This window comes from Quercus lobata, chromosome 2 (assembly GCF_001633185.2).
Source record: "Quercus lobata isolate SW786 chromosome 2, ValleyOak3.0 Primary Assembly, whole genome shotgun sequence".
NCBI classification, from domain to species: domain Eukaryota; kingdom Viridiplantae; phylum Streptophyta; class Magnoliopsida; order Fagales; family Fagaceae; genus Quercus; species Quercus lobata.
The window spans coordinates 44,653,662-44,725,750 of record NC_044905.1 but is presented as its reverse complement, the minus strand read 5'-3'; the positions used below and the strand labels follow the sequence as shown (position 1 = coordinate 44,725,750).

Genomic DNA, 72,089 nt, shown 5'->3' with positions numbered 1-72,089 from the left:
TCAAAATCCACAAAAGATCTTAGCACCACTATGATCCATCCAAAAAAGAATACAGAAAAAATCCCTTTGCCACAATGACCCACCCCTCATTAGCCACAAATAATGCCACAACAATAGTCATGAATCTAGTAAAGAAGAGAAGGTTGAATCTAATTTGTACATCTAACTTGGTGAGGCAGATCGGCAACCATGGAGATGCCCGAATGATGCTAATAAGTGTGGTGGCTAAGATCCAATGAAGGTGCTAACATGAACGCGAGATCGAGGTGGATCTACTTCTCTCTCACGCGAGATTGGCGGAGGATCTACTTCTTTCTCATGTAGTTCGGCGGTGGATCTATGTGTGTGTGTGAAAGGGTTGGAGTTTGGGGAGGATCTCATCTCCTCCCTTTTTTGGAAGGAGTTTGGGGTTTTATGAATACGGAAACTTTGTTTAAATTTTTAGCTCAAGAAATTTATTTATTTATTTATTTATTTTTTAAGAGGAAGAATGTTATTAAGCCAAACCTTCATAATTTTTACAAACATGTATTTAGATCTTCTTTTCTCTTGTTTTTTTTACAATTTATTTATTTATTTATTTTTGTTTTTAATGGTGAATTTGATGAGGTGGGTTGTGGAACCCTAGTGGAGGTAACCTTAAGCGGGCAAAGTATCAAATTTTAAACCACGAGTAGGCAAGGTGAAAATAAGCCTAACCACAAGTGGGTTTATTGTAATTTGCCTCTATATAAAAACAATTGAAATATGGGTATTCTATTTTTTTAATGGTTCTTTTTTTTGGGAAAAGGAAAACTTAGCTAAACTAAGCTAAAATGGTTCTTCCATAAAGAAGAGCTGAAAGAATAGAGTTTGAAGAATATATTGTTTTTGGTATTCTTTGGTTCGATTGTCCCCCTTCTAATTTAACTTATGGGTATTCCTTACTTCAGTACGTGTCTTTGTTGTTGTTGGTTTGATTGTGAGTTTTCTGCAAGATTTTAGAGATAGTGAGGTAAAAGAGAGAGAAACTGATATTGAAGAGGGACCAAATTTGGGTTTTATCATTTTAGGGCCAAATTTTCCATTTAACACAATTTTAGGAACAATTTTGTTAGTTATTAGGTTTTCAAAACATGTTAGCAAACTAGCATCTTGAGTCTTTTAGACTCAAGTTCACTGTAGTAACTCGAGCCTAAGAGACTCGAGAGTTCTATGTGCTGGTAGAGCTGAGTTGGATTTAAAATCCATGTAAAGACTCAAGTTCCTGCTCTACTTTCTTCTTCTTTCATTCTTTATTTTATTTTATTTTATTTATTTTTCATCTTCTTGTTGTCCTACTCACCTTTTCCAAACCCCAAAAACCGAAGACAAAACCCATTTCTCCATTTTTTTTCTCTAGACTCAAGTTCTACCTTTCTTCTTCTCCTCCTTTCTCAAACATCCAAGGTCATTTCTCAAAACCCAAACCCAAAAATCACGATCTCGGCACCGGAGCGGCTCTCTTAGATTGGGTTTCTTGATCTCGGCACCGAACGGCTTGGGTTTGTTGTTTCTCTTTGGTATTATCGCTTGGTTTTGTTGTGTCTGGTGGTATTGTTGCTTAGTTTTGTTGTTTTTTGGGTTTGTTGTTTTTTGTTTTTTGGGTTTGTTATCTTCAATGGTCTATTTTTTGGGTTTGTTGTCTTTGGTATTGTTGAGGGAACTCGAGTCTTTAAGACTTCAGTTCCACCTGGATAATTTTCCACATTAGCTCTTGCCGGCACATGGAACTCAAGTCTCTTAGGCTTGAGTTTTTATAGTGAGTCTAACAAACTCAAGACGCTAGTTTGCTAATATGTTTGGAAAACCTACTAACTAACGAAATTGTTTTTAAAATTGTGTTAAATTACAAATTTCCCTATCATTAAAGAGAGAAGCAAAAAATTAGATTTGGAACAAATCTGGGTTGAGTTTTCTATTTTGTGTTTGGTTACACAAAAAATACAAGAAAATTTGAGGATGATCCTTCCTTTTTTTTTTTTTTTTTTTTTTTTTTTTTTTTTTTTTTTTTTCAATTTAAATGTCGACATGGAATTTTTTAATGTTCATTACAATTTATTATTATTATTTTATTAGTCATGTTAGCTTTAAGTGTGCTAATATTGCACACTGTTTGCCACATAAACATTTTCCATTAGTAAATTAATAGTAGGAACCAAGTTGACTGCAAATTGAAAATAACAGAGACTAAATTGACTGCGACCCCAAAATGTAAGGACCAAAATCGTTTTTTAGCAAAAAATAATCTCTAGTTTTATTTTTCCTTAAAAAGGTAACAAGAGAAATATTGTGGTCATTGTTGATGCCACGCGGCAGTTCAACCACCCATCACGACTACGCTCGCGCGCCCCTGAAGCGTACAGGCTCGGGAGCTGAGGTGCTGTGGTGGAAGGTTATAACTCGGCTGTGTGATTGGAACAAGAGTCAATTTTAAGGAAATTACCAAGGGTAAGTGAAGTCACCACCAATCATTGAGTTTTTCTAAGGTGTGGTTGGTCACCTGACTCGATTTGATTTTATCACCAATTTTAGGCTAAGAAAAATGTCATTTTTCCTAATCTAATGTGAATGGGTAAAAAAATCTTGATTCTTGAGTTCAAAAGTCTGGTTACATGTGGAGGATGTCGACGCCCGGGCCTTGAATGGTTAGAAAACTATCGAGCCTTCATTCGACCACCCGCCGTGGCGATGCTCCTGCACGTGCGGGGCCCGTTGGTGGCCCCTCTTGATGATTTTGTGGTTTGATTCTGGGAGTCTCGTGCAGAGCTTCGAGTGCTCTCTCTCTCGGTGGAGGAAGGTTGGTCTAGCTTTGGAGGTATGGTGGGAATCTTGGCCAAATTTTAGGTGATTACCAAAGGTAAGTGAAGTCGCCACCAATAATTAGGTTTTTCTAAGGTATGATTGGTCACCTATTTTTGGTTGATTTTATTACCGATCCTAGACTAAGAAAAAGGTCATTTTTCCTAAACTAATGTGGATGGCAAAAAATCTTGATTCTTAAGTCCGAAAGTTTAGTTATGTGTGGGGAAGGTGTTAGGCACCTCACAATGCCTATCCAAGGACAGTTCTTTGTTTTGATAAAAACTTAATTTTCGGAGATTGGCAGTAAAAAAAATATGATTTTGGTATTGGCTTTCGGGGCTTTGCATGCATGGGGGGCTTTGAGATTTGGCTTTTGAATGGGTGTGGTCCCAATCTATGCTTTCCTAAGGCATTTAGGTAAAGTACTAGATTTCCACAGCGAAAATTTGGCAACATGTCACCTTACTTTCACAGTGGAAATTAAGCATCGCTTTGCCTTAGGTGATATGGATTGTGATAATCACATTGGAAGGGGCAAGCATGTATATATATATATATATATATATATACATACATCATGCATAATACAAGCACACAAAGCAGGAAAGTAAATGCCTACATCCCTAGAGCATGGCCCAAAATATAGGTGCAGGAAAGTAAACAGGGATGTCCATACTCTAGAGATGAGGATGAATGGTACATGGCATGATATACCTAATACAACCCATCTAGGAGAGAAAGGAGGGAGGAAGGAAGGTGGTTTAAAAGAGTACATAACCAAATGGGAGAGGCTAGACCCCTAAATCTACTGAACATGGCTGCTTGACTTATATTGACATGCTTGCATCCTCGCCCTTTTTGCTTGCGCCTGGGAGACCGTGCCCTAGCTCCATGCGTCCTTGCTCCATGTGTGTACATGCAAAGGCAAGAACAAGAAACCAAAAAACAAGCAATGGAAAGAAAGAGATGCGTAGATAATGCGTAAAGGGTACAAAGCAAACAAGCAAGATAGATATGGCAAGCATAGCATGTGGTGGGAGACATGGCAAGCAAAGATAAGCAAACAAACAAGAAAGCAAGTGAACAAGAAAGTAAACAGGCAAGAAAGCAAGTGAACAAGAAAGTAAACAGGCAAGAAAGTAAGCAAGCAAAAGGGCCAACAAAAGGTGGTGTCCAAGGGGGACAAATGTAAGTTTGGATCGGGTGTCCATATCTTCATTGTGTTGAAGTATGGACGACACACTAGCAAGCAAGACTTATGCATGAACATGTAAGCAAGCATGTAAAGATGTATAGAAAGCCAACGGGTGGCATGAACAAGCATGACAAGCATATCATTGCACGGAGCAGAAAAGGGAAGGGTACGTGTGAAGCAACCCGACATCCGACGCATCCCAAGTGGTTACCCCTAAACAAGGCCTCATGGGCATCGGATGTAACCAAACAAGATCAAGCCTATGGAGGGCGTCAAGCATGGCAATGCCTAGGACAAGAGAGGCTAAGACGAGCATAAAGCATAAAAGCAAGCAAGCATAAACATGCAAATAGGATGATCCAAACTCTTTGACGTGGGCCTTGGTGTATGGACGATGACAAAGACCATAGGGTCTATATCGGGTCTAAACCAATAGGCCAAAACACAAGAAAATGCGATAAAAGGAACGGCATGACAAACAAAGCCTAGGCCTATACACAAACATGGCAAGAAGCATGCAAGCATATGAAAACATAGGTTTAGACATATAGGCATAGAAACATGCGTGTAAACATGTAGATCTAAGCAAGGCATGGCCAAAAATGTGATATCAAGCATGTAAGCATGTAGATCTAAACAACAATACAAGGAAAAGATAGATCTAAGCATGAAAACATGGCATATGGCATGAAAACATGTAGATCTAAACATATAAGCATGTAAGGATGTAGATCTAAGCATGTGAAAAAAGAATCCAAACACATAAACATGTGAAGACAAGGATCTAAGCATATAGACATGTAAACATAAGTATAAACACATGGGTCTAGACATGTGAGCGTGGCATAAAGCATAAAAGCAAGCATAGGGACCCATAAATCTAGGCACAAGCATGGAGATAGGCATATAGACTAACATAGAACATGTAAATCAAGCCATAAACATGGAAAGCATGGAAACTTGTAGATCTAGACACAAGCACCACATGGAAAAGGTAGATCCAAGCATAAAACATGGCATAAGGCATATAAAGTAAGGAGATTTAAGCTAGAAGCACAAATAAAGCAAGAAACATGCCAAAGAAAGCAATAAATCATGTTATTCAAGCAAAAAGAAAGGATAAAAAGCTTGATGAAGCTTTATAGGAAAAGGGGTATGGATTGTAGCCAAAAAGCTAAATCCATACCCTTATACCTTAAATCCAAGGTATAGAACCAAGGAGAGAAAGATAGAGGGTATAAACACTACCTTGTATTTTTGGAAGAGAGAAGAATCAAGAAGGTTTGATGTGTTTTTGTGTTTTTTGGGAGAGAAATATGGTGAGAAAAGTGAGAAAAAAATGCCTAGAAAGATGCCCAAACAGCTCCCAAAATGTCTCCCCCTCAATTTGAGTTGCCAGCAGCCCTTTTGTAGGCACTGGTACACTTTTTGGGGCCCAGTGCACCTTGTTGGTGCGCTGATGGCTCTTTTTGGTGCGCTAGGTCAGGCCCGGCTAACGTCAACAATTTCGTCCTTATGCACTTTTTCAGTTTTGAATTCGGACGTGCATTTGGAGGTTTTCCTGGAATCGGATTGAGGCTATCTTTGTGTTCTTGGAAAGCTCTGGATGTCTAGTTTTCAGAAAACTAAAGAAATTAAAATTCCAATAGTTGGATCAAAAGTTATGACCACGGGAAGTGTGCTGATGAGTTTTTCACGGTTTTTTCAATATCTCAACCGTTTTAACTCCGATTTTGACCCATGAATAGTCGTTGGAATTAGAATTTGATGAATGAATCAAGGTAAGGGTTTCTGGGGCCCACCAGGAGTCAACTCTAGGTCAAACTTGGTCAAACTTAGTCAAATTTGCTAAAAGTATCCGAAGAGCTCGTGTTTGAAATAAAACCATGGAAAATGTTGTTTTTGTGAGGATTTTGACCTTGTTTGACTTTTGATCAACCCAAGGTTCACTAGGGGCATTTTGGTCATTTTGGCTGAAAAAGGAACTTTGAGTGCTCTAGTATCCAAATGGGTTGCACCACGCTATTATATATGTTCTCATGACCCCATGGAGAGAAAATGACATTTTGGGTTTTTTAGGGTTTGACGCGTAAATCAAGGGTGGACAAAATACGATATCAACAGCTGCCCCTTCTTTATCTGATATCTCGGGTGCAATGAGAGGTATCAGATAAAGAATGTGATTTCGCATTTTGTGGCCCCTAAATTGTGTGCAAAGGCCATTCATGGATCGAGACCAGTTTTTTAACTTATGCGGTTGAGTTGCTGCTTTTGCTTCGGAAAATTTCTTTTGCATCTGTTTCTTGATACTAGACCAAAATTTCATTCTTTTTTTGCAAATATGTTAGTAGCAATGCAACTAGGAAAGCTTTCTAGATATTTTTTGGGGGGGGGGGGGGCTAGGTAGAAAAACATGCAAATGTTGGATGCTATGGATGCAGAAAAAACATGCAAATGTTGGATGCTATGGATGCAGAAAATAAAATGCTAGCAAAAGTAAGGGATTTACCTGGTGATTGGGAACTTAGGATTCTTTAGGAACTTGGTGATTATGGGATGGTGAGACGTATGACACCACCGCTAGCTAGCCTCAAAATAGGATTTGGCGAAGATAGAGGATATTTGAATAGCAGTCTGAATAGTAGTCTTGATTTTTGCCAAGTAGAAACAGAGAATATCTGAATAACAGTCATGGTCTTAGGTCGGGTAGGAAAAGAGGATATTTGAACAGCAATCCTGATTTGTATCAGGTAGAAACAGAGGATATCTAAATAGTAGTCTTGATTTTTGCCAAGTAGAAATAGAGGGTGTCTGAATAGTAGTCTTGGTCTTAGACTGGGTAGGAACAGAGGATATCCGAATAACAGTCTTGATTTGTGTCAGGTAGAAACAGAGGATATTTGAATAGTAGTCTTGATTTTTGCCAAGTAGAAACAGAGGATATCTAAATAGTAGTCTTGGTCTTAGGTTGGGTAGGAACAAAGGATATCTAAACAGCAATCCCGATTTGTGTTAAGTAGAAATAGAGGATATCTAAATAGCAGTCCTGATTTTTGCCAACTAGAAACAGAAGATATTTGAATAGCAGTCTTGATCTTAGGCCGGGTAGGAATAGAGGATATTTGAACAGCAGTCTTGGTCTTAGGCCAGGTTGGAACAGTGGATACCTGAACAGCAGTCTTGATTTATGTCAGGTAGAAATAGAGGATATCTAAATAGCAGTCCTGATTTTTGCCAAGTAGAAACAGAGGATATCTGAATAGCAGTCTTGGTCTTAGGCCGGGTAGGAACAGAGGATATCTGAACAGCAGTCCTAATTTGTGTTAGGTAGAAATAGAGGATATTTGAATAACAGTCCTGATTTTTGCCAAGTAGAAACAGAGGATATCTGAATAGCAGTCTCGGTCTTAGGCCGGGCAGGAACAGAGGATATCTGAACAATAATCCTGATTTGCATCAGGTAGAAACAAAGGATATCTGAATAGCAGTCCTAATTTTTGCCAAGTAGAAACAGAGGATATCTAAATAGCAGTTTTGGTCTTAGGCTGGGTAGGAATAAAGGATATTTGAATAGCAGTCCCGATTTGTGTCAGGTAGAAACATAGGATATCTGAATAGCAGTCCTAATTTTTGCCAAGTAGAAATAGAGGATATCTGAATAGCAGTCCTAATTTTTGCCAAGTAGAAATAGAGGATATCTGAATAGCAGTCTTGGTCTTAGGCCGGGTAGGAATGCAGTCCTGATTTGTGTCAAGTAGAAGCAGAGGATATTTGAATAGTAGTCCTAATTTTGGCCAAGTAGAAATAGAGGATATCTGAATAGAAGTCTTGGTCTTAGGCTGGGTAGGAATAGAGGATATCTAAACAGCAGTCTCGATTAGTGTCCTTTGTAGTTGTGTGCTAGGTACAGACTTGCACATTTTTAAAATAGTGTTAGTCCACTTGTGTTGCCATTTGACCTATGGGTTTACCAATTATGTTTGGATTTCTTCCTGTTTTGAAGATTATATCACGGAGGACGAGTTCCAAAGGAGACTAGGGGAAGGCCCCCTTTTATCTTATGTCCCACGGGGACTCTTCTTCTAATGATGAGACTGTTTCTGTTGGTGAGCAGGCGACTCGAGTTCTGTAGAGCCATTTTGATCGTGGACCCCGGGTATACTCCAGGCATTTCAGGTAGAGCACATCCTTCCACCGGTCCTTTTGTAGGCAATGGTGATGATGATGATGATGTTGACCATTTTATCAGTAACTCCTATAGGGATGATAATTCCCAGTAGGGTTAGCTTTCTTTTGTAGCATGATGTAGCCCTTATGTGGGCATGTATGTATTCTTCATGTATCTTGTAGACATCGCCTCATGGTGAGCCAGTTGTGTATGTATATGATGTATTGCCTCCTGACAGGCCAGGACATGTATGTATTATATTGCCCCACAGTAGGCCATGTATGACATTATCTCTTTATAGCTTCATAGTGTACGTATGAAACAATGCCTCTTGTTAGGACTTACATGTATAATTCTGGAAACTACCTTTGAGAGGGCTGATGTATGACTTTAGGAAAGTTTTTTTGAGAGGGCTGCTAATATACATGAAAGACAATGCATTTGATTGGGACTTACATGCATAGTTCTAGGAAATTACCTTTGAGAGGGTTACTGATTTATATGAAACTCAATGCCTTTGGTTAGGACTTACATGTACAACCATAGAAAAGTTGCCTTTGAAAGGGCTGCTGATGTCTATGAAAAACAATGCCTCTGGGTAGGACTGACATGGATAACTCTAGAAAATTGCCTTTAAGAGGGCTACTGCTAGTGTAGGAGGAACAATGCCTCTAATTAGGATTTACATGTACAACCATAGAAAAATTGCCTTTGAGATGGCTACTGACATGTGTGAAAAACAATGCCTCTAGGTAGGACTTACATGCATAACTCTAGAAAATTGCCTTTGAAAGGGTTGTTTATGTTCGCACGAAACAATGCTTCCAGGTAGGACTTACATGTATGATTTTGGATGTCGCCTTTAAAAGGGCCGTTGACATATGTGAGAAGCAATGGGTAGGGCTTACATGCATAACTCTAGAAAATTGCCTTTGAGCGGGCTATTGTATCACCGTAGAAAAATTGCCTTTGAGAGGGCTACTAACAATGCCTCTAGGCAGGACTTACATGCATAACTATAGAAAATTGCCTTTGAGAGAGCTACTGCCGGTGTAGGAGAAACAATGCCTCTGATTAGGACTTACATGTATAACCATAGAAAAATCACCTTTGAGAGGGTTGCCGATGTGTGCAAGAAACAATGCCTCCAGGTGGGACTTACATGTACGATTCTGGATGTCGCCTTTCAAAGGGCTGCTATTGTATGCATGAAACAATGCCTCTGAGTAGGATTTACATGTATAATTCTAGGTGTCACCTTTTAAAGGGTTGTTGCTATATGTATGCATTATCGCATTTTCATCATAGATGGTGGTTTTGAACTAGCTTGTGTCACACTCATTTGTATTGCATCGCAGTTTCACGGGTTTATCAGTGGATTTTGACAATGATTGTCACGCTAGGGGGAGAGAGAATGGAGAGATTGCATGAAATAAACGACCCCAACTTAGGGTTTCATGCGATTCTTGACATGAAGGACACATCCTCAGCAGGATGGACCCATTCTGGTATATTGGATAAAGTGGAGGGAACCGCGTAAAATAAACTGCCCCAGTTTAGGGTTTTGTGGGGTTTTAAGCCTGCAGACTGGTTGAAAATGGCCTTGACTTCATAGACCATACCAAATGCTGGTAATGAATGTGAACATTTTGAACGAAATCTTCTTAGACACGCCATGAGTCAGTATGCAATGATTGCTCTTATTATTGCTCGAGTCAGCTATCAATTCAAAGACAGGTTTCTTAGGGTGACCTTATGGGAAATGACTCCCTTCGTCCCCAAAATAAGTTGAAAAAGTTGTCACACAACTGAGAACGGGCTCTAGTGTCTTTCTGTTGTGAACTCGGATTACTAGGGCTGAACCGACCCTTGAATTGGGTGAACCGGGATTAGAAAAATGTTCAAGATGTTTGGAAGTGCTAAACGAGATGCACAAAGATAAACTACCCTAGTGTAGGATTTGCGTAGTCTTGGTTGCATGAGAAAGAGTTTTTGATAATCCGATTCATTGCTGGGCCGACCGCGCACTACGGCGGGTGCTAAAATAGAGGAATCTTTGCTCTAAGGCAGTCAAAAAGATCCCAAACAGAGGAGTAGTGGTCAAAATACATGGTTTGTGCTTGGGGGGTTGAAAAGCCTTGGCATGTGTCTTGATGGTAGACAACCCTACAAGGTGCACTGCCTCGATTTTCGTGCATAAAAGGCTGGTTTTAGCCCAACCCCAGCTCATTCTAGTCTGCGATTTTCTAGGGTCTTCTTCTACCCTTTTCTTCACCCAGAATGTGTAGAAAACACTGTTTTTCATCATTTATCACGTAGATTCTTATCAAATCATTAGATTTAGCAGGATCCATTCGTGGATGCTCTTGGTGCTCACTCCTACGACACTCTAGTCGAGCTTGAGAGGGAGTCTTACTATAAGAAGAAGCTTAGGAGGTGGTTGAGCTCCTTTTCTTGCAGTGACCAGGCATTAATTCGGTGACTTCTTGGAGATACTATTGCTTTTCATCACACCTCATTGGATTGGCATTTATTGAAGGTCATTACCTCTTGTTAGGACCTCATCTTGAGATGTGTCACCATTGGAGATGTTGATCTGATTCCCACCTTGGAGGAGTATGATTGTTTTCTTTCTCTTTCAACCCCTCTGAGCACTATTTTTTTTCATCAGTGTGGCCATGCTACCGCAAGAGACTCACTGATCTGTTGGGCTTGAAGAGGCCCGTTGTGGAGGCACTGACTTTGTATGGCAGCGGGATAGGAGGGAGTATGTCCTTTGATTCCGTGTATGATCAGTTCTAGTCATTGGAGTACCCTGTTGGCTACCGAGATGACTTTGTGGACTTAGAGGAGCAGTGGACATCCTACCAGCATCAGGCCTTCTTGGTGGCCTTTTTTGGTGCAGTGCTGTTTCCTTCATCATCAGGAGTTGTCAGCTTTGTAGTTCTCCTTCTAGTGAGTGCCCTACCTCATGGTACCTCTTTCATTCCTGCTATACTTTCTAAGACCATTAGGTCCTTGTCTTTGTGTTGGGAGACCGATAGGGGTAGGCTAGGTTGCTGTGCTTATCTATTATAGCTGTGGTTCTGTAGCCACCTGAGTGTTATTCCTGGGGATCAGCTTGAGGGCTTTGCCACTAGGAGTAAAGTCTAGGCTACTATAGTTCTTGATCTTTCTTTTTCATGGAATACTGAGGGTTGGTTGAGGTACTTGTGCAGCCTAAGTCCCACTGACTGGACCTGGAGAGTCAAGTGGGGTATTACTAAATGGTAGGGGTGGACCCATTGCATTGGTTTACTTGGCATTCCCCTGGTGGGTATTTGGGGTGCACAGGATACTTTCTAGGCATGGCCATACGGCAGTTCGAGGGTATCTAGCATATCCCTTGACTTAGTGATCTCTCTGTTGTCACTTATGAGTATAGGCTCGTGGATGTTGATGTGGTAGTGACAGGGCATGCCTCCAATTTTTGGGAGGTGCACAAGTTGAGCATTGACTTCCTTCTTTGTTCTAGGGATGACTAGGAGTGGTTTTCTAGTTAAGTTTAGAGTATGTGAGACACCAGAGATTCGGGCTTTGTGTTTGACTTATCATCACCAGTCTTAGCTGAGTTGCCACTTTCGGCTGATGTTTTGGGAGACTATACTCTAGAGTTTGAGATCAGGGTTAAGAGGGCCCTTATGGATCTGAAGGAGTGCCTGAAGGAGGCTGTTAGGGATAGTGACTATTGTAGAGAGCTGGTTGATACCCTTATGGAGGATATTAAGGAGATGAGCAGTGCACATGAGAGTGAGCTCGCTACTCTTAGGGTGGAGCTTGATCAGAGAGGGCCGGCCCTTCTTGGCACAGAGGCAGAGTGTGTTCAGTTGAGATCTTGGGTTGCGGGTTTAGAGGATGAGCTTACGGATCTTACTCAGAGGTTTACCACTTTGAATCATACTTGGGTTGAGGAGAGGGCCGCACTGGAGGCTGGCAGGGCCGAGACTAGTAGCAGGGCCGATGGCTTAGCATTGGAGCTAGTACAGGCGAAGGCTTACATTCATTCCACTTTGAGCATGGAGTATGGGAGAGAGGGTGATGAGCCTAATGAGCCACAGTTGGCCTTCTGTCGCCTTCAGACTGAGTTGGCTGAGAGGCAGGAGGCTTTGAGGATTGCTACTGTAGAGGTGGGCACCATGCAGGCTTTGTTGGAGACCAGGAGACAGGGGCCTACTTTTGATTCCGTGATAGAGAGGGAGCTTGTCTGTCTTTGACAATCCCATGACAGACTTAGAGCGGTTACTAGGGACCTAGGTTTTGATGCAGCCAGGTTATTTCACACTTATGCTCATGATGACTCGATTCTCCGTATTGGTTTTGGGAGATTATGCCAGACCGTGTCTGATCGCTTAGGCCATGTTTGACTTACCGGTGTTCTTTTCCACTTATTTTGCTAAACAATTGCATAAGGCCATGAGCTATGTAGTTAATATCCCATTGTATGGAAAGGTCCTTCGTAAATTGCTAGGCAATTGCATAAGGCCTTCCTCTTTTTGTTCGAGTTCTTAAAGCACAGTCTAGTCTGTTAGGCATGCTTAGAAACTGAGAGATGGTGGAGAGAGATGTTTATGATGATATTCAAGATATATTTATGAGATGAGATTTCATGTTTTGGTATTAGAATGTATGAAAGAAACTGAATGGCACAATACAGGCATGTTAATGATTACGTAGGCAAATGCTTTGAAAATGCAAGATTATACAAATAAATGGTAAATGTAAAATCCATGCTTATCAATATCTTATTTTTCCAAGGATACATCCTGTTCTAGATGGATCTTTCCCTTTTCCCATTGAGGTACATTTCCTATTGGTATGAGCCAGAACATCTTGAGTAGACCACTGGGTCGTGGCAGTATTGTAGACAAAGAGCGATCTCAAATGTGTCTTCATATCTTGTCTTAGACACTGCATCCATATAATCTTATGATCTTGATCATATATCCGAGGGGGTTCAAATGACTAATTTTCTTTTAAGATGTGACTGAACCAAGATGGCTACCTATGTACCTCTATTAGGAAGGATCAAGTCATCACGTAGTTCAATTGACTTTTGATTGCCTTAATTTTTGCCTAGACTGCCCTTTCGGGTTTTCAATCTAGCAGACTCTCCCACACTCTTTCTTTTGCTCTCATTTTGTGTAGACCACCCTTTCAGGTTTTCGATCTACCTTTTTACAATTTTTTTTTTGTTTTTTGTTTTTTTTTTGTTTTTTGTTTTTGACATAAAAATATAGAAATGAGGTGCACTGAAAGGCATATTGAAGTTATGCCTATCCATGTCGGCTAGAATCAAGTCTCCTCCGAAAAAGGCCTTCTTTACCACATATGGGCCCTCGTAAGTTGGGGCAAACTTTCTTTTATGATTAGGCATGGCCTGGTTGCGCTTCTTCAAGACTAGATCACCTTTTTCGAAGACCTTAGGTCTAACTTTCTTGTTGAATGCTCGCTCGATGCGGCATTGGTACAACTGTCCATGGCACATTGCGGTCATGCGCTTTTCATCTATCATGTTCAGCTGTTCATATCGAGAATGGGCTCATTCAGCTCCTGACAGCTTTATCTGAGACAGAATTTTGAGAGACGGGATCTCTACCTTTATAGGGAGGATGGTCTCATGCCATATACTAATGAATACGGGGTTGCACCCATGGAAGTACGAACAAAAATGCGATACGCGCACAAAGAAAACGGCAAGTACTCTTGCCAATCCTTGTATGTGCCTGTCATTTTCACTAATATTTTCTTTATGTTCTTGTTAGCGGCTTCCACTACACCATTCATCTGAGGGTCATAGGGAGTTGCATTTTTGTGCTCGATCTTGAACTGTTGGTAGAGTTGCTGGATTATTTTCCCATTTAGGATCGCCCCATTATCTATAATGAGCTCTCTTGACATGCCATAGCGGCAAATAATGTTATGTTTCAGGAACTGGGCTATTACTACTTGAGTGACACTTTTGTATGAAGTAGCCTCCACCCACTCTGTAAAATAATCAATGGCCACTAAGATGTACTTATGACCATTTGAAGCATTTCGAATCACAGGTTCGATGACATCCATACCCCAAGCTGAGAAGAGCCATGGTGCTGCCAAAGAGTGCAAAGGCTGAGGAGGAGCATTCTTCATGTCTTGATAGGCCTAGCAACGGTGGCATGTCCTCACATGTTTAATGCAATCTCTTTCCATGGTGAGCCAATACTAACCGGCTCTCGTAATCTTGTGGGCCAATAGAGGTCCATTGGCATGAGCTCTGAGTAAGCCTTCATGCATCTCTTCCATCAGATGATTAACCTTAGAGGCATCTATGCATCAAAGCAAGGTAGAATCGTGGTTCCTTTTGTATAAGACTTCTCCACTCAAGAAACATTGGCAGGCCATGCCCCGAATAAACTTCTTTTCACTATCCGTTGCACCAAACGGGTATTCACTATTGATATAAGCCTTGATATCGTGGTACCATGGCTTTCCATTGGCTTCGACTTCAACACTCATGCAGTCTTCGATGTTCATGTAGTAGGCTGGGACGCCACGGACTTCTATATGTAATTGCCGCATATCATCTCCTTTTGATAACTTGACCATGCTAGCCAGGGTAGCCAAGGCGTTTGTAAACTGGTTGTGTGCTTGGGGCAAATAGGCAAATGTGATGTCTTGGAATTTTAAAATCAAGCGGCTGACACATTTCTGATACAAAATCAACTTGGTGTCTCGGGCTTGCCATTTTCCTTCAATTTGGGAGATGATCAACAGGGAATCTCCAAAGACACTTAAGTCATAGGTGCCGAACTCTAGGGCCACTTGCAGGCTAACTACCACGCTTCATATTCTATGACGTTGTTGGTGCAATCAAAATTCAGCTTGACTGAAATAGGGATTTGCTGGTCTTTGGGGGAAACTAAAACTACTCCCACTACATTTCTGGTAGAATTGGTGGCTCCATCAAAATAAAGCTTCCAATGCCATGGTTCCACACTGTCTAGTTTTGGCTCTAGTGCCATGATATCCTTATCAGGGAAGAGGGATTCTGAAAGTTTTGGATCATTCAGCGACTGGTTTGCTAGGTAGTCAGCTATGGCCTGGCTTTATATGGCCTTTCTTGTCACAAACATAATGTTGAACTCAGAGAGCAACATTTGCCAACGGGAGATCTTTCCTATAGGAGTTGGCTTTTCAAAGATGTACTTAATGGGATCCATGTGGGAAATGAGCTGCGTGGTGTAGTAGAGCATGTACTGACGCAATTTGTGCAAGGTCCACACTAAGGTGCAACACATCTTCTTAACGGCGATGTAGTTGATCTCACAATTGATGAACTTCTTGATTAAGTACTAAATCGTCCTTTCTTTCTAGTCAGGCTCAACCAATTGGCCTAACGTGTAAGCCCATGGAGGTTTCTTGTTTTTCTTGGTAAAGGATCAACGGATATCCTAGTGTCAGGGGAACCAAAACAGGAAGGTTCAACAAATACTACTTGATCTTGTCAAAGGTTGCTTAGCACTCATCTTTCCATTCTATCTTTGTGTCTTTCTTCAAGATCTTGAACAACGGATCACATGTGGCAGTCAACTGCACAATGTTTCTCGCATTGCGGTGTCGGCATGTCCTGGATGGTTTGGAATTTTGCTGGGTCCACTGATTCCTCTTTAGCTGACTATAAAGCCGAGCAATTTCCTTGAACTAGCTCCGAAGACGCACTTGTTAGGGTTTATTCTCAATTTGTACTTGATAAGGCGCTTGAACAGCTTTCTCAAATCTATCAAATAATCCTTGGAAGTGTGGGATTTGGCAATCATATCGTCTACGTAGACTTCAATCTCTTTATGCATCATATTATGGAACAAGGTTACCATGGCTCGCTAATATGTAACGCCAGCATTCATTAAGCCGAATGGCATGACATCATATGCATAGGTTCCCTAATGAGTGGTGAATGTTGTCTTGGCTTTGTCTTTTTCAGCCATCTTGATCTAATTATAACCCAAGAATCCATCCATAATGGAGAAGAACATATTCATAGTGGTATTATTGATCAGTGTATCGATATGTTGCCAAGGGGCTGGCCCGGTTCAAATATTTGTAATCAATGCACATGCATACTTTCCCATCTTTCTTAGGCATAGGAACAATGTTGGCGACCTAATCTGAGTAGGCTATCATGGTAAGGAAACTGGCTTTCAACTGCTTTTCTACTTCTTAATCTTCAAAATGATCTCAGATTTCATCCTGCGAAGGGCTTGCTGCATTTGGGGGGGGCATTCGAGTTTAACTGGAATTCTGTACATGACAATCTCAGTATCTAACCTTGGCATGTCTTGGTAGGACCAAGCAAATATCTCTCTGAACTCTTTGAGTAGCACTATGAGCTCAGGCTTCATGTCTTTAGGAAAGTTCACCCCAATCTTGACAGGTTTTTCGTTCTTGCCTTCATTGGCATGGTTAATCATTTCAGTTTCTTCTATATTGGGCTTGGACACTTCGCTCTCTCTATTTAGAGCTTCCAAAATATCATGAGGTAAATTTGGAATCTCCTTTAATCCTTCAACATCATGATCCAACCCTATTGTCTCATTCACATCATCCATATCCTCATTATGGTAACAGGACGATGTACCCGCTTGGGAATTAGAATAGATCCTATAGAATGAAACATATACCAAGAAACATAAGATAATTTGCACACACATATTCATAGGAAAGAAAATAAAGAAATAAATGCAAGAATTTCCTGAATAATACGCTGGATAATTTCATTAATGAGTTATAGATTGGGGGATAACAAAGTTTATGCTTGATAATGATAAAAGGAAAATGTTTTTTTTTTTTTTTTTTTTGGGAAATAAATTGGGAAAATGCAAATAAGGAATGCAAAAAATAGGAAATAAATATGCTAAACAAACTTGATATGTTATTCCAACTCTTTCGGGCAATTAGAGGACCCAACCACACGATGATGGAACATCCTTACTCAGTCGGTGCAACCACAAAGCAGGGCTCGAAGGTCCAATGACCTACTATCTTGCCTAGCACATAGGGCCTAATAGTAGAAGTCAGATCATCCCCAGGGGATATGACGGCGTTTACTGAGAATTCTTCAGGACATAAATGGATGAGACAAGCTAGATCTGATTCCTCCTCGCATGATTTTTGTGCCATTTTTGATCTAATGACCTCGGCTGAAGTTGGAAAAGTGACCTTGATGTAGGGAATGGACATCCCTTGGCCATTGCACTTCCTTTTTTTTCCTCTGGAAGCCTGGAAAAGTTCTTCATTGAAGGGGTTGTAGCCTAGCCTAACTAATAGCCAAATTTGAGCATCTCCTTGGTAGCCATTAAAGTAGCGGAGGGCCATACTAACTCGAGTTCTAAAGCTCTGGAAATCATGGAGACTAGCTCAAAACTATGGAAAGTTGCCTTCGGAAAGGCATTAGCACCAATGTAGGGGGTAGAAGTCTCCTTGAAGATGGTTAGGGGCTCTTCAACCATAATAGTGATCATTTGATCCTCAGAGGGGAAATTGAGCCTCCGATGAAGGGAAGAAGCAATTGCGCCCACAGCGTGTAGCCAAGGCCTCCCTAGGAGCATATTATATAAGGAATCCACCTTGATGACTTGGAAATTGACCATGAAAGACCTAGGGCTAATTCCGATTGCTAATTCAATCTCACCTTGCACTTCTCTAAGCGTGCCATCAAAGGCTATGATGATCATGGTGGTAGGGCAAATAAGAGAAGTATCCAAACGGGGGTAAACAAACATATAATCAAACAAAGAAGGTGTCCTAGGAGGAAAAATGTAGGTTTGGATCTGGCGTCCATAGTACCATGAGATTGGAGTATGGACGACACACAGACTTATACATGAACATGTAGGCAAGTGTGCAAAGATGCAAAGAAGCAAAGAAAGCTAAACGGGTGGCACAAAGCAAGTAAGGCAAGCATAACAACATTGCACGAAGTAGAGAAAGGTGTGTATCAAGCACACCAACATCACGGAGATGTGTCTCACAAATGGTCACATCCAACAAACCACAAGAGGGGTGGATGCAACCACGCAAGCAGGTGGCCCCAAAGACTAACAAACGTAAACCCACAAAGGGCATAAAGCATGGCAAGGCCTAGATTTAGACAAGTAAACATGGATATAAAGCATAGAAGCAAGCAAGCAAACATGCATAAAGGAAATGATCCAAACCCTTTGATATAGGTCTAGGTGCATGGATGTAGGCCTAGACCACAAGATCTAGATCTACACCCTAACTAAAGGGCCAAAACACAAGAAAAAGGGATGAGAAGAGATAAAAAGGCTTTAGAAGCTCATGGCATAGCAACCAAAATGTAGATCTAGACACATGAACATGGCACGAAGCACACAAAGATATAGATTTGAGCATAAGCATGGCAAGGAGCACATAAAGATGAAGATCTAAGCATGAACATTGCAAAAAGCACCTAGGCACATGGATCTAAGCACAAACACAAAATTTAGGAATATTCTAGCCCAAGAAGGCTAGGCCCACATCATCAAAGTGGTAAAACAAGGTAAAAAGCAAGGAGACATGCTAAAAAGGCTATAAAACATGCGAGGAAGCAAGATAAAGCAAAGATAAACTATGGAAACAAATAGACATGTTATGAAGAAAGATAAAGCAAAGGGTGTAGATTGTACCTAAAAAGTTACATCTAAACCCTTAAAAACCTCAAATCCAAGGTCTTAAGACCAAGGAGAGGAAAAATAGTGCACGAACACTACCTCTTGATTGTTGAGAGAAAAGAGAAATCAAAGGTTTTTTGATGTGTTTGGGAGAAAATTTAGATAGGAAAAGAGAGAGAATCTGCCCAGAAATTGCTCCAAATTACCCAATTTCATTTTCAAAAAAAAAAAAAAAAAAAATTATTTGAGGGGGGTCAAGGGGTATTTATATTAAAAAGGTGACTCTTCAGCTCTGGCAACCACTTAGTGGCCACCAACTTGGTATGGCTTGATGGAGGCCTTCCGGACTTAGATTTGGTTAATCTTGGTGTCTTTGGAAAAGGGCTAGATGTGTCGTTTTTGGAATACTAAAGAACTTGAATATCAAACGGTCGGATCAAAAGTTTTGGCCTCAGGAAGTGAGCTAACGCGCTTTGCATTGTTTTCAGGATATCTCCACCGTTTTAAATCCAATTCCAACCCATGAATAGTCGTTGGAAAAGGAATTCAATGATCTTTGCAATGACGTTGGTCTCAACCCGTTCTTACGGCCGGTTCAAAATTAAGGTTTTTGGGGTCCTCAAAAGTCAACTTTGGGTCAAACTTGATGAAAAACTCCAAATGGCTCGGGTTTGATGTAAAAGCATGAGATTGTTTTGGAGTGGTTTTGATGAATTTTGACATTCGGTCAACCATGGGTTGATTAGGGGGATTTTGGTTAATTTGACCTAAAAAGGCACTTTGAGTGCTCCGATCCCCGAACAGGTTATGCCACGTCAATCTAGATGCTTTTGCGACCCCTTGGAGAAAAGTTTATATTTTTTGGAATTTTCGGGGTCCGGCATGCAAATCAAGGGTGGAAAAAATACGGTATCTACAATTGTCTCTTCTTTATCTGACATCTCGAGTGCAACAGGAGACGTCAGATAAAGAATGCAATTCCGCATTTTGTTGCCCCAAAATTGCGTGCGACAATTGCACTGTTCGTGGGCCGAGACTAGTCTTACTTGACAAGGTTGATCTGCTGTAGCTGGTCCGGAAAAATTTATGTTGGCTTAATCCTTGGTGTTGGGCTAAAGATATTTTTTTTTGGTCAATAGTCAACAGTCAACATTGACCAACGGCCACTAAAAGTGCACTGGGCTGCCCAGGTCATATGATGGGCCCCAAAGCCTCATTTTGACCATTCTAACTTCAAATCTCTGAATTCTCACTTGTAAAAAATTTTCTGAAGCAAGTCGCGGCCAAGTGGGTCTAGCTTTCAACTAGGGCAGTATATGAACCAATCCGTTCATAAACAACTCGAGCTCAGCTCGATAAAAAGCTTGTTTATGTTTGTTTGTTTATAAATAAGCCAAGCTTGAGCCTTAGTTTTAGGCTTGTTTGGTAAACAAGCTGAGCCCAAGCAAAACTATTTGTTCATGAACAAGCTCGTGAGCTATAAGACTTGATACAAAACAAGTATAGACTCATTTATAGGCTTGATGTGTGGTTTCTAAATAAACTCATTACACATTTCTTAATAATAAAATCTCTCATAATGGACCACTACCCTTTACCTTAATTTTTCACTTCCCTCTAAATTGATCAACCCCCACTTTAGACTTTAGTTACCTTTTTAAAAAAAATTTATAAGTGGGCCACATATGGTCTTTCCTTATCCATTATCTAATGTAAAGTTATAAAGCATGTTAATTCTTTCTCATTCACAATAGTTACAAACAAATCTTTTTCTAGTTCTTTATCATCTACTGTGGATGTAAAAATTATATTTTAAACAATTGATGAAGTTATAGACAATAAAGGATGAGTGGATGAATTTAATTTTGTAAAGTTGTAATATGAACAATGGCTAATCATAGGTCAGACTAGAAGCATGATAAAATGAGTATGCTATTTTCATATTTTTGTTTACTTCATTTTGGGAGATTTAAGCATTTGATAAGATAATTTTGTTGGATCTCAAGCTCAAAAGCTTGATCTGAGCTCGACTTTGAGCTTGATATTAAGCTCGAACTTGGCTTGACTAATGAATCAAGCCAATCCAAGCCAAAGCTTTTTGGCTTTTCCTCAAGCTCAAGCTCAAACAATATTTTAGGCTTATCTCAAGCTCAAGCCAAGCTTGAGCTTTTTAATTTTACCGATAAGCCAAGCTTGAACATGTATTACTTGGTAAAGCTCAGCTCATTTACAGCCCTACTTTTAGCTCTAGTTTGTAGCTTCAGCCTTCTGTTCTACACTTGCAGTCAGTGTCTATTTTCTCTTTCAAATATGTTAGTAACAACATAACTAGAAAAGTGTGCTAGCACTTATTTTATTTTTGGTATTTTTTTCATATATGTTTATTTATATATTTTTATCATTTATGACATGATGATGTTGGAAAATATTTTGTTAACATGTTTAAGTAGCATAGGTGAACCTACATATGTTGGATGCTATGAAACACATGAAGCACTATGAAAACTAAGAGAAAAGCTAGGTAGACATGAGAAACTATGCATGATAAAAATGGAAAATTTTGGGAGATTGAAAACGTGAGAACAATGCAATTTTGAGTAAAGGTAGTTTTGGAAAATGTAGGATTAAACAGTCGTTGCCAAATTTGAATCCCGATGAGACTAAACGATCACTGCTAAATTTGAATCTCAAAGAAGGCATAGGATTAAACGTCTACTATCGAATCTAAATCTCGAAGAAGGCATAAGATTAAAATGGTTGCTGCAGAATCTGAATCTCGAAGAAGGCATGGGATTAAATGGTCACTACCAAATCTAATTCCTGATGAGACTAAACGATCGCTGCCGAATTTGAATCTTAAAGATGGCATGGGACTAAACGGTTGTTGCCAAATCTAAATCCTGATGAGACTAAATGGTCGCCCCCAAATATGAATCTTGAAGAAGGCATAGGATTAAACGGTCACTGCCGAATCTGAATCTAGATAAGACTAAACGGTCATTGCCGAATCTAAATCTCGATAGAGGCATAGGATTAAACAGTCACTGTCGAATCTGAATCCTAATAAGATTAAATGATCACTGTCGAATCTGAATCTCGAGGAAGGCATAGGGTTAAACGGTCGCTATTGATTTTGAATCCTGATAAGACTAAACGGTTGCTATCGAATTTGAATCTCGAAGAAGGCATAGGATTAAATGATCGTTGTCGAATATGAATCCTGATGAGACTAAATAGTTATTGCCTTAAACTTTGAATATCCCTTTGAAGGCATAGGATTTAATCCTAAATCTCGATAGAGGGATATTTTGAAAACCTTGAATACTTTTAAGGCAAAAGAGATAGGATTAAACGGCTACTGTCGAATTTGAATCCTGAGAGAAAGGTATTTTGAAAACTTTGAGTACTTTTGAGGCAAAAGAGATAGGATTAAACGGTCACTGCCGAATTTGAATCCCGAGAGAGAGGTATATTGAAAACTTTGAATACTTTTGAGGCAAAAGAATAGGATTAATGAATCTAAATCTCGAGAAAGAGGTATTTTGAAAACTTTGAATACTTTTGAGGCAAAAGAGATAGGATTAAATGGTTGTTGCCGAATTTGAATCCCGTGAGAGAGATATTTTGAAAACCTTAACATGTTTTAGATAACATGAAATTTTGGTATGATGATGCATGATATGTGTTAGGAAGTAAGGTTAGATATGCTTACCTATTTGCTTGCATTGCCATATGTTTTAGGCTTAACAATTAAATTTGGGCTGAGATATATAGTGGGGATCATGGTAAGGCTCTTGTCACTGTTCCATCCTAAGTGGACTCATCCAGCAGTGATGATGACATTGTCTTGGCTAGCGAGCAGGTTGTGCAGACCCTTTAGAGGTGCTTCGATCGAGGAGGTGATGATACTGTACCCCTAGGGTCATACATATAGCACATCACACTAGGAGCCAGTGCCTCATCTTAGTCCTGTACTGGTTCGAGAGGAGGTTCTTGACAGTTCCCTTAGACTAAGGAAGGAGGAGGCCTAGGGGACAACGAGCTTAGAGACGAGCTCATGTTTGATACGGAGGTCGATTTGGAGGCTGATGATGTAGCCAGGGGAGGCCTTGGTGCTCCTAGGCACAAGAGTTGTAAACTGAGGTTCCCACTTTATCAGGCCGACTTGGAGGCCTATACTAGAGAGATACATGATAGCATTAAGAACACCCATCTACAACATGATTTGAAGAGGCATCCTTCCGCTTAGGCACAAAAGGGTCAGGTATGCTCTTCTTGTCCTTTCCGTTTATTGGTTCGGTGTGTGTGTATGTGTATGTGTGTGTGTGTGTGTGTGTATTTATTATGTGTACTGACAGACAGATCTTCATTGATTTTGAGCACATGGTATTGATAGGGTTTGCAGCCGAGGGGCATGTTCTTCATTTTCCCTTTACTTGTTTCATGCCTCTACTAACGCGCTTTATCGTGCCTTCCTAATGGAGCAGGGGTTTGAGGCCTTCCTTAGTATTCCGCCTTAGTCCATGAGGCATGGGTAGTTTTCATCTAAGCTGTGGAGAGAATGCAGTCCTTCCTTTGACTAGACGGCCATCTTGGGCCTTAGATTTGGAGGGGAGCCGGTTCCAACTGAGTTTGTGAGCTGCGTGGTGGTGAGTGAGTTTTTAGGCATTCCCTACCCCTTACCAAGACGACCAGAGGGTATTTTGGACCTACTGTTGAGCCCTAGATTTGTATACAGTGGGTGGAGGAGAACATACCTTAGGTGGCGGAGCTAGACGACGTCGTTCTCAAGAAGTTCTTCTTTTTCTTTATCGGTAGTTGCTTGTTGGGCAACAACAGGTCAGTGCTGACTTGTAGGCTGCTTGCAGCCATGAGAGTGGTGTCCATTATAGGGGTTTAAGATTGGGGTTCCCTTTCTTACAATTTTTTCATGACCTATTTAAGGTAGGCGTCATGCCAGGGCTTCAGGAGCCTTGAGGGTTGTTGGCAGAATTTGACTTAGTGGACGTATGAGTACATCCCGACCATGCGATCACGGTATGTGGGCCTTTCCATGACGATATATCCCAGGGCATATGCTTGGTCCCTTTGCAATATTTCCAGAGTCGTTTTTGACACAATGGACTACTATCAATGCTGCTCTTTATTTCGTCACCTGGGGTGAGATATGCAACACCCTCTATGTTGGAGGGTTGTTGGCTAGACACGATGTTACTTCTACTATGGCTCAGTCATGTGTTCACCGTTGGTTTTGGGATTTGACTAATTAGGAGTTCTTTTTGGTAGAGGGGACCTTCCATGCCAACCTTAAGAGTGCCCAGAGATCCACCTTTTGAGATATTGATATGCTGTCGTAGGCAACCAAAAATAAAACCTATACTCCTAAAAATATATGTAGTAGTGTAAGTAAGGATCGTTCCCACGGAGAGTATCTAGCCTAGTTTTATGATATGTGAACAAGGAGGGGGCCCCGGGGGGGGGGGGGGAGAAGGGGTTGAGTATAATGAAAACAATTTTAAGAAAAAAAAAACTAAGGAACAATTCAAATTAAAGTATTGAAATCAATCAAAAGAACAAACCTTAGTCTAAGTCAACATCCACCATCAGAATTTTACAACTGATCATCGATGCAAGTATAAATCAATTCACACTTAGAATATTCACTGTTGGAACTATTTTCCTATCTCTCCTTAGTCATAGTTAATTAGAAAACAAGCGATCTAATAAACCCTAACTACTAAAAAACCAAAGACAAGTGCTAAATGTTTAATCTAGTAGTAGCCTTAAGAATTAGAGAGATAGATGAAACTAAACAACACAAGCACAAGCGGTTGTATTTAATTTAGTCAAGCGTTCTTCCTAAGATCTAATAATTTTTTATGTAGAAAATCATGAAATCTTGGTTGCTTCACAAGTTTGAGAGATCAAACAATTACGGATTTGATATCTAACCTAGCAGTAGATTGCAATGAATAATAAACTAGTAGGCCTCCTAGTAATTAAACGAGACAATCATGAAAATAGGCACAGAAGAACATTCGATATTCAAAGCATAAATTGAACAATAAAATCAAATTAGATCTCATAATTTTATTGATTTCGAGGCTTCAGTTTCCTTCGACCAAGTATAAAAGTTTAGCCACGCAGGGCCATGATGAAAACTTAAAGGAGAAAATCAAAGAAGAGGGGAGAGAGAGGTGTGTGTCTCCAATTCTGATTTCTCCTCCCCCCTTTACACGTTAATTCCCCCTTTCCCAAGCCTACAAAATCTCCTAAAAATATTTTGAATAATAATATCCAAATCTGACTAATTAAGGAAAAATATTAAAAATAAAACAAAGTCCTAATATAACTAGGAAAGTGGTGTTTTCAGCTGGAAATTTCGTGCATCATATCTATAAACTTCCAAAAATAAACCGCATTAGATCTGCGTATTAGAATTGCAGGCAAAGGAACATTCCAGAATGTCAATAGTGTAGGTGCAGCAATTTCAAGCCCGATTTCGACCTTGATGCATCCTGTATCTCTCAAAACTCAAACATGAAAGTTGTAAAGCTTTGTCTTGAAGTTCCATACCATTTTTAATCATCTCAATCAGAGCTCGGATGAGAGAGTTAAGCCCAGATTACGAAGCGATGTCAAAGCAGTTCAGAATCGCCCAATTAGCTACGTTTTGCACTTAATGCCTCCATTTGCATCCTAAATCAAAATATAAGAATAATAAGTACATTTAGGCACCAAATAAACATAAAATACTAAACATTAAGGGAGAAAAATATGACATTTTGCATTCTCATCAAATTGCCCCACACTTAACTTTTGCTTGTCCTCAGGCAAAACTCAAATTCACTTTCCCAAAAACACCAAGGTTGCAACACCATTAGCAAAGAACAACCAAGCTCTTCAAAACTCATGACATATCATGAACAAGCATTCTTAAACAACTTACAATTACTTAGTGTTAGTTTGGATACGCGTTTTGATTGCTGCGTTTTAGTTGCTGCATTTTGCCTTCTTTTTTTTTTTTTTTTTTTTTTTTGGGAGCACGCGTTTTACCCCAACGCGGTTATTGTTCATGTACGGTACATGAACAGTACCCGCAACTTTTGACCAGTTTTGCGTGAACAGTGCATCCGTGCACTGTTCACTGACCCACAAATTTCATTTTTTATCAATTTTTTCATTAAATATGGGTCCCACAGCACTATTTACACATTTAAAAATTATTTTACTACAGTATTTTCAGTTTTCAGTTTTCAGTTTCAGCAAAATAAGTTCTATCCAAACAGACCCTTAGTAAGCATTTTCACTTGAAGATGGAGTAAACTATATATGTAAACCCTCACAGAAATAAACACTCGATTCTCTTGTGTCTGAAGGGTATGTGTTTTGCTCAAATTCATTCCAATGGAAATGATCTACCATAAGCTTGCATATCTTCTCATTCTCCACCACTAGGATCACACGCATAACATGAATTATAAGGACTTTTCAAGGGTTGTAATGGGGTTTAGGATCAAGATGGGAAATATTTGAGAATGTAGCTCAAAAGCCCTCGAAACTAGTGGAGCAAAAATGAATTAACTCAAGCTTGAATATATAAGACATGTAAAACCAATCACTCCATTCAGCAGTTTCACCTTTGTATATATCAAGTATAAACGACCCCTTTCTTGGAATTTTGGGTGGAATTATGAACATGGACAGTTTGTAACATTAAAAAACAATTTCCTCCATCACCATCTTTTTTTTTTTTTTTTTTTTTTTTTTTCAGAATTACATCAACAATGGAACTCACAAATTGAGAATGAAAACATGTTCGATTTCACCAGTCATAGCCATACCACAAATCCATACACCCCCACGCTTATTTCTTGCACACCCATAATTATCATAATGATGAACAATGCTCCACTAGCTCTATGGCTTGGGTAAAAGCATTGTTTTTTAGGTTTAAAGCTTGTAATGTGGGTTCACAATAAAGGGGAAAAAAAAGAAGAAGCTCAAAGGGGTTTAACAAAGGGAAAAATTAATTACAAGGTAGGCTATTTGGCTTATGTAGCTTATAACAAAGAGGGCCTTAATCATGATCATGCATGCATGTGTCAATATGACCTCGAAGAGAATCAAGGCAAGTTCTAGAGAAACAAATCCATGGAAGAATATCTCACATGAAAGAATAATGAGACTGATATGTATGTGTCAGTCTAAAGGCTTAAAATCTCACCAGCTTTTGTCTACTAAATTTAGTCACTACCATTCTTAAGGAAGATGGAAGATCACTTATTCAGTCATGTTATGAATTTTTCAAACTCAATTGAATCTTGCTCATGACATACACAACCAAAAATCTTTGAAAACCACAAAAACAAAGAATTTTTTTTTCTTCAAAAATACAAAATTAAAACACAACCTATATCCCCTCCCCCACACTTAAAACTTACATTGTCCCCAATGTAAGGTGAAATGCAAAGAAAAGGCAAAAATAACCAAAATATAAGTGTGAAAATAAAAAGAACAAACTCCCTTTCGGTTGCCTCCCAAGCAACGCATTTGTTTATTGTTGTTGGCTCGACTCAATACTTCCTTCTTCAATCAGTATAAATTGGATCCTCAAGGTCCAACTTTGCCACATCCTCAACTTGTAAACCTTCATAGAAAGGCTTAAGTCTATGGCCATTCACCTTGAACACTTTGGAAGTTGCTAAACTTTGAATTTCAATTGCACCATGGGGAAAAACATTAGTAACAACAAAAGGTCCAATCCAACAAGAACGCAACTTACCTGGAGACAAACGAAGCCGTGAATGGTATAGAAGGACTTTTTGACCAAATTTAAACTCCTTCCTAGAGATCATCTTGTCATGAAAAACCTTCGCCTTTTCCTTGTAAATCCTTGCACTCTCATAGGCATCATTGTGAATTTCCTCTAACTCTTGTAGTTGCAACTTCCTGTGTTCTCCACTTTCATCCATTTTCATGTTGAAACTCTTGATAGCCCAATAAACCTTGTGTTCTAACTCAACTGGAAGGTGGCATGGTTTCCCAAACACCAACCGATAAGGTGACATACCAATGGGCATCTAATATGCAGTCTTATACGCCTACAAGGCATTATTTAAGTGCAAATTCCTGTGGGGGAGGGGATTCAAATCTAGAATGGGCGCCTGTAAAATAGAGGGTAAAGGCCTCTTGTTAGAAACTGGTAACGTGATATAAGGAACATTACCTGACTGCTGTAACTTCAGAAAATCATTCAATGCTGCAATAGTTTCCTGTAAATCAGTACTCAAGGCTAACTCCTCATTATCTTTCTCAAGATGCTTACTAATGGCAACTTCCATTCCATCTTTTCCATCAAGTTCAAAAACTTCCTGTGTTAAAGAATCAATCACATCAATTGAATAAACAGGATTATCATCATTAGGATATTTCATGGCATCATAAATATTAAACTTAACAATTTCACCATCAAATTCCATAGTAAGTGTGGCACTATGAACATCTATCTTAGTCTTGGATGTCGTTAAGAATGGTCTTCCTAACAAAATAGGATTAGTTTGATCACCATTCTCCATATCAAGCACATAGAAATCAGCAGGGAAAACCAAATCATTAACTTGCACAAGAGCATCCTCAACTACACCCTTAGAATAGGTAATAGATCTATCAGCCAATTGAATCACAACACTAGTTTTATTCAAAGGTCCAAGTTTCAAAGAAGCATATATAGAATATGGCATGACATTGATAGAAGCTCCTAAATCTAGCATGGCCTTCTCAAGTTGAGTGTTACCTATTGTACAAGGGATAGTAAACATACCTGAATCTTTACACTTTGCAGGGAGTTTTCTTTGAATAACTGCAGAAACATTCTCCCTTACTCTCACCTTCTCACATCCTCTAAGTTTTTGTTTCCTCTTAATTATACATAGTTCTTTCAGGAATTTAGCATAATGAGGTACTTGTTTAATGGCATCTAAAAATGGAATATTTACCTCACATCTACAAAAAGTCTCATATAAATCTTTATTTTTCTCATCTTTTCTTGATTCTTCTAAAGCCTGAGGAAAAGGAGGTACTGGTTTATAATCAGAAAGAGGCGGAAACTTACACTTAGGTACATCATCGTCATTGGGAACATTCTTGTCTGCAACAACGTTTTTTTGCTTTTCTTGCTTCGGCGATGCAGGGGTTGCCTTTACTGGAATCTCAACCTCTTTACCACTTTTGAAAATGACTGCACTTGAATTTTCTCTTGGATTTACTACCGTTTGAGGTAATTTCCCCGAACTTTATGCCTCTAGCTGACTAATTACAGTTGCCATCTGGCCCATCTGATTATCCAAACTTTAAATATTGGCCCTTGCCTCTTGTTGAAATTGTTTCATCTCCTATTGAAATTGCAAAGTATTAGTGGCAAAAGACTTAACAATATCTTCTAAAGACATACCAGAATTAGAACTTTGGCCCGATTGTTGTCTGGGGGGGTATGGCTGCTTATATTGCTGGCAAATTGGGCGGTTTTGAGTCGTGGGCTGATTTACTTGTGGATTCCCATAGCTAATATTGGGGTGATCCCTCCATCTCGGGTTATTTGTGCTCGAATAAGGATCATACTTCCTTTGCGGTTGTCTAGGAAAACCACCAGCTGCATTCGCTTGCTTAATTGGCTCCTCTTGAAGAGTTGGGCATATATCGGTTAGATGTCCTACTACCGAACAAATCCCACAAGCCTTCATTGTTTGCATATTACCTACAACCATTTGACGAACTGTTGAGAATTGGGCTACCATATTTGCAATCAAGTTTCTCGTGGCCTTGGGAGTTTTATCCACCAAAGCTCCTCCACTAGCTACATCAATCATGCTTCTATCAATGGGTGGAAGGCCCTCATAGAAATATTGGATAAGTAGCTGCTCACTAATTTGATGATGGGGGTAGCTTGCACATAATTTCTTGAAACGTTCCCAATATTCATGTAGGGACTCTCCATTGTGCTGCCTTACACCACAAATTTCTTTTCGAATGTTGGCCGCCCTTGAAGTTGGGAAATATTTCTCCAAAAACAACTTCTTCATCTCATTCCATGTTTTAATACTCCCAGAGGGTAAATAACAGAGCCAATCCTTAGCTAAATTCTTCAAAGAAAATAGAAAGGCTCTTAATTTAATTTGATATTCAGTCACCCTAGTAGGTTTCATACTCGTGCATACCACATGCAACTCCTTTAGATGCTTGTGAGGATCTTCACCTGCAAGGCCATGAAAAGTGGGCAAGAGATGTATTAGTCCAAATTTTAATTCAAAAGTAGTAGTAGCATCTAAAGTAGGGAATGTTATGCATAAGGGTTGTTGATTCAAATCAGGGGCAGCAAGCTCTTTCAAAGTTTGATTTTCAGCTATGACTTCATCCTCTTCTAAATCAAAATCGCTAGCAAACAAGGAATCAAGAGCTAGATTGTGCTCTTCAGAATTTTTCCTAGCTTCCTTCCTTAACATGCGAAAAGTTCTCTCTATTTATGGATCGTACTGTAAATCACCTTGATTAGAAGATCGAGTTACAAGAATAAACAATCAAGGAAACTCTAATAAACTATGAAAAACAAGCTAGGAAAAATCTAGAGTAATGAAAATAAATAAATAAAATCTATTCTAAAACAAAAAGAATGCCTAAAAACCCTAGAAAACAGTGGAATCTAGCCTCGAGAGGGTGGGGCTAGTAATCCAATGGATTAACTAGTCTTGCTCATATTCACTGTTGGAACTATTTTCCTATCTCTCCTTAGTCATAATTAATTAGAAAACAAGCGATCTAATAAACCCTAACTACTAAACAACCCAAGACAAGCGCTAAAGGTTTAATCTAGTAGCAACCTTAAGAATTAGAGAGATCGATGAAACTAAACAACACAAGCACAAGCGGTTGTATTTAATTTAGTCAAGCGTTCTTCCTAAGATCTAATAATTTTTGACGCAGAAAATCATGAAATCTTGGTTGCTTCAATAGTTTGAGAGATCAAACAATTACGGATTTGATGTCTAACCTAGCAATAGGTTGCAACGAATAATAAATTAGTAGGCCTCCTAGTAATTAAACGAGGCAATCATGAAAATAGGCACAGAAGAACATTTGATATTCAAAGCATAAATTGAACAATAAAATCAAATTAGATCTCACAATTTTATTGATTTCGAGGCTTTAGTTTCCTTCGACCAAGTACAAAAGCTTAGCCACACAGAGCCATGATGAAAACTCAAAGGAGAAAATCAGAGAAGAAGGGAGAGAGAGGCGTGTGTCTCTAATTCTGATTTCTCCTCCCCCCTTTACACGTTAATTCCCCTTTCCCAAGCTTACAAAATCTCCTAAAAATATTTTGAATAATAATACCCAAATCTAACTAATTAAGGAAAAATATTAAAAATAAAACAAAGACCTAATATAACTAGGAAAGTGGTGTTTTCAGCTGGAAATTTTGTGCATCATATCTGGAAACTTCTGAAAATAAACCACATCAGATTTGCGTATTAGAATTGTAGGCAAAGGAACATTCAAGAACGTCTACAGTGCAGGTGCAGCAACTTCAAGCCTAATTTTGACCTTTATGCAGCCCGTATCTCTCAAAACTCAAAAAAAGAAAGTTGTAGAGCTTTGGCTTTGTGTTCCATATCATTTTTAATCATCTTAATTAGATCTCGGATGAGAGATTTATGCCCAGATTACGAAGTGATGTCAATGTTGTCCAAAATTGCCCAATTAGCTACGTTTTTTGCTTAATGCCTCCATTTGCATCCTAAATCAAAATATAAGAATAATGAATACATTTAGGCACCAAATAAATATAAAATACTAATCCTTAGGGGGGGAAAATATGACATTTTGCATTCTCATCAGATATCTTGTCCTAAGGAAATTGTGGACAACCCCACTTATGTGACAGGTTCCTTTGAAGGCTTCCTTACAGAGGATACTAATTATGCTGCCTGGTTTTTAGTTTCATTGGTTGGATCTATTATAGATGTCTACCCTTTAAGCGGGGGTAGTAGGGGCATTGTACGTGCTTAGAGGGCTTCAAAGGCTTGTTTGGGATCACACGTAGAGGCCCTACAGGTTCAGATTTGAGATCTTGAGAGTGCTGCTGTCATCAAGGAGGAGTACATGCAAGAAAAGGTGGCTAGAGCATTGGCTCGAGAGACAGAGTGATGGCGGAGAGAGCGGGAGAGTCTGATCGTTTCTGTGGAGAGAGACAGAGGCTAGCATATTGCTGAGGCAAGCTTGCTCCAAAGGTATATTGGCATCCTGATTAGCGAGATAAGGGGACATGGGATGTCTGTGCCTCTGGCACCCTACATTCTAGATAAGGATCCTCCCATTCAGAGTCACGAGACCAAGTACGTGCCAATTCCTCCAGGTCCTATTGTGGGATGGAGATTTGCTCCTGTTTTGGATTGGGCATGAGGCCTTGTGCCAAGGCAGGCTTCATTTCAGACTTCGAGATAGGTCCCAAGTTCTTCGGTTGGGTGAACTGGCCCTTCTTCTAGTCCCGCTGCCGGTGATGGTGCCGATGACGGCAGTGCTGGGTGTTTTGCTGATGACTCTGTTAGAGATGATGATGACTTTCTTTAGAATCGCACTAGACAATATGGGTTTCTTGATGACCTTGATTATAAATATGGACTTCCCTAAATGGGGTTTTCTCAGACTCGCCATGTGGCGGAATGTATTGACCAACCCAGCTATCGATTGAACTGACTGGTTCTTTGAAAAAGGTTCCATATAGGAACCGATTGTTGCGATCTTCATATCATGTAGCATAGATTGCTATTAGTGATTGGGAATGGCCTTGGCACTGTCCCATTACATGTCTTGACGATAGGGGTTAAACTGACCCTTGAACCGGGTGAATTGGATTTTGATAATGAGGTTCAAGATATTTGGAAATGATGGATGAGACATGTAAAAATAAACTGCCCTAGTGTAGATTTTGTACGGTCTTGGTTTGTGCGAAAAATCCCCAAAAGGAACGGTTTGTTGTTGAAATGCCAATGTACCATTGTTAGTGCAAAAACTGAGGGAATATGATGATCAAAATCATGTGGGGCTGTGCCAAGGGGCTTAAAAAGCCCTGGCACGTGTCCCGAGGCCCAACGACCACTAAAGGTGCGCTAGCCTCGAAATTCATGCATAAAGGTTTGGGCTCCTCCCGGACCTCCCATATTCTGATCTACGATTTTCTAGGTCTTCTCCTACCCATTTTCTTCATTGAAAACACTTAGAAATATCATTTTCTTACACTTTCTTGCATGTATCAGCATCAAGACACTGCGTTCTTTTTTATTTGAGCAAGGATGCTCTTGGGTTCAAGTCTTATGACATAGTTGTGGAGCTTGAGAGGTAGACTTTTCATGAGAGGGAGCTCAAGATATGGTGGACTTCATTCTCTTCCAAGGATCGGGCATACATTAAGCAGTTCCTTAGAGATGCCACTTCACTATTTTGCACTCCTCTGGATTGGCACTTACTAGAGGCTATAGTTACTTGTTGGGATCTTGGTTTTAGGTGCATCACCATCGGGGATATGGACTTGGTCCCTACTTTGGAGGAGTATGATTGCTTTCTTTCTCCTCCTGCCCCTATGAGTTGAGTTTATCGACCACTGACTTGATCTCGCTTTTGCAAGTAGTTGGTAGAGCTATTAAGCCTGAAGATGCCTGTAGTTGATGTTCTGACCCGATATGGGAGGTAGCATCCCTTGGGATTTTTTGATCTGTCGGTTTGGCCTAGCTGAGTGCCCTGCTGCTTACTGAGGAGACTTTGTGGACAATGTTGTTCCCTTTTCAGTCGGGTTCTATTAGCTTTGTAGTTCTACCCGTAGTGAGTACTCTACCTCATAGCACTTCCTTTATTCCCTCTCTCCTTTCTGAGATTATTTGAGCTCTTTCTCTGTGCCATGAGATGGGTAGTGGTAGGTTTAGCTATTGTGTGCATTTGTTACAGCTTTGGTTCTATACTCATTTGAGTGTGATATCTAGGGCAAAACCTGCGGGGTTCCTAAGGAGGAACAGAGTTAAGATCATTGTAGCCCTTGATCTTCCTTTTACTGGGGATACCACTGCTTGGTTGAGGTATTTGTTTGGCATGGGTTCCACTGACAGCGGGTATGGAGAGTCAAGTGGGGAGTTACTAGGTGGTAGGGTTGGACCCACTGTGTTGGTTTACTTAGCGTCCCTTTGGTGGGCATCTGAGGTTGTATAGGGTACTATCCGGGTATAGCCATAAGCCAATTTGGGGGTACCTAGCATGTTCCTCAACTCAGCGATCTTTTCGCCATCACTTGCGAGTATGTTCTCTATGATATTGACATAGTCATCATAGATTGTGCTTCTAATTTTTGGAAAGAGCGCAAGTTGACTATAGACTATCCCATTTATCCCAGGGATGATTATAAGTGGTTTACCACTGAGTTTAGAGAATGGAGAGCCACTAGGGATTCGTGTCTCATCATCGACTTGTTGATTTTGGATCCATTTTACCCTTGCCTTTTGGTTGATATATTGGGGGATTAAACACTAGAGTTTGAGGTCAAAGTTGAGCGTACTCTTAAAGACCTAAGAGAATTCCTAACAGAGGCTATCAGGGATAGAGATTGCTATAAGGAGATCCTTAATGCCACTATAGAGGACTTCGATGAGATGGGGAGGACATACGAGGCTCAGCTCACCACACTTTGGGCAGAGCTCGTGCATGAGGGATAAATCCCTTCAGCCACGGAGGCTGAGTGCATTTAGTTGAGATCTCAAGTCACTAGCTTGGAAAGTGAGTTAGCAAATTTTACTCAGAGATTCACCATCTTGGGCTAGACGAGAGATGAGGAGAAGGCCACACTAAAGGCTAGTCATGCCGAGCCGAGCAGTAGGGTTGATGATTTAGCCATGAGGCTAGTGTAGGATAGATCCTACATTCACTCTACTTTGAGTCTTGAATATGGGCTAGTTGATGAGCCCAATGAGCCACAGTTGGCATTTTGTCATCTCTAGGCTGAGGTAGCCGAGAAGGAGGAGGCATTGAAAGATTCTACTGCTGAAATTAGCACATTGCAGGTTTTGCTTGATACAGAGAGGCAAAGTTGCACCTTGAGTCCCATTCTAGAGAGGGAGGTGGTTCACCTTTGACATTCATATAGTCGACTTAGCGAGATTTCCAGAGATCTGGGTTTGATGCTACAGGGTTACTTCGTACCCATTCCTCAGATGATCCGATTCTTCTCACTAGCTTTGGAGTGCTATGCAAGGTGGTGTCAGACTGTTTGGGCCATGTTTGACTTGCTGGAGTCTTTTCTGTTTCTTTTCATTTTTGCACATGAGCTATGTAGTTAGTATTCCACTATGTATGGAAAGGTCTGTCGTAAATTGCTAGGCAATTGCATACGGCCTTCTACTTTTGGGTTTTTAAAGCATAGTTTAGTTTGTAAGGCATGCTTAAAAACAAAAAGAAGGTGGAAATAGAGATGTTTTTGCATATATTGATTATCAGAGATATTCATGTTTATGAGATTTTTGTTTGGATTCATAATGGTGAATGCATGAAAGGATTAGAAACGCACAAAACAAGCATGTTTAGTGAATATGTTCGCAAATGCTTTGAGAATGCAAGATCATACAAATAAAATGGTAAATGTAAGTCTATTCATATCAATATCTTAGATTCCAAAGGATACATCCTGTTCTAGATGGATCTTTCCCATTCCCATTGGGGTTACCTTCCATTGGCGCATGCCATAAAATCTTTGAACAAACCATAATGAGCCATGTGCGTCGTAGACATAAAGTAACCCAAGAGGGTCCATCCTTTCTTTCCTTGATCTTGATCACGAACCTAAGTAGATTCAATTAATTTATTTTTCTTTTATAATGTAACCTAGACCACCTTTTCGGGTTTTCAATCTACATTTTCATATTTTATATTTTATTGCTTTTTTTCTTTGTTTTTGTTTTTTGTTTTTTGTTTTTTTGTTTACGAATGTAGAAAAATGGGTTGCACTTGAAGGCTCCCTCATGCAAAGTACTGTATGACAGCATCATAATTAGTGGGCATATTGAAATCATGTCCATCCATGTCAGCTAGGATCAAGGCTCCTTCGGAGAAGACCTTCTTCACCAGGTACGGGCCCTTGTAGGTCGGGGCAAACTTTCCTCTGTGATTAGGCATGGCCTAGTTGCACTTTTTCAAGACTAGGTCACCTTCTTCAAAGACTCGGGGTCTAACCTTCTTGTTAAGTGCTCACTCAATGTGACGTTGGTACAACTGTTCGTGGCATATTAAGGTCATGCGCTTCTTATCTATCATGTTCAATTGCTCATATCGAGAACGAGCCCATTCAGCTTCTGACTGTTAAGTCTGTGACAAGATCTTGAGAGATGGGATCTCTACCTCTGTAAGGGGGGGGGGGGACGACTTCCATGCTGTAGACCAAGGAATATAGGGTTGCACCCATGGAAGTATGAATAGAAGTGCGATAGGCACACAAGGCAAATGGCAAGAACTCATGCCAATCCTTATAGGTGTCTATCATCTTCACTAAGATCTTCTTTATGTTTTTGTTGGTTGCTTCCGCTGCGCCATTCATTTAGGGCGATAAGGAACCAAATTTCAATGTTCAATCTTGAACTGTTGGCAAAACTACTCATTCATTTTCCCATTAAAATTCTTTCTATTATCTATGATGAGCTCTCCTAGCATGCCATAGCGACAAATGATGTTCTATTTTAAGAATTGGGCCACCATGGCTTGGGTGATGCTTTTGTAGGAGGTGGCCTCCAACCATTTGGTGAAGTAGTCAATGGCCACTAAGATATAACCCTACCCATTTGAGGCTTTCGGAATCATGGGTTCGATGACATCCATAACCCAGGTTGAAAAAGGCCATGGTGCCGCTAAAGAGTGTAGGGGTTAGGGAGGAACATTCTTTCTATTCTGATAGACTTGGCAATGTTGACACATCTTTACAAGCTTGATGCAGTCGCTTTCCATGGTGAGTCAATAGTAGCTGGCTCTCATAATTTTTAAGGCCAATAGGGGTTCACTGGTATGGGTTCCAAGAAAGCCCTCATGCATTTCTTCCATCAAATGGTTAGCCTTGGGGGCATCGATGCATCAAAGCAAAGTTGTGCCATGGTTCCTTTTGTATAGGACTTCCCCACTCAAGAAAAACTGGCACGCCGTGCACTTGATGAATTTCCTCTCGCTGTCTTTGGCTCCAAGCAGGTATTCACCATCTTTGATATAAGCCTTGATATCATGATACCATGGCTTCCCATTGATTTCAGCTTTGACATTCATGCATTCTTCAATTTTTATGTAGTAGGCTATGTGTAATTGTCGTATCTCATCTCCTTCTACCAACTTAACCATGCTAGCCAAGGTGGCTAAAGCAGCTGTAAACTGGTTGTGTGCTCGGGGCAAATAAGCAAAGGTAATGTTCCAGAACTTTCGGATTAAGAGGCTGGCGCATTTCTGATACGGAATCAACTTGGTGTCTTGGGCTTACCACTTTCCCTATATTTGGGAGATGATCAACAGGGAATTTCCAAAGAAGCTTAGATCATATGTGCCAAACTCTAGTGTGACTTGTAAGCCCACAATGCATGCCTCATACTCTGTAACATTGTTTGTACAATCGAAATTCAGCTTGATTGAAATAGGGATTTGTTGGCCTTTCGGGGATACTAAAACTGCTCCCACTCCATTTCCAGTGCTATTGGTGGCTCTATAGAAATAAAGCTTCCAACGCCATGGTTCTACATTATTGGGTTCTAGCTCTATCACCAAGACATCCTCATCTAGGAAGAGGGATTTTGAGAAATCTGGATCATTCAATGGTTGATCTGCTAGGTAATCGACTATGGCTTGGCCCTTGATGGCCTTTCGCACTACAAACACAATATCGAACTCAAATAGCAACATCTGCCAACGGGAGATCTTCCTTGTGAGGACAGGCTTTTCAAAGATGTACTTAATGGGATCCATGTAGGAAATCAACCACGTGGTGAAGTAGAGCATGTACTGCCACAACTTACATGAGGCATATGCTAGGGCACAACATGCCTTTCGATGGCGATGTAATTGATCTCATAGCTGGTGAAGTTCTTACTTAGGTTGTAAATCTTCTTCTCTTTTTGATTAGGTTCATTTAGCTGGCCTAACATGCAACCCATGGATGTCTCTTGCACTGCTAGGTAGAGAATCAACAAATATCTCGGCATCGGGGGAACTAGAATAGGAGGGTTCAACAAATACTCCTTAATCCTGTCAAAGGCCACTTGACACTCATCTATCCAGTCTATCTTCGTATCCTTCTTCAAGAGCTTAAACAAGGGATCGCATGTGGCGATCAATTATGCTATGAAACGAGCTATGTAATTGATCCTTCCCAAGAAGCATTGAACTTGTTTTTCGATTTTTGGCGCGGGTATGTCCCTGATGGCCTGGACTTTTGCTAGGTCCACTTCAATTCCTCTTTGGCTAACTATGAAGCCGAGCAATTTCCTTAAACTGGCTACAAAGATGCACTTGTTAGGGTTAAGCCTCAACCTGTAATTGACAAGGTGCTTGAATAGCTTTCTTAATTCTATTAAATGATCTCTGGGAGTGCGTGACTTGGCAATCATATTGTCTTGTAGACACTTGATTTTGCACCCATGATTTAATCAAGGAAGATAACCGGAATGACCATCCATGTACCCCAAAAATCATGATTGCATTACATGCATTAATTCATTCATTTCGTATCATAAAAATGATCTTGAGATTCTAATGGTCATGACGGTATGTCTGGTTTCCAAATCGAACCGTCAGATCAAAAGATATCAGATGATCAAGTTTGTATGGTCAACATGCATTGTGTCTAAGTAGAGTCGACCAAGCATGATTAATTTAAATTGATTCTGATTGGTTAAACATCTAAACTTAATTAAATAATTTTGTGATTGGTTGATAGTTAGTGTCAAAAATAGGATTGCTTGCATAGGAATAAAGGAGATAATTAGATAATAATAAAATTGTGGATAATCTAAACTTTATCAAGATTTATTTTAGAGTATTTATCTACAAGATATTTTTTGCTGAAAAGACCTGAGTTATCCATAAAAGAGATAAAAATCTCAGAATATGAATTGAAAACATGTCTAAGTGCAAGGCCAGGCTCAAGAAAACCTAAAAAGGGAGTCTAAAATGCACGTGAACATGAAAGTGCGATTAGCATCCAAGAGTACCATTCAGCACTTTTGGAGTGCCGAATAGCACTTTCAAAGTGTCGAATGGCACCTTTAAGGGCTTTGGCCCAACGCTCTTTGTGTGACAATAAGGCACTTCCTTTTCAAATTTTTAATAGAAAGTCGCATCCCAGTTCACATTCTACTCATCGTTGCTTATTTTTTAAGCATTCCAACCTTTATAAATAGAGACTGGATCTCAAAATTCAGCACACTCTTTTACGCTTTCAAAGAGACACTTTCTCATACCCCTAAATTTCTCATATTTCTTATCCCCATTCTAATATTCTCTTAAGCTAGGATTTTTAGGTTTCAAAGATAATTGCATAAATTTCTTTGAACTCTAAAATATCCTCTCAAGAAGAAGAGTGCTCCATGCAAGAGGTTGTTTCTTATTAACCCTTTTTTCTTATATTGCTCTTGTTGTGATGATGCATGTTTAATTATTTTAGTGTAGTTGTGTCAAATATTCATATCATGAATTGTTAACTTATTTTGTTGAAAAATGTTCATGATTCTTTTTATTATTGTTATGATCTCTTACTTAGTTTCAAAATCTGCATGTTATCAATTATTTTTTTCAACTAAAAAAGGGATTTGCATCTTCATTAGATGCAGATCTGAATTTTTCTTAAATTAAAAACAGATCTGCATCTTCATTAGATGCAGATTTGAATTTATTCTTAAATCAAAAACGGATCTGCATCTTCATTAGATGTAGATCTGAATTTTTTCTTAAATCAAAAAGGGACCTACATCTTCCTTAGATGCAGATCTGATTTTTTCTTAAATCAAAAAATGGATCTGCATCTTCCTTAGAAGTAGATCCGAATTTTCCTCAAGTTAAAAACTGATCTGCATCTTCATTAGATGCAGATCTACATTTTTTTTCAAATTAAAAACTGATCTATGTTTTCATTAGATGTAGATTTGATTTTTTTTACATAGCCGATTTTGTAATAAAAAACGATCATGAATGGTTGTGTTTGTTGTGTTTGTTTTATTTAGTACAAATAGCATAAATTTATTTCATGAAATCATTTTCATTACACATCTGATTTTTTTAAAATATACAAATCTGATTTCTTTTTATTATCACAAAAACAGATTCGATCTCCTACAAATCAAAAACCAATTTTTTTAGTTCTTAGAATCAGATCTGATTTTTTTTTAAGTCTCTATAAAACTAAATTTTATCATTACAAAACAAATCTGATCTTTTATAAACCAAAACCATTTTTTCTAAGTTCTCAAAAATAGATCTGATATTTTTTCATATTAAAAGACTTTGTTTTAATTAAATAAAAAACAGATCTGAATTTTCTCTCCAAAAGACATCTTTTTTTACACAACAAAAACATATCTGATTTTTCTAAACCAAATTCAATTTTTTTACAACACAGATCTGATTTTTTTTTTTTTTTTTTTTTTTTTTTTTTTTATACAAAGAAGAGGATGCATTCATAAATAAACTTTTGTGATTTAGTTTTCATTATATATTTATTTATTTATTTTTATGTGTGCAACATGTCATTTATGTCATGCATAAAAGGTATATTGGTCACAAAAGTCTAGAAGACCAAACTCTATCAGGGCGGAATGGGTGCCTAACACCTTCCTATTCTGTAACCTAGCCTCCGAATTTAGAGTCTTTGGATAGGTAGACCTAGGCTTTATCTTTGTCTTTATTTATTTTGGATAGATTGTAACTAGGACAAAAGGCCACATATTTTTGGTAGTTTGTAACTAGGGTCCAAAGCAGTGTAATTTTCAATTTATCAAACATGTATTATTATTATTTTTTTACTCAATCAATGAAATGAAACAATTCAGTCATGTATAGATATATTTAGTTTTTTTTTTTTTGTTTTTTTGTATAAAAAATAAGTGGCGACTCCACACCACTTACCCAAAAAGAGAGGTGCCCTAAAAAGCACTCTAAAAATCTCTTTTTTTTTTTTAGAGGCACTTTGGTGGTCTTTCACGTGTCCACATAGACTTTGATCTCCTTGTATATCTTATCATGGAACAGGGTTACCATGACTCACTAATAGGTCACACCAGCATTCTTCAAGCTGAATGGCATGATATCGTAGGCGTAAGTTCCCTAATGGGTGGTGAACGCTGTCTTGGCTATGTCTTCTTCAGCCATTTTGATTTGATTATAACCTGAGAACCCATCCATAAAGGAGAAGAACATGTTGGTTGCGATGTTATCAATCAAGGTATCGATATGTGGCAAGGGAAAATGATCCTTTGGGCTAGCTCGATTCAAATCTCCATAAGTGATGCACATGGATACTTTCCCATCCTTCTTTGGCATGGAAACAATGTTTGCAACCTAATTGGAGTAGGCTATGGCAGTAAGAAAATTGGTGCTCAACTACTTTTCTACTTCTTCTTTGATTTTCAGGATAGTCTCAGATTTCATCCTTTGGAAAGCCTGCCGCACTGGGGGGCATTGGGGTTTAACCGGAATCTTGTGGACAACAATCTCTATATCCAATCTAGGCATATCTTGATAAGACCAAGAAAAGATTTCCTTGAATTCCTTCAATAGAGATATGAGCTCATCTTTCATGTCCTTGGGAAAGTTTACCCCGATCTTAATGGGGTTTTCATTCTTGCCTTCTTCGACTAGGTTTATCACCTCTGTCTCTTCTATATTGGGCATGGACCCTTCACTCTCTCTGTTCATAGCTTCTAGGATGTCTCGAGGTAAATTTGAGACCTCTTCCAATCCTTCAACATTATGATCCAAATCTATTGTCTCATTCACATGATCCACACCCTCGTTATGACAAAGGGAAGATGTACCCACTTTGGAATCAGAATAGATCCTATAGAGCGGAACATATACAAAGAAACATAAGATAATTTGTACACACATATTCATAGGAAAGCAAATAAAGAGAGATGCAAGAATTTTCTTGAATAATACGCTGAATATTTCATTAATGGATTATGGGTAGGGGGAAAACAAAGTTCATGCCTAATAATGATAAAAGGGAAATACTCTTTTTTGTTGTTTCTAGGACAACAAACTGGGGAAATGAATAGAGAACACAAATAAAGTAGGAAATGACATAAGCATGCAAAACAAACTAAATATGTTATTCCAACCCTCTCAAGTGATTGGAAGGCCCAATCACTTGATGATGGAATACTCTTTACTTAACCGGTGCAACCACAAAGCAAGGCTTGATGGTCCAATGGTTTGTCGTCTCGCCTAGTATCCCTGGTCGGATAATAGAAGTTGAATTATCTTCAGAAGATGTGATAGCGTTCACGGAGAACTCTTCAGGACAAAGTTGAATAATGTAAGCTAGATCAGGCTCATCGTCTTCCAATTCCATGTAATGTTTTGGAAAAATGATCTCTACCAGAGCTAGAAAAGTGGTCTTGATATGGGGATTAAACATCCCTGAAGCAGCACACTTCCTTTTTTTCCCTCTAGAAGCTTGATAGAGTTCTTCAAAAGTGGGTTTATACCCCAAACCAAATCTTCTCTTTGTTATTTGAGGGTTCAATGAAAGCAGGGCTCCCACGTCCTACGACTCCGAGGCCTTGGCATAACTTGTACCCAAACTTGGGCATTTCATTAACAGCCATCAAAATTGCTGCAGGCCAACTGAACTCAAGCTCCAAAGCATTATGAATCATGGAAACTAGTTTGAAGCCATGAAAGGATGCTACTGGAAATGAATTGGCATTGATGTAGGGGATAGATGTCTCTTGGAAGATAGTTATGGGCTCTTTAGCCATAATGGTGATCAACTAATTCTTAGAGATGAACTTGAGTCTTTGATGGAGGGTAGATGTGACTGCACCTGCTGCATGTAACTAGGGTCTCCCAAAAAACATATTTTACGGAGAATCCACTTTAATCACTTGGAAGTTGACCATGAAGGATCTTGGGCTGATCTCAATCATTAGTTCAATTTCACCTTGCACTTCGCGACGCGTGCCGTCAAAGGCTTTGATGATCATGGTGCTAGGCGCTCTAGAGTGGCCATTGGGCAGACATTCAAGGTTAATCCATTTTCAATTAATACCTTTACGGCGACAATCATGTCTTCACATTTGACTACGATATGCACGGCCACGGTATGATCTCTTCATTTTGTAGGCAACTCATTATCTAAAAAGAAGACCTAGTTGGTGGCCAACACCAATGATACTATACCCTCAAAGGGGTCGTCTATAATACCGATAGGAACACGCGTTTCCTTCAATACCTTCAGCTGAGCCTCACAATGGACCTCGGAATATAGTAACAGGGTTGAAATAGGAATCTGAGCTGGAGATTTGTTCAACTGTTGAATCACACTATAATCGGCCTTCCGGATGGTTTTCAAGAATTCCTTGGCTTCTTCAATGGTGACTTTATTCTTGACTAGCTCGGCTGTGCCCTTACCAATTCCTTTCCTCATCTTTTCTAGTTCCTCAAGAGAATAACATCGACCACTCTGGGTAAGTCCGAATAGACCTAAATAGATATTAAAAGTGAACCACTTCCTTTCCAATTCAGGTGGAGATCAAGGTCACATCATACTTCCATGGGACACGATGGCTATCTTTATAAGGGAAGCGCTTCGGCATATGGATGACCATGCCTTCTTTAGTTTACAGATTTGGCGTCAGGGAGAACATCTTCGGATCGATGATGATTAGACTAGGCAGAGTAGCTTCTAAAGCTTTTTGGGCTAGGAACCTTAGAGATTCCTTGGAAAGGCTTTGGTAGAACTAGAGGATCGAAACCTTGATTGGCGGGGACAATAGGGGTTCCCATCTAGACAAATCCTGGAGATGTCTTGGTGATCCCATGCAAAGATAAAATCAAAGGAGAAAAACCCTCAATGGCTGGCATGGTTTGTTCTTTCTTTAGAGCCAACACTCCTGAATCCACAACCGATTCTATAATCTCTTCGATAACGACCAAAGTCGGAGGAGCTGGCATCTTCATCCTTGGAGGAACCTCACAAAGGCGTTCTTGTAAGTACTTATTCTAGTCTTTCCTTGATCCTATTAACATAGAGCTATGGTTGGTTCTCGCTTGGGTACTTGGAGGGCATAGGTTGGCTGCCTTGCAATCATTCCTCTACATGACCTCTTTATCTATCCAATTAATATTGCGGTCAGCTAAACTCTAAACTTGTTCCCTAAGCACTCTACAATCGAATAGGGCATATTAGTCCCTATTGTCATAAAATGAGCAGACTTCCCAGTTGAATCTTGGGGCTCCTATGTTTTCCAAAACAATGTGACTTTCTTGGGCTAGAGCCCATAACATAGCTTTCCAAGGGAATGAGGTAGACGAGAAATTTGGGATCCTCTGCTCCACTATAGAGATAGCATTCACGTTCCTTTCCAGATAAGGAGGCAAGGGATTGGTGATGACATTCAGTCTAGCCGTGTTGTCAAACTGTACTAGCTTGTTGTCAATAAGATCTTGAATTCGATGTCTCAAATGCATACATTCTTCCAAGGTGTGCCTTTTGGCCCTAAAATGGGTGCTCATATTTCTTGGATGGGTCAAAATCGAGCAGAGGAGGACCTTCTTTAGGTTTTACAAATATTGGAGTCACTAGCTTCTTCTCCAATAGATAAGCAAAAAGCATTGCCGCGGGCATGGGTAACAGAGAGAATTTCAGTGGCTTTGCCTTGGGATATCAGGGTTGATTGAGCCTTCCCCTATGATTGAATGCTTGATAAGGTGCCTAGGTTGGCTGAACCTATTGCTGATAAGGTCAGGTGTTTAGGGCTGTATAAGCAGAATCGACACCCCTTGGTCTTTCAGGTGTTTTGTCAATCATGTGAACTTCAGCTTCCTTCCCTTTGTGGCTAGTTGCCTTTTTCACCTGTTGTTCTATCATAGAATTCAAAGCCTCAGGATCAACTATTTTCTTGACCCTAACAACCTCATCAATACACTCTCCAATAGGAATCAGGCTTGCAAAGTGAGTGACTTGGGCACTAATCATCTTCTCCTAGTAAAAAGGCTTAAGGTTATCAATGAACCACTTGATCATTTTTTTAGGATGTGTGCCCTTAAATCCTATTATATGATGCTTTGTATGACATTACGTATGACTTAATGTTATGATTAATAAAGTTGTTTTATTATTATCTAAAATAATGGTAACATGAATATTGGGACATTATCATATAGTCCATGAGATGCATAGTATGTAATTTATGTGATTTAGTCATAGAAGATTTAAATCACAAGTTCTTTGTAAACTTAGAATTTTAGTGATGAAATTGAGAATTTCATCTGCAAAGATTATAACATATCAACTACGATGATTTGTCTTGATCATGGAAGTAGAGACTTCTAGTTGGTATGTTGATATGTTTTAAGAGTTAAGACATATTGAATTTGACCACTGTGAGATTTATTATTCTCCTAACGACTGTCAAATGAATAATAAATCTCAGGACTTATATTTACAAGAATTTTTAATCCTGAGAGAATAATGGATCTGATTATGAGGTGTAGGTTGCTTTGATATATCAGGAGTGAGATCTAAAATCATGATCAAAAGCTCAGTATGTTAGGCAGCCGCATTTAGTATTGATGGAACATATATTCTCAAGATGGAATTCATAATCTTTTAATGGAGATATAAAATATTCCCTTGAGATAAGTTTAATGGGTTTGGTTATTCAGAGTGTTAGGCCTAACCACTTTAATAAGGAGTTACTAGAGTATATATTTATGGAATTTGATTTTATAAATATATGATGAATAACTTAAAGGATTAAACCAGGTACTCAAGGAATTAAGATGTAGTAATCTTCAAAGTGGTAGTCTACTTTCATGACTTTGTATTACTACGAATATTTTATAAAGGAGTTGCATGTACAATAAAGTCTTGGGATATAATTTATAAATAATGCCTAGAGAGCAATTCTATTTCTATAGTGGTATTTGTTAGGACATATGTGATTTACTTGTGAAGAACATATGCCACTATTTTATGTAATTGGCTAATCCTTTGACAAAACGCAATTTACTTATATTTGGGTAGAACTAGGATGTGTTTAATACTTTAGGAAACTTTGTTTCAAGATCAAGTGTTAAAGCCATGCAAGTTTGTCCAAGATTCAAGTCTGAAATGTGCCTGTCATTAAATCTCGATAGCTGGCCATCTATCGAGTATGAAGAGTTGTTCAGCCCCGTGGCTCAACAGCAGCTCGACAGATAGGGTATTTGTCGAGGTTTATGAAAAATAGAATTTCAAATCTGTTTTGACTCTAGTTCGTGATTGTATGTTTGGACTTTCTTTTCTCATAACCCTAGACATATAAAAGGATTATTTTAAGGGCCGTCAAAGTGGACACAAATTGTACAAGTTTTGAGCAAAGTTTTGTTCAAGCAAATTATGACCGGAGACAGAGTTTGCACTACTTCATCATTCTTGTGAAGAAGTTGCTGTGTTTGTGCACCGTAGGGTTTTGTGACCAAGCATCTTCTGGATCTTCATCGTGTGATGAATTGAAGAACTTTGCAGCCAATAACTTTCTCTAGTTGGTGATTGAAGTCGCGTACTGGGATCCGCACAATTGGTTAGTCATATACTGGGAGCCGTGCATCAAAAGGAGAGATTGTCACTACAGAACAAGTCTAATTGGGTATTGGGGTAAGGGTTCAACTAGAGGTTCGTATAAGGTACTGGGATTCCTTTACTTGTAATCGCTTGTTGTGATAATAGTGGATTCTCGGGAGTGGTGACCTTAAAATCACCCGGTGGGGTTTTTTCCGTGTTGGTTTTCCCCATTCGTAAACAAATCACCATATCAATTTATTTTCCGCTGCACTTAGTTTAATTAGTGATTTTTTTGTGCTACCACATGTTTGCATGTTAATTTGATTAATTAATACACTTGGCTAATTAATTAATTAATTCATCACAAGGGATCAATTTTTTTTTGGCCTGTCAAAATTATATATAATTAATGGTAACTTTGGACTTGTCAAGAGTTAACAGAAAAGCCTAAGGCCCATTGGAGCTAGTGTCTTATTGGTCCCTTTTGGTCCCACTCCAAGCCACACACTTAAGCCCAATTGGAAAGGCTCAAAAAGCTAGCCCAATTAGATAATCAGTTTGATACAAGGGAAGAAACATACAGAATTTTATGTGAGACATTATTTGTGAAATTGTGTGTATGTCTGAGTGAAAGCCACTCTCTTATTCTCCCTTGAATTGATTGAGAGACCACACTTCTTGGGCGTTAGTGGAATTGGAGTGAAGATTAAAAGTATTCCTAAGTGCTTCTGATCTTTGTTTTGAATTCACCACTTCAAGGTATGCTCTCTTGTTCTTAAATTCTGAAATTTACATAATACATGTTATTAATTACGAATGAAGTAGGTCCATTTCCATTGTGTATGTTTCGTATGAGATACAAACCATGTTTTTCCAACACATTTCATCTTCCATCATGGGAGGAAGCACTTGTGCGGCTAACTCGTGCCACCTTTGGGCATACTCACAGAAAGATTCCCCACTTTTCTTTACTATCCTTTGAAGAACTGTGCAGTCAAGAGCTATCTCAGTATTGAACCGGTAATAATCCAAGAATGCATTGTCCATCTCTCTCCAGCTGGAGTTCTTTTCCAATCTCACATACCATGTGGCTATAGATGATTGTCTCTATAGGGAAGAATTGGTAGAGCAAAGGATGATTGTCTCTATAGGGTGCCATCTTCCTAAGAACATGCGCAGATGGGCGCAAGGATCTCTAGTGCCATCATACTTGATAAACTCGAGTGCTTTGAACTTGGGAGGCATGATGACTTGAGGGAAATTGGTCAGGCTGTCCAGATCAACACTTCCTCAAGCATCAGAGCCCTCTATGATATGGATTTTCTCAGTCAGGGTCTCCACTTGACTTTTGACCTGACCATAACCACAGACTCTGAGGTCTTATCTTTTGGAGGATTCAATTCTTGGTCACCCCCTTATGTGATGAATGGCAATGTGGTTTAGCCTTGATTTGGATCTGGTGGCAGTCGGGTCTCATTTTTAGACGACGATGCAGAGCCCTCTAGAGTGGGACTAGATGAATCTCGGTTCCCTCCTACAACTAGCTGTCATATCATGCATATCATTTCGACCATTTGCTGTTTCAGGAGAGTGATCTCATGAATTTTTTCATTAATGGGGGAAGGACCAATAGTAGACATCTCTTTAGCACGTGACCTAGTGATGATAGGATCACGGTGTGATGGTAACTTGGACTATTTCCTTTGAGCAATATTTTCTCTTTATGATCTTGGAAAGGAAAAGAATGGGACAGGAAAGAAATGGGGTACATTTGAAAATTTGACAATATGGAAACACAAAACAAACACGAAGTTAGTTTAGGTTCTTGCTTATTTAAAATGCACCTATCATTTTCGAAAATTTTGGCTTGAACCTTTGAGTGGGTTTTTATCATGGCGAGTTTCTATAGTGATGCAGAACTTTCGTATCATGCTTGAAATTGCGAGATGGACACTTCTCTTTTGATTACAAAGAAAGCAATGCTTTTACAAAATTTGCCTTTTTACAATGCCCCTAGAACATGGGCTATAGATAATGGCTCCAATAGTGAGCCTTTTACAATACAAGGAAACTCAAATTTACAATGAAAATGCTTCATTCTGGATGGCCTCGCCTTCTCAGAGAAGGTCTTGGACTCTTGGAGATGTCCTCCTTGGTTCGGAGTTCTGGCTACTTGCCACAAATATTATCTGTACACATTTACATGACAGAGCCATTAGTGCATGCATGCCCTTTTAGGGTTGGAAATCCTTAGGGATTAGGTATGATATAATGTGCAATCAACGAGGTTGCTTTTCCCTAAGGGTTAATCACAGATGCAAGCAACGGGGTTGCTTTTCCCTAGGGGTTAATCATAGATGGATAGAACCTAGAGTAGAGCACAACTCTTTGACGCAAGCAAAAAGGCAACCCTATAGATGGAAACTTGACACTTTCCCCTTGACTCATTTTGAAAACAATCCTATGAAGGATATCCTACCCTAGGCTTGGATGTTCACTTAGCTTTGGCTTTTCCTAATCCTTACGGGTTTCGACTTAGTCTGGGCCAACTATATGAGACATGGCTTAACTAGTGAGTTGGTCTTATTCTTAGAGGGGACCTCGATCATCTAATCATTCTCTTCATAGAAGTTGTGGGATAGAGTGGATCAAGGGGGCATTTTTTAACATAATCTTGTCCACCCATGGACCCAGGAAAAGCCTACAATTCAGCATCCAGTAACTATCTAAGGTATATGCATCTAGCGTTTGCCTTCAACGCTAATTTCGGGTTCGACCCAATATGAGGGTTGATGTCATGCATTTTGAAATGAAAGGGGAAAGGCTTTCCAAGCACAACAGATATATGAACAGTAGAAAATGAGTCTACTACTCTAAGTTTACCCATGTGAAGGTAAGTTGTAAAGCATGCTTAGGAAAGTAGGAAAGCTTCACACATATGAAAACACCTTAAAGCCAATTTTTGGAAAACTATTTGAATTTTTTTTTGAGTTTTGAGAATAGTTTACTAGGATATAGTAAAAGCAATTTTCAAGAGGAAAGCCTCGAAGGCTAATGCCAATTTCAACGTTTTTGAAAGCCAATGTCCAAAGATTAAGATCTTATAAAAAGCTCTAAAGGCTAAAGTCTCTTTGTGTCCCTAATGGAGTCGCCAGTCCATCAATGCCTCGCGGTGGTTCGACCACCCATCATAGCGACGCTTGCGCGCGCATGAAGCATGTACCTCGGGTGTGTGACTGGAACATGAGTCAATTTTAAGGAAATTACCAAGGGTAAGTGAAGTCATCACCAATCATTGGGTTTTTCTAAGGTGTGATTGGTCACTTGACTCTATATGATTTTATTACCGATCCTAGGCTAAGAAAAAGGTTGTTTTTTCTAATCTAATGTGGATGTGTAAAAAAAATCTTGATTCTTGAGTTCGGAAGTTTGGTTACGTGTGGGGAAGGTGTTAGGCACCCCACAATGCCTATTTGTATATAGTCCTTTGTTTCAGCAATATGTTAATTTAAAGGCATTGGAAGTTGAAAACGGGCTATTGGTATTAGCTTTCAGTACTTTAAGCGAATTGGGCTTTGAGGTTTGGATTCAGAAAGGGTGTGGTCTTGATCGATGCTTCCCTAGTGTGTTTAGAATCGTTGCTGAATTTTCATGGCAAAAATCTGGCGGCATTTTGCCTTATTTTCATGGCAGAAATCTGGCAATGCTTCGCCTCAAGCGTGTCATAGCACACCAAATTCTATTCTCACCAAGTTATCTCCATGAGAACATAGCAATGGGGATGCTCCATTTTCATGGTGAAAATTTGGCAGAGTTTCACGTTTGGTGCGCTATGGCGCATTGGCAAGGTTTCATGCCTGTGTATATGGCGTGTGCCAACATGCACATGCTAGGATGAGCCAGAGCCCCACAAAGCATTTAAGCACATTGATGCATGTCTCATACATGGGGAAACAGATGTCACTTGGTACACAGATCGGGATGGTCACACCGTGGTGACTATGCACATAGTATGACATGAATATGCACCTGCGGCAAATGCCTTGAGCACATGCTTATGTGACAAGGTCAAGATCACTCATGGCTAGAGAGGATTGCTCAAGTAGCCACAAGAGTCCATCATACAAAGTGCACGATCACCCACACACATGTAGTTATATATATATATATATATATACACATGCATCATGCATAATACTATCACACATAGTAGGAAAGATATACAGACATTGCCAATGCCCCAAGGGTTTGGCCCAACAAGGTACAAGAAATGTAAAACAGACATTGCCACACCTAGGGAACACAGCCCAAGCAAGGAGCAAGAAAGATAAAGGGTATAAGGAGAGGGGGGAACCCTAATACATTGCTCTAAAGAAAAGGCTAAGAGAGAGGGAGAAAGATGTAACCACTCGAGGAGGCTAGGCCTCCTAATCTATTGAACATTGCCCCTTGTGGGCTTGCGTCTTCTTGGTTGCATCCTTGCCCATTTTTACTTGTGCCTAGGAAGTCGTACTCTTGCTCCAAGTGTCCATGCTCCATGCGTGTACAAGCAATAACAAAAGAAATAAGCTAGTAGACAAGCAAAGAAACAAGCAAAAAGAAAGCATGCTAAAAGACAAGCTATCAAAGAGAGATAGCCAAATGGGGGAAAACAAACATATTATCAAACAAAGAGGGTGTCCAATGAGGACAAATGTAGGTTTGGATTTGGCGTCCTTAGCTCCATGAGATTGGAGTATGGACAACACACAGACTTATGCAAGAACATGTAGGCAAGTGTTCAAAACCGCAAAGAAGCAAAGAAAGCCAAACGGGTGGCACAAAGCAAGCATTAAAACATCGTGCGGAGTGGAGAAAGGTGTGTTTCAAGCACACCAACATCATGGAGATGTGTCTTACAAGTGGTCACATTCAACAAGCCACAAAAGGGGTGGATGCAACCATGCAAGCAAGTGGCCCAAAAACCAACAAGCACAAACCCACGGAAGGCATAAAGCATGGCAAGGCCTAGATGTAGACAAGCAAACATGGAGATAAAGCATAGTAGCAAGCAAGCAAACATGCATAAAGGAAATGATCCAAACCCTTTGATATTGGTCTAGGTGCATGGATGTAGGCCTAGACCACAACATCTAGATCTACACCCTACCTAAAAGGCCAAAACACAAGAAAAAGGGATAACAAGAGATAAAAAGGCTTTAGAAGCGCATGGCATAGCAATCAACATGTAGATCTAGACACATGAACATGGCATGAAGCACACAAAGATATAGATTTGAGCATAAGCATGGCAAGGAGCACATAAATAAGTAGAACTAAACATGAACATGGTAAAAAGAACCTAGGAACATGGATCTAAGCACAAACACAAAATTTAGGCATATCCTAGCCCAAGAATGCTAGGCCAACATCATCAAAATGGTAAAACATAGTAAAAATCAAGGAGACATGCTAAAAAGGCTATAAAACATGCTAGGAAGCAAGATAAAGCAAAGATATACTATGGAAAGCAAATAGACACGCTATGAAGAAAGATAAAGCAAAGGGTGTAGATTTTAGCTAAAAAGCTACATCTACACTCTTAAAAACCTTAAATCCAAGGTCCTAAGACCAAGAGAGGAAAAAGAGTGCAAGAACACTACCTCTTGATTTTTGAGAGAAGGGAGGAGTCAAAGGTTTTTTGATGTATTTAGGAGAGAATTTAGAGAGGAAAAGAGAGAGAATTTGCCCAAAAAATGCTTCAAATTGCCCAGTTTCTATTTTTTTTTTATCTAAAGGGGGTCTAAGGGTATTTATATTAAAAAGCTGATATGATGGAGGCCTTCCTAGGCTTGGATTGGGTTAATCTGGGTGTCACTGGAAAGGTCTAGATGTGTAGTTTCTAGAACACTAATGAACTTGAAAAACCAAAAGTCGAATCAAAAGTTACGGCCTTGGGAAGTGAGATGATGCACATTGCACAGTTTTCAAGATATCTCCACTGTTTTAAATTTGATTCCAACCCATGAATGGTTGTTGGAAAAGGAATTCTGTTTGGAAATTTAGACCTCGGTTGATAGAATTAACAAGTTTTAAACCCAAGTTGTTAATTAGATTTATTATAAATAAACGTTATTAAAACAAACTAACATTAATATCATGTCAAAATCATGCAGCGGAAAAATAAATAAGACGAGATATGATGACCTAGGAAAACCAATGAAACAAACTAGTTTCACAGTAAAAAACCTAGGGGGAAACCTTCCCGAAAAGCAATTCACTATAGTAAAGAGAAGTTTCAGATCTAGTACAAAATCTTTGTCCCCAGACTCTACAATCCCCGTAGATGAACTTACAGCAGAAACCTTCTACCGCTTTAGAACCTCTAAACTCTTCAATATATGAACGCCACCCTTTTTGCACGAATCCAAGTACGTGGCTAACCAATGATGCACGGCTCCTAGTACGTGACTAACACACCAACTTGAAGAAGATTGTTGGCTGCAAAGTTCTTCACTTCATCAACAATGAAGATTAAAAAGCACTTGGTTACAAAACCCTAAGACCTAAAGACGCAGTAGCTTCTTTCAGAGAGAATAAGGCATCGGTTACCTTTTGCATGTGTTCTCCTTGTATTCTCTTATATGACGGCCTTTAAAATAAGCCTTATATATGTATAGGGTTGTGAGAAAAGAAACCCTACACAAATACATAGGCATGGGTCGAAAATTAGATCTGGAAATCTGAATTTCATAAAGCTCAATAGATACCTCGATAGATAGCTATTTGTTGAGACCTATTGCAAGCTATCGAGATGTGTCAAGCTGCTATCGAGCCTATCTGTTGCGAGCTATCGAAAGTTATCAAGGAGCTATTAAGGGGACATAAAGTTGCTCGATTGATTGACCTAGCTATCGAGAGGTATCGAGATTGCGATAAAAAGAAACTGAAGAGCTCGATAGATAGCCTAGCTGTCGAGAGGTGTAGAGCAGTTATCGAGCTTTAAAAAATCAGCACTTCTTCACTTGTTTCTTAAATAGATTTGCATGGCTTCAATACTAGACTTGAACTCTTGTTCCCTGAAGTATTAAATACATTATAGATCTACCTAATTATAAGTAAAGTGCGTTTTGTCAAAGGATTAGCCAATTACATAAATATTGACATATGTTCCTAACATTGAATCACATATGTCCTAACAATCTCCCCTTTTGACAATCCGTGACAAAACCACAACAAACAGATGAACATATAAGAGAAGTCATAAATAACTTAACTTATACTCACTTGTTGAATACAATAAAATCTATCCTAATACAAACTCTTGAAAAAAATTTCAAGAAAAGAGTTTATGGCAAGGTGACTTTAACAACCTGTATTTCTGAAACACTTTAAACAAAACTCATCAAGGCATCTTAGTGTGAAACGGAAATATAAGATTGCATACAATATATAAGAAACATGTGTATGGAGATAGAAAATAAACAACACATATAGAGGTAGGTGAAGAAGACATACATTATCATATATATATATATATATATATATATATCAAAGATAAGCACAATGTATATAAACATGGTCACAAGATTGGTGTACAAGAAGAAGGAGGTAAGCACTCCCCCTAACAAGATGAAACACATCTCCCCCTTACAGAGGCATGTATTTCTCCCCCTAACATGTAGAATCTTCAAAAAAGGAAACCACAAAGTCTCCACAATTTCTCCCCCTTTTTGTCATGATTGACAAAGGGTACAAGAAGCTTGAAAGCTTCACCCGAGAGACAAGATAATAGAAAGATGCAAAACATGTGAAAAACAAATTTTATATTTCAAAAACAAGTTAAGACAGTTTAGTGAGTATATATTAACACATGTATTTCTTGTGATGACCAAATCACATTGTACCTGCACATGTATCAAGAGTAGCAAAGAATATTGCGTGTTGTGTGTGAAAAACTTTGCAAGATTGCATAAGTGTGTACATGTTATGACGATTTGAAATATGAGAAAATCACTTTAACTCACACAATCACAACTGTTTGATGGGGACTATCACCTTCAAGGTACATCCTATAACTCTCACATCTCCTAGAATACACGCTTGCAATCATATATAAAGCATTTTGATCTTTTTGCTTTTTATTTTTCTTTGCGTATTTTTCTTTTAAGCAAATCATGCATCGGCATATAAGAGATAAAAAAGAAATATTCAATTATGTTAAGCTTTTGACATTTCACTTTTGCTATGCCGAAGCATACAAAAGCGGGCAACAATGGTAAGATGGTTATTTATGCCTTTCTCTTAGGATTTTCAAGTCCTTCCTATCAAAAAGAGTGATACAAGTGTTAAGTACAAGAGATTACTTAATCTTACTCATCACAAACACGAGCCACAAAACTCACTTGCTTAGTTGTGCATAGAGATGCTCATCTAAGCTACAAACGATACAAAGTTTAGAAAGCTTTGTTTTAATGGCCATACAAGGTACACAAGTACCAATGTACACAAACACACATTATTTTTGTATTTTTCTGATTTTTCTCTTTTTTATTTTGAAAAAAAAAATAAATAAAGACTAAACAACCAAACAAAAACAAACAAACAACATGAAAGCATGAAAGAAAGATGCATATGCATGAATGCATGATTCTAAAAGCAGATAAGAAATCAAGCAAAAAGAGTCCTACTTTAGATAGAAAAAATTAAAGTAGAGGACAAACAGAAAAGCCAATTAAGTCTTAGGCTCCTTTCTCACCCACACAACACGAGTCTTTGGCCGTGAAAATGAAAAAACACGTGTCCTAGTATGTCTACTAAAGGACATAGAAGAATTAAAATTCTCTTGAAATTGAGTTAAAAAGCTTAAATCTTTTAATAACTCTCCAAACAGAGAAGTAGTTCCTTGAGAGGAAACCTGTGACCGTTTGGACACTTGCTTTTGAGGATATAACTTAAAGCAAATAGGACGAATGTGTCCAGAAACACCACAATGGTGACAAACACGAGATCTAACAAAGGATTTAGAATTAGCCAAATCAGTTTTGGATTTCATACCTTTATCACCTTTCTCAGATTGGGGCACAAAGACAGTCCCTGATCCAGAAGCCGTGGAAGAGGAGGGACTGGAGGAAACTGCATATCCTAAGCTAGTCTTATAAGAACCAAGCTTTTGAGCACTCAAGACCTCATCAAGCTTTGCACTAGAAACCCTCTCTATTTGAGTTCTAGTTTGACTAAGCTCAACCTCAAGATTCTTGACCTTCTCTTCTAATGAGGTGTTCTTCACAACAATAGTCTCAACTAACTTTGTTGTCTCATCTAGTTTGACTAACATATCAGTTTTTTTTCAATTTTTACCTCATTAAGCTCTTTTCTACAAAGATGAGAAGTCTTTTTCAGATTTTATAAATTTAGTGCATAGCTTATCATAGGCTTCCTAAAGGGTCATTTTCTTGGGTACTTTGTCATCAGAAGAATCCTCACTGTCACTAGCACTCTCCACAATCACCTTATCGGTTGAGGCAGTAAAGACCATAATGTGACTACATTCATCCACATACTCATCAAAAGAATCATTCTTAGTATCACTCCAAGTAGCAACCAACCCTTTATCTTTTGACTCCTTAGTCTTTTCCTTTGTAAGGTAGTTTGGGCACTCTATCCTTATATGACCAAAACCTTTGCACTCATGGCATTGGATAAGGGGTTTCTCATTCTTGCCCTTCCTTGAGGATTTAGATTTCCTAGGAGGTTTGCCTTATCCTTTTTCCTAAATTGAAGAAGCTTGATAATCTCATCAGTTATGAAGGTTAGATCCTCATCCTCATCCCCATCTTCATCTCCATCTTCATTTTCATCTTCATCTTCAGAGTCCTCAATCTCTTCTTCTATACCCTTAAGAGCCAAGTTTCTACTATTTCCACCTTTTCCCATTAAACCTAATCCCATCTCATAGGTTTGAAGGTTCCCTACAAGCTCAGTTAAAGGAAGTTGATCAATACCCTTTACTTCTTCAATGGCAGTGATCTTGGCATGGAATTTTTCAGTTAAGGACCTAAGGATTTTCCTAACAATTTTGGATTCCGCAATTGATTCTCCATCCTTATTTCTTCAAAATTACTGGTGAGTCTTTGAAGCTTCACAGTCTTTGCTACCTTAGTACCTTTATAGGTGGTCTCAAGAATGGTCCATGCTTTCTTGGCAACTTCCGTGGATGATATTTTCTTGAATTCCTCATTGGTCACCCCACAAAACAGAGCATTCAAGGCCCACTGTTGAAATTTTCCGCTTTGATTATTGCTTCATCCCAATCTATCGACACCTCCTTTGGCTTAATCTAGCCAACTTCAACAGCTTGCCATACCTGTTCACCTAGAGTCTACAAAAAAACTTTCATACGAACTTTCTAGTATGCATAATTAGTGCCATCAAATAAAGGAGGAATCAAAAGAGATTTTCTATTATCCATGACAATGGGAGTTAAGGATCACACTCAGGAAATTAATCCAATTATAGTGTACCCGCTCTGATACCACTTGTTGGGAAATTTAGACCCCAATTGATAGAATTAACAAGTTTTAAACCCAAGTTGTTAATTAGATTTATTATGAATAAACCTTGTTAAAACAAACTAACATCAATATCATGTCAAAATCATGTAGCGGAAAAATAAACAAGACAAGATATGATGACACAGGAAAACCAATGAAACAAACTAGTTTCACAGTAAAAAACTTGGGGGGAAACCTTCTCGAAAAGCAATTCACTATAGTAAAGTGAAGTTTCAGATCTAGTACAAAACCTTTGCCCCTAGACTCTACAATCCTCGTAGATGAACGTACAGCGGAAACCTTCTACCGCTTTAGAACCTCTGAACTCTTCAATATATGAATGCCACCCTTTTTACACAGATCAAAGTACGTGACTAACCAATAATGCATGGCTCTCAGTACGTGGCTAACACACAAACTTGAAGAAGATTGTTGGCTGCAAAATTCTTCACTTCATCAACAATGAAAATCAAGAAGCACTTGGTTACAAAACCCTAAGAAGCAAAGACGCAATAGCTTCTTTCAGAGAGAATAAGGCAACGGTCACCTTTTGCATGTGTTCTCCTTATATTCTCTTATGTGATGGCCTTTAAAATAAGCCCTATATATGTCTAAGGTTGTGAGAAAAGAAACCCTACACAAATACATAAGCATGGGTTGAAAATCAGATCTGGAAATTTGAATTTCATAAAGCTCGATAAATACCTCAATAGATAGCTATCTGTTGAGACCTGTTGCGAGCTATTGAGAGGTGTCAAGTAGCTATTGAGCCTATTTGTTGCGAGCTATTGAGAGCTATCGAGAAGCTATTGAGGGGACAGAAAGTTGCTCGATTGATTGACCTAGCTATCGAGAGGTATCAAGATTGCAATAAAAAGAAGCTAAAGAGCTCAATAGGTAGCCTAGCTGTCGAGAGGTGTCGAGCAGCTATTGAGCTTTAAAAAATCAGCACTTTTTCACTCATTTCTTGGACAGATTTGCATGGCTTCAATACTAGACTTGAACTCTTGTTCATTAAAGTATTAAATACATCCTAGATCTACCCAATTACAAGTAAAGTGCATTTTCTCAAAGGATTAGCTAATTACATAAATATTGACATATGTTCCTAACATTGAATCACATATGTCCTAAAAAATTCAATAATATTTGTAATGACGCTAGTTTCAACCCATTCCGACGTTCGGATCAAAATTAGGGTTTTTTTGGCCCCCAAGAGCTCCAGGTCAAACTTGGTCAAAGTTGACGAAAATAACTGAATAGCTCGGGTTTGATGTAAAAGTATGAGAAATGTTGTTTTTGGAGTGGTTCTGACAAATTTTGACTTTCAATTAACCCTGGGTTGACCAAGGGCATTTTGGTCAATTTGACCTAAAAAGGTATTTTGAGTGCTCTGATACCCGAACGGGTTGCGCCATGTTAATCTAGATGTTTTTGTGGCCCCTTGGAGAAAATTTAATATTTTTGGAATTTTCGGGATTCGACATGCAAATTGAGGGCGGACAAAATACGGTATCTACAGTTGTGAGTTCTCCTTGGCCATGTTGGTAGTTATGCTCTCTTTACCTTTACAGCTATAACAATTTTGCTCACCTTAAGGACTCAACTCGTAATTGTAGCAAATATCATCTCTCTCTCTCTCTCTCTCTTATCATTTCAGACTCCCTCTCATGTTACCACTCTCATCTTAGTATTCTAAGTTCTCACTTTATCTATTATTAGTATTTTTTTTCCCCTTTTCTCTTTGTTAGTAGAAAGAAATCATAATAATTCATGCATTTGTGTGTGTGTATGTGTGTTTTTTTTCTTGTGACTTTGGTATATTCAAGTTATCTTTTTCTTAGATTTTGAGTAATTCAAGTTTCTTAGTGACTAGTTTATCAAAATATATATATATATATATATATAGTTACTACCCTAAATTTTTTTTTTCTATAGCCACTATTGTTTGAATCATGATTCTCTTTATAAGTAATACTGCTGGGCTATACAAAGATCTTGGTCCAGTTAATAAATCCATCGAGTTCAAATAATTTAGTTTTCTCCCCTAACGAAAATGGAATACAATACAAAAAATAAGACACAAGGTAAATAAAAAACCCGGGGGGGGGGGGGGACTATTTTCTTGGACATTTCATGATTTATATTAATTTAAAAAAAAAAAATTGTATTTAGTAGGTGGAAAATGGAAGTCATTATTGAATTAAGGGCAAAATGGACTTTTTATGAATCCAAAATAATGCTTTGACAAATTTATAATGAAAGAATGATTCTTGTTGGTCAAGATATAGTCTTACCATAGACATGGATATGTGGAAATATCTTAAATTAATTTTGATTTGATCTTTTAAAATATTAATTAAAATATTAATTCCTATCGGTCCAAATCATTGGGTAAATTATATATTTGGTCTTTACCATTTATATTGTAAGGTTGAATTTATTCAATCATTAGTTGGCTTTATTCCGTGCCAAATTTTCTTGCAATTCAGCATTTAGAAACCCTGTATTTAGGTGGGAATTATGTAAGGGTAGTATGTGAGAGAGTATGAAGAAATGCTTAAGAATGTGCACTCAAGAAGGGTCTCGCGATTGGATCTCATGACTGGAAAGTCGCCAGAATGGCACACATGTGAAGCATGCAGGGGGAGCTGAAGGGTCATGCCAACTGTTGCACTACAGGACAAAACCTCCAGTCTGGCAAGGCAGTTAGCTCGCGACTCGTTCCAGTCGAGAGCTCGAGTCACCAAAACACCCTGTTTAGTTGTAATTGACTCTTCACATTCCATACACACCCTACTATAAATACCCTTATACCCACGAAATGTAGAGAGCTTCCAAAGAGAATTTTGAGAGAGAAACCCTAGAGAAAAACAAGATTGACTCATCCACAATTTTCATCCTTTGATTCTCCAAATTCCTTTACTCTCATCCTCTCCATTGATACATCCTTGAGAGGTACATTAGCCAAATCCTTATCTCACTATACCCATATTTGTGAGAAAGTATTTTGGTGCTTAGGAAGCAGTTTAGAAGGGACCAATTCATTTTGGTTGATGCAATGGGCTATTGTAGGATCCGGTAAGCTAGAGAAGACAAGGTTCGACGTAACCCTATTGGTGCAAGAAGCTTGGAGGGCTTAAGTGCATTGGGTAGATTAGGTTTGGAGGGTCTTCTGCTATTCATGTATCCCAACTTTATTCGCTAGTGGATTATTGACCGCTTGGAGGGTGGCAGAGAGGTTTTACGCCGAGGACTTCGGTTTCCTCTTCAATAACACATCGCTATGTTGTCTTTGTGTTTGCATCTCTCTTCCCTTAATCTTTGTCTTTTAATTATTGTTGTAGTTGTGAGTAATTATGGTTTAGATTGTTTTACCAATTCTGTTTTAGCTTATACATTATTTGATTATAAGCTTGTGTTGGTAATTTGTAAATTGGAGGTCTAAACTTTTATCGGTGTTTTATACACTATTTGAACATTCAATTGGTATCAGAGTGGGTGCACTTGTTGTGGTTTTATTACCTTAGTGCGATCCTTGATCCCATTGAGATGGATCGATCTCAATCTCTAAATGCTCCACCATATTTTGATGGTAGCAACTATGCATTTTGGAAAGTCTGGATGAGGGCATTCTTATGTTCAATTGATGAAAGTGTTTAGGATGCAGTAGAAATAGGATGGACTAGGCCAGAGGCCATTAAATCCACATGGGATTAGGCGACTCTCGCTACAGCTAATGCAAATAGCAAAGAACTAAATGCTATTTTTTGTGGTGTTTCTTTAGATAAGTTTCAAAGGATTTCTCACGTAACTATTTCCAAGGAGGCATGGCAGATATTGGAGATCACCTATGTAAGCACGAAGAAAGTGAAGGACACTAAATTGCAGATGCTAACCACTCGATTTGAAGAGTTGAAAATAAGTGAAGACGAGTCATTCGACTCATTCTATGGCAAGCTAAATAAGGTGGTTATTAGCAAGTTCAATTTGGGTGAGAAAACGGAGGACTCAAAGATAGTGAGGAAAATCCTTCGATCATTGCCGGAGAGCTTCCGTGCAAAGGTTACAGCAATTGAAGAGAGTAAAGATCTTGATGATATCAACGTTTAAGAACTAATTGGCTCACTTCAAACATATGAGTTGTCGTTGCCATCATAAAGGAAGAGAAAATCCCTTGCTCTTAAGACAATTAATGAGAGGGTGGAAGCTCACGACTCATCGGATGAGGATGAGGTCAATAAAGATGTGGCATATCTTGTGAAAAATTTCCGAAAGTTCTTGAAGTTCAAGAAGAATGGATAGTTTGTTGAGAAGGGAAAATTCCCAAATTTCAAAAAGGAGAAAAGGATTTCAAGACGAAAGATGGGAAGGACTCTCAATCCTCTCAAGAATTCACGTGCTTTGAATGCAACGGACATGGACATCTCAAGAAAGAGTGTCCCAATTATTTGAGAGCGAAGGGCAAGGTGCATGCCACTACTCTTAGTGATTCAGACTCCTCTAATTCAGATTCATATGAAAGCTGTGTTGGAGAGGGAAACTTCTCTACATTCATGACCATTGCTCTTATGGAATCTTTAGATGATTTGGGTGCGCTAGTGGAAGAGCTTGGTGACCACACTGAATTGGAGTCAATTGGGATAGTAGTGGAATCTAATGATAAGGAAGATGAAGGAACAGTGGGACTACAAGAGACCTACAATTCCCTCCTTGAGAAAACCAATGAATATGCAAAAGTGGCTAACGCAGCCATTAAAAAGATGAAGAGGGCAAAGGAAGATTATAGAAGTCTACTAGTACGATACAAGGAGACAAAATGTGAAATGGAGACGCTGAACGGAGAGTTAACCAAAGCTTATTCAAAAATCAAATTCCTTGAGCTTGAGGTGATTCAAACGAATGCTAAAGTAGAGCGAGTTTCCTTCAAAAAGCTTGATGATGTACTTGCTTGTAAAAAACCATTCACCGACAGAAGCGGATTGGGATACACCGAAGAGAGTAGTTCAGCTGCAAATACATCCAAGGAAATGAAGTTTATGAAAGCCAAGGAACCGATGGTAGTCACCACTACTGTTGAGAATGTGAAGGTGGAGAAGAAGAAAAATGTGATTAACCAACGGTTTATGACTAAGCCTCCTAACTAATTAGTGGTCAAGCCTAAGGGTAAAGGAAAATTACTCCCAAAGTCACAAAGAGGTCCAAGAACCCAACACTTCTGCCAACACTGCGGAATTCAAGTACACACCAGACCAAATTGTCATAAGCTTAAAGCATTGAAGAATTCAAGTGCTCAAAGGTCAAGAGGACCAAAACATGGCAAAGGGAATTGGACTGCTGAGTAATCAAAAGGTCAAGAAAGAGATCTCGGAGTGAGGGATGTGATGAGGATGATTGATGCATTCATCACCTATTTGGCAAGCTTCACTAGAAGGTTTGAAAGTCACAACGATCGTACCCAATCCTCTAGGGATATCACCCCAAACGCAAGTGTTGTGTGGGTGAAGAAGGGTACACATGCATAAGCATTACAACATGTCCATGCATTAATACTTCCTATGTTTTGTGACATTGATTGGTTGTGTGCTTTTTGTTATCGTTCTCGCATGTGTTGAAAAATTGCGTTTGTTTACTTTTTACTTTGAATGTTTTTACATTTTTTTTTATCAATCCTTTCTTGCTTTTATGTCAAAAATCCAAAAACACATAAAAAGTAGAAAATCCAAAAAGTTTGATTGGCATTATTGTGTATTGTCACAAGCATATTTTGCCTTGTACCTTTATATTAATGGCTTTATGCATCTAAGAGTGCATCTTGTTCTTTATGCACTCATATCATTGTAGGAAAAATCTTGACATCTATGTGACTGTTGTAAATAGATCTTCAAACTTGTCATGAATGATTAGTCAATGGTTTTGTTGATCTAGAAACTTGCATAGACTTGTGCCTATATATCTTCCCACTTGTTTTATTATTATTTTTATTTTTATTTATTTATTTTGCTTAAAGAGCTTAACAAATGTAAATCTCAAAATGAAAAGAGATAATGAGCTGCAAAAGCCGTCGCACATACTAGTATTTGACTAGGAAAAAGGGAAAGCGACTTTTATGAAAATGTATAATGCCCAAAAAGCCAAAAGCTTGCTCATCAAATTGAAATATCAAAAATTTCAGGCATTGATCTCAAAAAGAGATGTATTGATTCAAAAAAATCAAATGATATGATGTATATAGAGCCAAATGAAAAGCTTCAAAGTTATGTTTATCATGTTTATGTGGGAGGTCATATATGCATATTTCTATAATTGAGATTGTTCACTTTTTCTCGTGCTAATTGTGTATGTCTTGGTTGAATTGATCATTGAAGCTTCACATTAGACTAAAGACTATCTCATTTTTGATACCCACGCACATCACACATGTCTATGTTCAATGAATGCCTTATTCATTTGTGTGATTATACTTGATTAAATATGTTGCACATGCTCAATTATATGTTGATTAAACACAAAAAGATTTTTGAGTGTTTTAATTGTTTTTGGAAAGTATTTTTGTTTTGAAAAATTTCAAAATTTTCAAAAATTGTGCAACCCTGTTTTGGCGACTTGCCTCACAAGTCAAGCCAGTCGCGAGCCCCTAGTCGCGAGCTTACATAGAAGGTTTTCATGACTCTCTGGCGGGTTAGAGTCCCAGTCGCGAAAAAGACCTAGAAATTTTTTCAAAAATCTAGGTTTTTTGATTTCTCGCGACTTAGTTTGGCAATTTGTTCGTGAGTGGAAGCTCCAGTTACGAGGTGTACTCAGAAAGTTTCACGGCTCCCTTCTCTACTTTCTCACAGGTGGACCTTCCAGTCACGAAAAACACTTATACAATTTTTTCAAAATTTTGTCACAAGGGTTTTGGCGACTTATTCGTGACTCATATCAGTCGCAAAAATTGGGTGTTTTGCGCTTTAAGGATAGTTTTTAAAAACTTTTCTGTTTTCTCATGAACATTTTGACTATTCATTGTCTTGTCCGTTCATCTCTCTCACAAACTCACCGTGTTTCTCTCAAAATCCACCATTGTTCCTTATCATTTCTACAACAATCTTCAAGAAAAGGTATGGGTTTTCTATTTTCTCAAAGTACTTCATGCTTATAGCCTTTGATTTCTTGGATTTTGAGTTGTTGAGATTTGAGATTTATGATGTTCAAATATGAGTTGGGTTTATTTGAGTTGAGTTTGTTATATGGGTTTTGATTGATACTGACTTTCAGGCCACAAAACCATCTTCTAGAGGGTGCTTGGACTAGATTGGTGAGTTTCTCAAAATTTTCTCATTTCCAAGTTTTGTTCTAATCTTTTGTTTTAATCTGTTTTTAGATTTGTAAATGCTCGGGTTTTGTTGTGGGATGGATTTAGATGAAAACCTAATGTCCTAAGCAGGGTAGAAACATGTTTAGGATGAGGTTTGATTCATGGTAGTCCAAAACTATCGAAGAACCCATTTTATCTGTGTTCATGCGTTTGTATGCATCGTGCATACGTGCGTAACCAATCTTCATGTGTATGCTAGGGCTGTCCACGGGCCGGTCCGGGTCGGGTTTGTGCCCAACCCGGAACCGACCCATCGGAATCGGGTGACAAAGAAATGCACCCGCCGCCGACCGCCAGAGTAATCGGATCGGGCGGATCAGACCATCAACGAGTGGCGGGCGGGTCGGTAAAATCCAGAAAACGGCGAAAACTAGTGTGAAAACGGTGAAAATAAACACATGAAAACGGCGAAAATCCGGCCAAAATTTTCGAGGTTTCTCTAGATCCGGCCTATTCTAGGCCATTTTCGACAAGATCTTGGCTAGATCCAGCGAAATCTCGCTGAGATCTTAACGAAAATAGTCTAGATCTCACCGGATCTACCAAATAGCACCGGAAATCTTGTGGGTCGGTTGGGTCGATTTGATCAGATTCTGGAGAGGGAAAACCGACCTCCGACCCGCCAAACTCGGGTTTTGGAGAAACAAACCCGTCACCGACCGCTGGAGAAGTCGGATCGATCGGTGGCAGATCGGGTTCGGTTAGCGGCAGTGGTGGGTCGGGTTGGCCGGGTCTCTGGACAGCTCTAGCGTATGTGTCCATGTTCATCAGTTTATATGGATGCAGGCCCCAGCATGCATACGCATGCAAGGACCTTGTGTACACATACACAGGTCCTACGTACGCATATTAGCACTCATATTTCACTTACTTTTATTATCCAACATGATTCTTATGTTCTTGTTCTTGTCTTCTACATGTTTTACCTCCTTTGTTAGGTAGGGGTAGTGCCAGTCATCTCTTTGCATGGTATAAGGGCTTGACAAAAGATACAAAGGCCTTGGTGAGTGTGACCGGTTTCAAGCAAATTATGTGTTTGCTTTCAGAGGGTATTGCCAGTGGCATTCTGGTGCAGGCACTTGGTTAGAGATGGTGGGATATTACCCACACTTTTCACATTGCTAGGAGGGAGATGATGGTGATGTTGGGGTTTATGCCCTAAAATCCAATTTATTAGCATGTCATAAATAATTAATTGTTTAATTATATGAGACTATTTATAAATGAACTAATGGGACATTATCATAGTCCTTGAGATGCATTGTATGTAATTTATGTGATTTAGTCATAAAAGATATAAATCACAAGTTCCATGTAAACTCAAAACGTAGTTAATGAAATTAGGCATTTCATCTGCGAAGACTATAACACATCAACTAAGATGATTTGTCTTGATCATGGAAATGGAAGCTTCTAGTTGATATGTTGATGTGTTTTAAGAGTTAAGACATATTGAACTAGACCGCTGTGAGATTAATTATTCAATCAACAATTGTCGCCTGAATAATTAATCTCACGATTTCTAATTTCATAGACTCTCAATCCTGAGAGGATAGTGAACCCGATCATGAAATGTAGGCTACTTTAATATAACAGGAGTGAGATCTAATATTCACGGTCAAAACCTCAGTATGTTGGGTAACCACACGTAGTGTTGAGGGAACACATATATTCTCAAGATGGAATCCATAATCTCTTTTTATAGAGACAAGAAATATCCCTCTGAGATAAGTTTAATAGGAACTGGTTATTCAGGGTGCCCACTTTAGTAAGGAGTTACTAAAGCTTATATTTATTGAAATTGGATTTCAATAAATGTGAATAACTAAAAGATTAAACTGGGTACTCAAGGATAAAATAGTTGTTTACAAAGTGACAGTTCTTTATGACTTTCTTCACTATGGATATTTCATGGAGGGGTCATATGATATCATTAGAGTCTTGGGATATAATTTATTAATAAGGCTAAGAGTGCAATTACATTTATATAGTGGTATTAAATATAATTAATGGTAACTTTGAACTTGTCAAGAGTTGACAGAAAAGCCCAAGGCCCATTGGAGCTAAAGTCTTATTTGTTCCTTTTGGTCCCATCTCAAGCCACAAACTAAAACCCAATTGGGTAGGCCCAAAAGGCTAACCCAATTAGATAATCAGTTTTTATTTAATAAGAGTTATTAAATAAAGTAACTACCAAGGTAGTTAGAATGTACGTATGATGAAAGGAAAAGAAAACAATTTTTCTCTACAAGGAGAAGAAGAAGGATTTTTCTTTGAGAATCAACGTACATAAGGACTGATTGGGAGACCACACTTCTTGGGCATCATGTGGAATTGAGATGAAGATTAAAGGTACTCTCAAGTCTTGGTTTTGAATTTCATTACATCAAGGTATGCTCTCTATTCTTTGTTCTAAAATTCAAGGTTACATGTTATCTCTCATGAATAAAGTAGATCCATGTTTGTTGCTTCTGTTGTGTATTTTGTATGAGATTCAAAACCATATTTTCCAACAGGTGACTCCCCATGACTTCCACCAGAAGACTGGTTTGAGATCTGATAGGCCCATCATTAACTTAGAGAATGAGTCGGGAATTCAACTAGGCATCGACCTACTAGGGTGTAGGTATTCGAGTGAGCATATCCATTATTTTGACTTGGAGAATGATTATAGGCCTCCTTCTCTAACGACGCTTGATGATTGTGCTCGGATGGCCAGGGCATTCTTGCTGTACCTACTGGGGGCATATCTCTTTGCTAATGAAGGGCAGATGATGTCTTTTAGGTGGCTTGCTCTCTTCCGTGACTTCAAGCATGCGTGGGAGGTGAACTGGGGCTAAGCTTGTCTTGCCTACCTCTATTCGGTCATGGACACACTCAGCCAAGGGACTTTTCATTAGTTAGCGGGGCCTTAAAAGTTCCTTGAGGTTAGACTTTCTTCCCCTTTTCATATAGTTTCATGAATTGTACTTCGTACTTCTACAAATTGTATCTATTCATATGCCATCTAGGTTCACAAAACTGTATTTCATGCTCTTGCAAATTGTATGAATGCTCTATCTTGCAAGCTATCATCTTGCAAACTGTACTGTACTCTTTTCTTGCAAATTTTCATCTTGCAAATTGTATATGTTTCTTCAAATTGTCATCTCTTTTCTTGCAAACTATCATCTTGTAAACTGTATCTGTTTATTGCAAACTATCATCTTGTAAATTGTATTTGTTGTTTACAAACTATCATCTTACAAACTGTATTTGTGCTTTCTTTCTTGCAACGTTGGGCCCTGAGCTATGGCCTCATTGCCCGTGGTGCGGATGTGGACCTAAACGACTTCCTTTTAGTCTGAGCTCATCTCAACAGTCTCACCTCAGAAGATGTGAGTGAAATTCTTCTTTCCTAGCTATCCTTACATGTTTCAAAGGTTTTCTTTCTAACTATAATTGTGTTTTTGTTTTCTTGCAAATCTCTTGGGGACCTTGGGTGGGTATTCCTCCCATTGATAACCTCAAGCTGGAGGCAGCTACCATTTTCTTTTCAGGGACCACTCAACCCTTGGAGGGTACAAACTTGAGGGTTCTATACTTAGCTGAGCGAGCTTCTTGCTAGCTGGTGGGTGAGGATACGCATGCCTCAAGTTCTGATGGATCCTCCTCCATTCATGCTTGCCTCGCTTTCGATGACTGATGCTAAGTACCAGCTATGGAGGAATGGCATCCCTTATGCCAAGTGGCTCTTGGGTGATTTTGATTATAATGAGTTTAGCAAAACTCGCTTTATGGCTCCTTTTCCCATTGGGGTATGTACCCTTCTGTCTTCCATCTTTCTTTTCTTTTTACCTTGTATTTCTACTTGTTATGCTATTCAAATTTGGTGATCATTTCAAGGCACAGCTGGCCCAATTGCTGGTGGTCTTGTTGACCCTCCTCACTTGCCTTGGTCGATCTACACTTATGGTCCTAATAGGTTTGCTCGGGAGCGTCTTGTTGGGCGTAACCCAAATGTCATGGGTTATCTCTTCCCTCAGGGTACACAAGCGGTGAGTTTCGTCTATCTTTATCTCTTTTACTTTCTTCTTTGCATTCCTTAGGCTTGTTATAACATTGTCCATTTTTCAAATTTAGCCTACTATAGCGGAGCATAAGGAGCTTGTTTGGCTTGCTGGGAACCTCAAGTTAGAGGTGACTAAGTATTCCAGATAGATTTACGAGCCTGATGGGTATGCTTATCTTGATGATAATGATGATGGTGATGATGGTGATGATGATGATGATGATGATGACCCGGAGGCGACCCAGAGCTCTCGGTCAAGGAAGAGGCACTATCGACAGTAATCTTGTAAACACACACACATACACACACACCGACATACTTTCCAGTTTCTTTTCTTTTCCTTTTTAGCATTATCTTATGCACTTTAGGTTTTATTTGAGACATTGGGTTGTATTTAAGAAAATCTTTATACTTTTGCTTTTATTTTAGGGCTTGCACTTATTTACAACTTAAAGGAGATTTGGATATGTATGCATCTTATATTTATTTTTCTTTCCTTTTATTTATTACTTTGGTGAATGAAAATCTAGGTTCAAATCTGCCTTTGAGTAATCCTTTGGGTTGTAGGAGTCATGAGAGAAGCCTTGGTATGAAAAGTCACATTCCAGATAGGAAATGGAATCTAAAACCTTAGTGAACCTGGATACGCATTTGCACGTGTGCGTACGCAAGTTTTGACCATGTTTACGCATCTAGGACCATGCACATACATGCCGCCAGGCAGAAAAACCCTAGCCAACTTCTTCCACTATAAAATAGTCATAAAAGGCTTCCAAACCTTCATAAAACATATTTTAAGCCGAGGATCCAATCTGTAAGGTCCCAAATGGCAGAGTTCACTTCTTTGGAGGTTTTAATATGGATTAACAAGTTTAATCTCAATTTCAAGGATGCTCTCATCCCTCTTAGTCTCTCTTATATTTCTTTCTTTCATCAAATTAAAGTGAATGAGCTTCTTTTGCATGCAGCCACTGAGTTTTGGATTCCTACTCGGCATGTTTTCCAATTCAATGGTGTGGAATTATGCCCTACTCTTAAGGAGTTTGGTGCAACAATGGGTGAGCTCAACTTCAGTGCTATCATTCTTCCTACTCTCAACGAAGATCATTTTGACCTAGCTCATCAACATTAGAGGGTTCCCCTAGCCATGGAAGAGAGATGGTGCAATTAAGTTGAATTTCTTTATGGTTTTCAAGTACTTTTCTAAGAAGGATGTTCCCTTGGCTGGAGTGAAGCATTGTCATCATCTTAACACTTTTTGTCTTTGCATTCTTGTAAGGTTTTTTCGGTGTGTGAAACACCTCATGTGGATCCTGGAATTCTTCGTGTGGTCAAAAGTCTAGGGAGTGGGAGCCCACTAGCCCTTGTCTTTGCTAAAACCCTCAATGGTTTGGATGTTGTTCATAGGGAAGAAGCAACATTCTTTGCAGGGAGTTCTCTCCTTCTTTAGGTATGATCCCTAATTTTTGCCTAGATTTTCTCAATCTAGCGGGATTCCTCTAATTTTTGCATGGATCTATGAGAAGCTCAAGTTGCTTTATCCCTCCCTTGTTCATTCTAATTGGTATCAATCGAAACACTAACGTAATCACAAGCTTAAAGACAAAGATGGATCCTACCAAGCTTATTGAGTTTTTGAAGTGTCTTACTTCCGTGGATATCCAATGGGTGGTGGAATGGTGGTGTATCAAGGCCATGTCTAGTTATGGCTTCAAAGAAAACTGTGTACCTTTGGTTGGGCTTCACCGTTGCTCTTATTATCCTACATGTTAGCATGACAATTTAGTGACCGTTAAAAGGTACCTTGTGGCAATGGTTCTTACCATACCCTAGCATTTACTGAGAGAATCTTGGGTAGAATTCAAGAGACTTGGCCTCAAAGGAAGCACCACTTAACTCCCATAAACCAAAGAGTAAGGAGTTACCTTAATTAACCCTAGCACACGGTTCAAGTTGGCATGTGTTTGGTAGTCGTGGCAACTTTTCGCAAAGTACACACAATCAGTTTCCATTCTATTCCAATAATAACCCATCCTCAAAATCTTCTTTGCCAACATCCTTATATGCGGACCACAAATCCCTTGGTGGACTTCTTCCATGATTCTTTTGGCTTCTTCTTTCCTTAAACAATAAAGGTGTATCGCATCATAGGATCTCCTATAGAATTAACCTCTACATAGGATGTATTGCATCACCCTCATCCTAATTGGACGACGTTCTTGCTTTCCGGCACCATCAGGATGAATTCCCAATTCTAGAAACTTCCTGATGTCGTAATACCAAGGCAGTCTTTCCCCTTCAACAGCCAAGACTGTTAAACCTTCTTTCTCTTTGTGTACCAACTAATATCTTTGCTAGATCTCTAAGGGTCATGTCCATACTCCTTTAATTATTTCAACCATAAAAGCCAGAATCACCAAAGCATCTACTAATTGGTTCTGAACTCTAGGGATAATGGTGTATTCAATTCTGTTAAAGGTTTTTGTCAACTCCTCCAAGTATTGTTGGTATGGTTTTAGATATTCCTTATTCACCTTCCATAACTTTTGTGCTTGTGCTATGACCAAAGTTGAATCTCCAAAGACTTTGGCTTCCTTTACGCCTAACTCTTGTAGGGATTCCATTCCAGTGATACAAGCCTTATATTCTGCCATGTTGTTGGTTGCCTCGAAATTCAACTTGATAGCCAAAGGTACATGAGATCCATCAAGGGTAATCAAGAGTACTCTTATTCCATTTCCATATTGGGTCATAGCTTTATCAAAATACATCTTCTATGCTCCTAATTCAATATCCAAAATGTCTTCATTTGGGAAGTCTTTTCTACTACCTTCTCCTTTTAGAGGGTTCTTGGCACAAAAATCTGACACGACACTCCCTTTGAAGGTTTTCCTATCCACATACTTCAAGTTAAATTCAACCAATAGAATCAATCGTCTTGACAACCTTCCACTCAAGGCAAGCTTCTCAAATAGGTACTTCAATGGATCCATTCTAGCAACTATACATAATTGGAATGGTAGGATGATATGTCTCAATTTCTGTATAGTCCATACAAGAATAAAGCATGATTTCTCTATGGGTGTGTATCTAGTCTCATAGTCATGGAAATTCTTGCTTAAGTAGTACACAACTTTTTCATTCTTATCATCTTCTTACACTAACATGCTTCCTACTACATCTTCTATGACTAAAAGGTAAAGGAGTAGAGGTTTCCCAAGTTCTGGAGGTACCAAGATAGGCAGGTAGAGAAGATACTCCCTGATAAGTTCAAAGGTTTTTTGACATTCATCATTCCACGTATAGGGTTCATTCTTCCTTAGAAGTTTTAAGATGGTCTCACAAGTGGAAGTGAGTTTGGCAATGAATTAGCTAATGTACTGCAACCGGCCTAAGAATCCTCTTATCTCCTTTTCACTATTAGGTGGTGGCTTGTCCAATGTAGC

The 72,089-nt window shown here is 39.0% G+C and overlaps 3 protein-coding genes and 1 non-coding gene across 4 annotated transcripts; 1 reads left to right on the top strand and 3 right to left on the bottom strand.

The window, feature by feature from the left end:
* Positions 1–27,468: 27,468 nt before the first annotated feature.
* On the bottom strand, positions 27,469–27,960 carry LOC115965102. Its single transcript, XM_031084302.1, has one exon. The coding sequence runs from the start codon at positions 27,958–27,960 to the stop codon at positions 27,469–27,471; it is 492 nt and encodes a 163-aa protein (XP_030940162.1).
* Positions 27,961–27,981: 21 nt separating this feature from the next.
* On the bottom strand, positions 27,982–30,378 carry LOC115965094. Its single transcript, XM_031084296.1, has 2 exons — positions 29,331–30,378; positions 27,982–29,117 (listed from the first exon to the last, which is right to left on the bottom strand). Exons 1-2 carry the CDS (start codon positions 30,376–30,378, stop codon positions 27,982–27,984), a joined length of 2,184 nt encoding a protein of 727 aa, XP_030940156.1.
* Positions 29,804–29,910, top strand: LOC115978517. The gene has a single exon (XR_004088786.1). It is a non-coding gene; the product is annotated as a small nucleolar RNA R71 (small nucleolar RNA).
* A 7,054-nt stretch (positions 30,379–37,432) lies between the features above and the next one.
* On the bottom strand, positions 37,433–37,903 carry LOC115965085. The gene has a single exon (XM_031084291.1). It carries the CDS (start codon positions 37,901–37,903, stop codon positions 37,433–37,435), a length of 471 nt encoding a protein of 156 aa, XP_030940151.1.
* Positions 37,904–72,089: the final 34,186 nt, after the last annotated feature.

Coding starts and splice junctions, on each gene's coding strand:
- LOC115965094 (XM_031084296.1), bottom strand. CDS start 30,378: ATGTTAAGGAAGGAAGCTAGGAAAAATTCTGAAGAGCACAATCTAGCT. Junction 29,118..29,330: donor GGGCCAAAGTTCTAATTCTG/GTATGTCTTTAG, acceptor ATTCAAGTGCAG/TCATTTTCAAAAGTGGTAAA.
- LOC115965102 (XM_031084302.1), bottom strand. CDS start 27,960: ATGCCCATTGGTATGTCACCTTATCGGTTGGTGTTTGGGAAACCATGC.
- LOC115965085 (XM_031084291.1), bottom strand. CDS start 37,903: ATGGATCCCATTAAGTACATCTTTGAAAAGCCTGTCCTCACAAGGAAG.